The sequence below is a fragment of the Euleptes europaea genome, chromosome 14 (genome assembly GCF_029931775.1).
Source record: "Euleptes europaea isolate rEulEur1 chromosome 14, rEulEur1.hap1, whole genome shotgun sequence".
Classification (NCBI taxonomy): domain Eukaryota; kingdom Metazoa; phylum Chordata; class Lepidosauria; order Squamata; family Sphaerodactylidae; genus Euleptes; species Euleptes europaea.
In genome coordinates, this window is record NC_079325.1 from 30304945 (window position 1) to 30376102 (window position 71158).

The 71158-nt window shown below is 44.4% G+C and overlaps 4 protein-coding genes across 4 annotated transcripts; 3 read left to right on the forward strand and 1 right to left on the reverse strand.

Moving 5' to 3' along the window:
- Positions 1 to 6803: 6803 nt before the first annotated feature.
- On the forward strand, positions 6804 to 19231 carry LOC130486783 (neuropeptide FF receptor 1-like). The gene is made up of 4 exons (XM_056860081.1): positions 6804 to 6816; positions 13735 to 14057; positions 16841 to 16940; positions 18346 to 19231. The coding sequence occupies exons 2-4, from the start codon at positions 13745 to 13747 to the stop codon at positions 19229 to 19231; spliced, it is 1299 nt and encodes a 432-aa protein (XP_056716059.1). The 5' UTR covers positions 6804 to 6816; positions 13735 to 13744.
- Positions 19232 to 24631: 5400 nt separating this feature from the next.
- On the forward strand, positions 24632 to 43109 carry LOC130486784 (small serum protein 5-like). The gene is made up of 4 exons (XM_056860082.1): positions 24632 to 24724; positions 39927 to 40020; positions 42233 to 42365; positions 42985 to 43109. Exons 1-4 carry the CDS (start codon positions 24632 to 24634, stop codon positions 43094 to 43096), a joined length of 432 nt encoding a protein of 143 aa, XP_056716060.1. The 3' UTR covers positions 43097 to 43109.
- A 6342-nt stretch (positions 43110 to 49451) lies between these two features.
- On the forward strand, positions 49452 to 53207 carry LOC130486785 (small serum protein 2-like). Its single transcript, XM_056860083.1, has 4 exons — positions 49452 to 49463; positions 50536 to 50626; positions 52246 to 52357; positions 53102 to 53207. Exons 1-4 carry the CDS (start codon positions 49452 to 49454, stop codon positions 53205 to 53207), a joined length of 321 nt encoding a protein of 106 aa, XP_056716061.1.
- Positions 53208 to 62736: 9529 nt separating this feature from the next.
- Positions 62737 to 66646, reverse strand: LOC130487426 (small serum protein 2-like). Its single transcript, XM_056860917.1, has 3 exons — positions 66634 to 66646; positions 64386 to 64515; positions 62737 to 62844 (listed from the first exon to the last, which is right to left on the reverse strand). Exons 1-3 carry the CDS (start codon positions 66644 to 66646, stop codon positions 62739 to 62741), a joined length of 249 nt encoding a protein of 82 aa, XP_056716895.1. The 3' UTR covers positions 62737 to 62738.
- Positions 66647 to 71158: the final 4512 nt, after the last annotated feature.

Genomic DNA, 71158 nt, shown 5'->3' on the forward strand with positions numbered 1-71158 from the left:
CAACATTGGCACTTGTTGTCTGATATACCAGGATGTGCAGCGGTCCCCAAAATAGGGTATAAAAGGACTAATTCATTAAAAGATAGGCTGGTACACTCAGACATATATAAAGAGACTAAGAGACATCCTACCGTGGGACACTTCAAATGTCATCAATGTTTGGCGTGTAATTATGCCTTGGAAGTGAAAGAATTTAAAAGAACGGACTCTGATTTCACTTTCAAAATACATTCCTTCTCTAACTGTAATACCAAATATTGTATTTATTGTTTAATCTGTCCCTGCCAACAAATTTACGTTGGATCTAGCATACGACCCATCAAAGCACGCATTCTGGAGCACAGATCCAGGATTAGGGCGGGCATAACTACAGCCCCGGTTGTTGATCATTTTCTGCAGTATAAACATAATGAAAATGATCTGAGATTTTTTGTCATTTGGCGCTTACAACCTAATAGATTTAATAAGAGCGACAATGAAAGAATCCTTAGACGTAAGGAGGCTTACTTTATACATATCCTGAACACCATGGCACCTCATGGTTTGAATTTAGAGAATGACTTGTCTTGCTTCTTGTAAATAGGTACTGTCGCTTTAAGATTTGCTTTCTAACAGAAGTGCATCAGCCGGGGCACGAAGCACACACCGGATGGTCATTTATGGTTATTTAAGTTACTCAGATGATTACGTGAATAACGCCACTTGAGTCCTTACCTAGAGTGGAAGGAACTCAGCACCTTACTCCTATGGGGAAGCGTAATGTATTCTATTTATGAAATGGTTATTCGCTTGAAACCAGATATTGTGGATGATGAAATATAACTGCAAACATTATATTTTTGTAAGTATTTTTGTACATATTTAAATGACTAACTGTGATAGAATTTTAGTAACTTATTGATAAATGAGACCAGTAATTTAGAAGAATTGGAGACAATTGAAAAGTATTTTTTATTTATTTATTGTATTACATAGGAAGAACTGATGAAGAAATGGGCTTTATGCCCTGAAACGATCGTTTTCTCCTTCTATGCATAACTTGCTGTTGTGTGAACAAAGAGCATCTTAAGAGAAGACTTCGTGTCTCTCCTTCTATGCACATCTTGCTGCTATAAGGATAGAGCATCCTATAAGAACATTTCTTGCAAACTGTACTTCATTACTTACCTGCTGGAGGAATTAATGTGTTACTTGCTTTGACATTTCATTATGTAAAATTGTACATCTTTTGTTATAGTATATAGAATTGTTAAGGGTGGTTGTGTTACCACATACTGTGAAAAATACAGCTACAATATATTTGGCTTTGGTAACAGCTATACTCCTGTACTAACCACCTGGAGGGTGGCAACCCTAGCTGGATATGACATAAAGATCACTTGGTCGGGCTGGGCCATGCCTCTCCAGCCCACATTGAGAGTGGGGTCGGGCTGCCATGGCTGGCTTATGGGCCGGATAAGAGCTCTCATAGGATCTGGCCTTCAGGCCTTATGTTTGACACCCCTGATTTAGTACAGTGGAGTGGTGGAGTTTGATCTGGAGAACTGGGTTCAGTTCCCCACTCCTCCACAAGAGTGGCAGATGCTAATCTGGTCAACTGGATTTGTTTCCCCACTCCTACACATGAAACCATCTGGGTGACCTTGGGCAAGTTACAGTTCTATTAAGAGCTCTCTCGGCCCCGCATACCTCACAGGGTGTCTGTTGTAGGGAGGGGAAGGTGATTGTAAGCCGGTTTGAGTCTCCCTTAAGTGGTAGAGAAAGTCGGCATATAAAAACCAACTCTTCTTCTTCTTCTACATCTAAAAGCTGGATACAACTGTTTAATGAATATTTTTCCCTGGATGGGCTGATAGTTTGGCAGGTCTATGAGATTCTTTCATCTCTCGGTTATCCTTGTGGGTACCCAAGTTTGCACTCAATATGGCATTTCCCCCTCTTTGGAGCCATGTGCATCTCAGCAAGTGGGCCGTGGCAGAAGTCTTGGTTTGCCTGCCACTCCCCAAAGAGTGCCTAATCCAAGGAGCTCATCATCCTGAAACCAGCAGAGCTAACTTGATAGCACCAGAGAGACACTGAGAGGGACCCTTGCCTCTTCCACACAGATGTGAATGTGTTCCGTGTCATCTGTAGCTTCTTGCTCCTCTCCAGCTACTAGAAAGTAAGCCTATGATACAAAAGAAGTTACTCTATGTAAATTTTCTTGATTTGCCTAATTTATACACCACTGAGTTTTCCCAAAAGAAGAACAATGAATACTTCAGCACAGATGGCACAAAAGATTGGCAGTTGCTAAAGTTCAGATCAGGGCGCCTCAATACTTTATGGAATAGACAACTCTCAGGAGTAAAAACAAAACAAAACACAGTGCTTTGGATAGGGTTGCCAGGTCCCTCTTCGCCACCAGCAGGAGGTTTTTAGTGCGGAGCCTGAGGAGGGCATGGTTTGGGGAGGGGAGGGACTTCAGTGCCATAGAGCCCAATTACCAAAGTGGCCATTTTCTCCAGGTCAACAGATCTCTATCGGCTGGAGATCAGTTGTAATAGCAAGATATCTCCAGCTACCACTTGGAGGTTGGCAACCCTAGCTTTGCATATTCTGATATCTCCTGATTTTCTGAAAGTTGAGGCATACTCCCTCTGCCCCCGATTGGCTGAAGACACTCTTTGCTGTTTTGCCATCTGAAAACCAGTGGTACTCTCCCCACTGCTTGCAGAGAGCCAGATTCACGATAAAACAAAAGAGGTATATTTATTTCCATTGCTGTCATGAGGCCTGAACCTCAGGGAGGCTCGCAGTTTACTCATTCTTCCAATGGTGGCTGTTGCAAGGTGGGAACAAAATGCCAACCACAAGCCCATTTTTCTGAAACATTAAGCACATACCACGTTGGGGAACAGTGCTCAGAAGAAACACGTGTCATGTCAAAGAGCCACATATGACCCCGGGGCCACATACACATTTAGTAGGAAGGAATACTGAAAGAGTATCAGTGCTCTAGAGTATGATGGCATATAAGCAATAGCAACCCACTCCCTGTATTTCTGAAAGAGTCATTATTCTGAGCATGCTGCCTCTTTGGAAGTAATGAGTCATGCAGAGATGTAACAGGCAGCCTCTTCTAAAAGCCAGTAAATTTCCTACGCCTCAGCGTCCGATGTGATGGAGGAATCAGTCACACCTGATGCAATGCTGCAGTAACATTCCCTGTCCTGGCAGGATCTGATTGAAAGGAGACCAGGTCAGAACAGTCAATCATGCAGAGACCCCATGAGCAGTGTCCTCTTTAGATGGGTTTTCTTAGGTTCAACATTTCCCAACATTTCTTACTTTACATGTGGTATTTCTGAGGGTTTCTAAGAAACTGGGTTCTGGTCTAGATGGACTTCCAGTAGGGCTCTTTTTACATTCTAGTTACTGATGTATTCATAAACTTTTATTAATCTTGAAAATTATTCCACAGACTCCCTCCCAAATTCATTTGAGAACTTTTGTTTAGTTCCCTACTAATTCAATTCCCTGTGACAAAGCAAGCTCCAGTGATTTTTTAAAACAAACTATATCCAAATGTATGATAACATGTCCTCTCTTCTCTCTTTGTTTAATTTAAAAAGGCTTATTTTTGTAGCGTGGAAGGCTGGCACCATTCAAATTGCTTTGCCAAAATCTCTCCTAATTGAATCCTGATAATGGTAGGGCTACTATCTTGTTCCTAATGCAAATGGCATCCCTTGTTTACGGCACCCATCATCCTTTTCAGCTCAGCTGTGCTTCGCTTTGCTAACTGTAATGCTCAGCGCCTGATCCTTCCTCAAACATCCTTCCAGGCTTTGTTTTCTAACTGAAGAGCAAAGGATTGAACAGACACCTGCAGTTCAATACCGTGGCTTACTGAGAAATCCACACCCAAGAACCTGTTTGTGCTGCTGGAGTAGATGGACTTTTTGGTCTGACTCAACGAGGCTGTTCTTGTTTATGTACAATTTAAAATATGCATCAGAGACATGTGGTCAGTGCTTTGCTAATCGATCCATCCCACATAAAGCCCACTTGGAAATCTTGGAAATGCTCTGGATTCAAACAAAATTACACCTGACATTTGGGAGGAGGCAAAAGCCTTCCTATTTGATAGCAATTCTGGTGCCTTCCTGTCTGGTTTCTATTTCCGGGGAGGTGGGAGAGGCTGGGCCAGCAAGAAAAGAGAGTGAGCTCCTGTGAGTGACAAGAAGGCTAAAGTCATAATATATAATACATAAAAAATATTTTTGGCCTCTGAGGTGCTACTGGACTCCAATCTAGCTATTCTACTGCAGACCAACACAGTTACCCTCTGTGACAGGCAGAATTTCTAACAGTTAGATGGATTCCTCGATGGAACAGGCTTCCTTGGAAGGTGGTGAGCTCTCCTTTCCTGGAGGTTTTTAAGAAGAGGCTAGATGGCCATCTGTCAGCAATGCTGATTCTATGACCTTAAGCATAGATGAGAGGCAGGGTATCTCAGCCATCTTCTGGACATGGAGTAGGGGTCACTGGGGGTGTGGGGGGGAGGTAGTTGTGAATTTCCTGCATTGTGCAGGGGGTTGGACTAGATGACCCTGTGGTCCCTTCCAGCTCCATGATTCTATGACATGTATTGGTTTTTGAGGACTGCATAACTATAGCGAGTTCCAGCAAAGCAAGCTTTGGTCAAACACTCTCCATTTACAAAGTGTCAGAGGGGCTTGACTCCTGCTTCAAGTATGCAAAGCGTTCCTGTGAAGGTGTTTCCATGGTGTCCAGAACAAATGTTTGCTACTTCACTCAGTGCAGGTTTAACTATCAGTAAATGGACAAAATGTTTGTGGGAGGATGTGAAGTACTACAAGCACCCTTTGCTTAACGTATGATATTGGAGAGATGTTGGGCGAAACTTCAAAGCAATGTCTAAGCAACAAATGGAATGAGGAAGTATGGTACATCCTTGAAAAGAGTCTAGAGTTCTGCCTTAAAATGGAAAACAAACACAGCAGGGCTGTACGGAGTGGGCAAGAATGGGACTGTGTTGTTACTTTGCTTGCTGCTAATTTAGAAAACGCCTCTGGAAATCCTTCAGCGGGAGAGCCAGCGTGGTGTAGTGGTTAGGAGCAGTGGACTCTAATCTGGAGAACCGGGTTTGATTCCCCACTCCTACATATGAGTGGTAGACTCTAATCTGGTGAACCGGGTTGGTTTCCCCCCACTCCTACACATGAAGCCAGCTGGGTGGCCTTGGGCAAGTCACATTATCTCAGTCTCACCTACCTCACAGGGTGTCTGTTGTGAGGAGAGGAAGGGAAGGAGATTGTAAGACAGTTTGATTGTCCTTAAAAGGTAGAGAATAATGCTATAGATGTCACCCTCCAAAACAGCCATTTTCTCTGGGGAATTGATCCCTGTAGTCTGGAGATCAGTTGTAATTCCAGATCTCTAGGCCCCACCGGGAGGCTGCCAAACCCTTCATGTGCCATTATCCTGAACAGAAATGGTCATGGGAAGGATGTATTTGGTCCCCTACAGAAAATCATGTGGCACCCATGGTGTTCTACAGTGAGCCAAATAAGTCCCCCTGGCTTTCTGTTTGGGATAAGTGTGTGTGTGGTGGTGGGGGGCTCTTTTTGCACTCCACCACAGTCCCAATTTGGTGAAAGTGTCGCATGCAGGAGCAGAGGAGAGCATGCACATCACTTATAGCTGTGTTGTTGTTCACAGGGTGGGTCTGTGTTCTGTGCTCTCCGTCTCATGGAAATTGACTCTTTCATTAATGAAACTACTGCTAAGTGAGCACCATTCTACGGCAAGTCAGCTCTCAAATCCTGATGGCCCCCCGCATGCCTGTTGTCAGATTCTGTCTCCTACTGATCATTATTGCTTGTCAGTTGTTGGCATGTCAGCTGCCAAAGATTGTTAAATACTGATTGCTGAACGTCAGAGCAAATGTTGGCTACAACAGGAAAACCTTTGGCGGCTTCAAATGTTGAAGCTCAAGGTAAACTATTCCTAACCAGAAGACATTTGCTATCAAAATTCTAAGAGAATTTGGGAGGTGGGTTGGTTTCCATTCCAATCACTTTGTAATCTGGGGGTGCTGCTGCCCATCTTTTAGATTATGTGCTAACACCGGGAAGAGGGAATATTGAACAACAGCCCAGCAATTTGTCTTCTGCTCTCCCCTGCCTTTGCTTGCAATACAACTTGCCATCAAATCTCTCTTCAAAGGGAGAATAATAGAGCTTTTTGCCCACCGTGTCCTTCCAGAGCTCCTTCAGTCAGCATTTTGCAGGAATCTGTGTTTGGGTTAGTGGCTTTTTAAACCTTCCTGTCTCTGGGATGTGGAAACTGTTCACTGTAAGTAAGAGTCAGCAAAGAGATGTACCGAAGTGGGATATTCTTGGTGTGAAGTGCTATATGTGCAAGAATGCCAGGGTCTGTGTATGATGCAAACTCAGACAGCAAAGATGTGTGTTTGAGGCAGTATGTATACACGTATGCTGGATGCAAATGTTACAATATTGTGGATAAGCATGTGTTTGATTGTTTTTTTTGTGATTGGGAATGACATCATATCCTACCTGGTCCCAGGTTTTATAAGTGATGGATGTATGGCTGAAGAAATTTGTCAGAAGAGCTAATGCCATTCAGGAGTAAGAATCTAATGTGAGCCAGGGACCAAATCATCCTGTATCTGTGGAAACAAAGTGATTGTTCTTCTGCCGGTCGGACAGGACTGCAGTTGTGCACCTTTGGACAGACCAGAGTAGTGGGGGAAAGCTGTTCTATGGAATGTCCCAAGTTTAACAGGTGAGTGCTGGCATAACCTTTCTGACAACAGTGACAAATTAAAGGTTTTTGTCCTTCTTTTAGTATGCTAGATTTTCCTGAATTACGCTGTGTTTGACAGATGATGCCTCTGGGATCCGACACCATGTATTAAATATGCCTTGAATTTGACTGTGCGTACAACAATGATATGCACAAAGAGAAGGAGGGGGGAACCATGAAAATGATTTTAAATATAATGGAAAGATAGATAATATCTCATTGCCTCAAGAATGCCAGAAGCAGATATGAGTAGTTTGGTGCCCAAGTCCAGTTTGAAATCTCTTGTCATCTCTACCATTAAATAGTATGAACAGCATGTTGACAGAATTCCAGGTTTTGTTTGAAATGTGTTTTCTTAAAATTCCAATGCAGCTGGAAAGTTATGGTGCATGTCTCAGTTCGGATGATGGAAAATGCATAGCTTCCCCCACCTCCAAAAAACCACACAGTAGCCCCGATTACTTATGATAAGAATTAATGTTGTATTTTTCCAGGTGGGTGATGCTTTTGAAAAAGAATTCTACATGATTGTTTAAATAGAGAGAGTGAGATTCTACCAGAATGTGATTTTAATGTTTCTCCAGCTTCCAGCCATGCCCCAAATTTGTCTGGACAGGAGAGGAAAAACACTTTTTAAACAATTTCTGGAAAACATTGAGCTGAGTGAGACTTATTTGCAAGTCACACTGTGCCCACAGTTGGGTAGCACAAATAGGAATTCAGCTCAGCCCTGCAGTGGCTGGTTGTGAAGGGGGGGATTCCACTTCACAGCCGGAGAGTGCCCTGCAGTGTCTGAGACTCAAACCCCAAGGGACGGTGGCAGATCTGTTTGCGTAACCCCACTTCATACCCCAGTCACATGTAAAGCAGGAGGCAAGGCTTTCGTTTTTATAGCAAAAGGTGTGCTTTCTTAAAGAGCTTTTTCACATTCCCTGCCTAGTCGCACGATAGCTACGGTGCTTTCTAGGGGCTCTCCGGGAGGCAGGAGGTCCCTGCGCGATTGCTCTCCCATCGGAACTTTTGCACAGATGTGATAGGGGCAGGGGAGGGGCAGGGTGGCAACAGCAGGTGGCACAGGGATGGGACGTGCAGATGCTGTTCCTGCCTGTACCTCAGCTAAGATGCTGTTGCTGCTGTAGCTGGGGTGTGTTTTTGCACCCCCATGTGAATGCAGCCAGAATCTGTTCCCCAGGCACTTTTTGTCTCCAGCCAAGCTTTGATTCCAGAAATGAGCTTAGCTAAACTGAGCAAAACCTGGGGGTCGGGGGCAGAGGCTATGGGGAAGTAAGCCACAGTCACAGGAAGGATTCAGCTCCTCAAGCCTACATGTCGCTGTAAAAACAAAGGGCTCTGCTCTCTGCTTTACAAGTGAACCAGCATGGTGTAGTGGTTAAGAACAGTGGTTTGGAGCAGTGGAGTCTGATCTGGAGAACCGAGTTTGATTCCCCACTCCTCCACATGAGTGGCAGAGGCTAATCTGGTGAACTGGGTTTGTTTCCCTACTCCTTCACATGAAGCCAGCTGGGTGACCTTGGGTAGTCACACTCTCTCAGCCCCACCTCCCTCACAGGATATCTGTTGTGGGGAGGAGAAGGTGATTGTAGGCTGGTTTGATTCTGCCTTAACTGGTAGAGAAAGTCGTCATATAAAAAACAACTCTCCTCCTCCTCCATCTCCTCTTCCTCCTCCTCTCCTGATCTGTATAGCTTTCCCTTAAGACTGATTTTTCACAGAAAAGAGAACCCATTGCAAACACACTTTGCAGATTTTTGTGTTACATTTCTGAATCAATACCAAATGCAACTTGTAATGTTTCTTGGGCGCACAGAAGAGTCTATTTCAGGGTTGCCAACCTTTTCTTTAATGACAGCTACTTCTGGGTAATGGAAAATATCTCCCATCCCCCTTATGTTACTAAGTTTTGTTTTGTCCCAGAAACTGAACATGAACACATGAATACGCCTTATACTGAATCGGACCCTGGGTCCATCAAAGTCAGTATTGTCTACTCAGACTGGCAGCGGCTCTCCAGAGTCTCAGGCAGAGGCCTTTCACATCGCCTACTTGCCAGGTCCCTTTAACTGGAGGTGCCAGAGATTGAACCTGGGACCCTCTGCATGAAAGCAGAGGCTCTGCCACTGAGCCACAGCCCCTCCAATCTAGCTTCACGCGAACACATGAAGCTGCCTTATACTGAATCAAACCCTGGACTAGGAAGAGCACCAAAACCAAAGCTATTACCTAAGCAGAAGAGAGAGAAAAATCCTTTGAAATAAAATCTTGAAATAAAGAGCTTACAGCGAATCTTTTCATAATCTTTTCCTGGGTCTTCTAGGGGATACATGAGCTGCTCTGCAGCAGCTGGCAAGCTACCTGTAGTTCATGAGCTATCTGTTGGAATCCTCTGGAATACAGAAATGAGAAAGGGATTAAAACAACTTTAGTATAAAGAGCACAGAGCAGTCTCGAAGCCTTTTTCCAGAACAAACTGTGTTCATGTGCCCTTAGGACAAGTCTAAACAGACAAAGAGAAAGAGAATATTTTTGTAAATTCTACATCTTTACTCTTATTTCCCAATAACAAAACATGAAATAACATATGGAATGAAAGTGAATTATATGTTTAAAAATACGTAAATACGTAAAACAGACATATACTATTGATCAAAATTATTGTCACCAATTAGTAGTATGAATGAAAATTTTATTGTATATAGCCATTGGCCATCACAACCAATTAGTAGTAGAAGAAGAAGAGTTGGTTTTTTATGCCAACTTTCTCTGCCACTTAAGGGAGAATCGAACCGGCTTACAATCGCCTTCCCTCCCCCTCCCCACAACAGATACCCTGTAAGGTAGGTGGGGTTGAGAGTGTGTAACTAGCCCAAGGTCACGCAGCTGGCTTCATGTGGAGGAGTGGGGAAACAAGTCCAGTTCACCAGATCAGCCTTTGCCGCTCATGTAGAGGAGTGGGGAATCAAACCCGGTTCTCCAGATCAGACTCCCCTGCTCCAAACCACTGTTCTTAACCACTACACCATGCTGGAGTAAGTATATTTTATTTAGACATTTCTATGCTGCCTTTCCACTGAGCTCAGGGTCCCCAAGGTTGTGAGTTACACAGTGGCCATTATTAATATGTCTCTATAATTTGTTACACCCTGATCTGGATAGCCCAGGCTAGCTTACCCATCTTGTTAGATCTGGGAAACTAAGCAGGTTCAGCCTTGGAGACCACCGCAGAGGTCCAGGGTTGCAGTGCAGAGGCAGGCAATGGCGAACCACCTTTGAATGTCTCTTGCTTTGAAAATCCTATAGGGTTACCATAAGTCAGCTACAACTTGATGGCAAAAAATATTGTTTTTATTCTGGAAGATTTGCCTTCACAGTAAAACACCTCAGTATTGGTTCATTATGGGTATCTAGAGGGCTTTCTTGTTGATAGTCATAGTTCTCTTTATCATATATAAAGGCATGTATCCTACCATAGGCTGGGAGAGGTTCCCCCAGCCCAAGGAGCCTTCTTCCAGCTTAAATGGCTTTTGTAGTGAAGTGCTGCTGTATTACTTAGTAGCCAATGATAAATAATACAGTCGGAGGTTGGAAGATTAATGATCTGTTTATTGTGGCGAAAATAATGCAGTCGTGTGTGATTGCCCCAGAGCAAGCAGGACAATTCATGCACCAGAACAAAGGATTGCCATAACATTTATAACCTCTGGTCAGGGGTGTTACAATACACGTAATACAGAGCATAGACCCACAAAGACCCAACGATGGACACCTTTGGATTAGCATAGGCCTATCAGTGGGAGCGGAGGCGGGGATTTAGGTGGCTACATGATCTGGGACGGGGAACCGAAACTTAACATTCCTTAAGCGGTAAGTAATTTTGGGCCGTGTATTGGTGGAAAGCTGTACCAGACACAGAGAGCCTGATTTACTGACTCATGACTCCCGGGTGCCACCTTCCCAAAGCCCTCATGTGTGTGCACATGAATACATAGTGTTTCAAACCAGCTCTTATACTTTAGGCCTAGCATTTCCATAAGATTATGCAATTATGCAGACTGAACACAAAATCATACATTCAAATAATAATAATGATTACAGACATTACAATAGAAAGACTGCTTAGGTTGGAGGAAGGCTTCAAACATTACTCATTAAAATGGTAGCGTGGTGTAGTGGTTAAGAGAGGGGGTTTGGAGTGGTGGACTCCAATCTGGAGAGCCGGGTTTGATTCCCTACTCCGCCACATGAGCGGCAGAGGCTAATCTAGTGAACTGGACTTGTTTCCCCACTCCTCCACATGAAGCCAGCTGGGTGACCTTGGGCTAGTCACAGCTCTCTTCGAGCTCTCTCGGACTCACCTACCTCACAGGGTGTCTGTTGTGGGGAGGGGAAGGGAGGGTGATTGTAAGCCAGTTTGATTCTTCCTTAAGTGGTAGAAAAAATGGCATATAAAACCCTTTTTCTTCTTCATCTCTAAGATGGCTGAGGCTGGATCCAGTTTCTTTTGACATCTCTGAGGAACATTCAGGGATAGCTCTAATGTCCTGATGGTTATGACACAGTAAGTTTCTACTGGCAGTCTGGATCACATAAGAACTTGAACATGGCTGTTCCACTACTGTCCTTTTTTGATCCCATGTTGTTACTATGTGTGCAGGAGGGGTATAAATGAAGTTAAAAATTATCAAACTGTAACAAGCTGGCTGTTAGAGGCAGATTAACTCTAGTGTACCTTAGATCACGTACCTTGTATCTGAACAAGGGCACTTCAAGAGGAAATTACTAAGTAAGATTGTTGAATTTGAGTTAATTCAGAGGTTCACAACAGTTGACCCTCCACCCAGGGCTGAATAGGGATATAGGGTTATCTCACTATGGATGCTAATTTTCTGCCTCCAAGCATTTCCCCTCTGCTCTAATCAAGCTGTTTACAATATGTGTTGTACCTTTACAATTTTTTTTGTTTTACTGAATACCAAAACCTGGGAATCTGCTGGAAGCTGAATAGGCGATTCCCGAAAAAGTATTCGGCTTTTTCCAGTTTGGCTTTTTCCCCAGGCTTTTTCCTTTGGGAATTTTTAAAATGAGCTCTGGAAAAGGCATTTTTGGAGGTAGGGTTCCCAAATTTTCAGGGTAGTTTCAAGGGCCTCTCCTTGCATGAACCTCAAGGTTTGGTGAAGATTGGGTCAGGGGGTCCAATTGTATGGGGTCTGGAAGGGGTCACCCCCTCCTCCATAGAAATGCATGGTAAAATTTACAATGTCTTTCTATGGGGAATGGCTGCTACGCCTTTGGGACCCCATAAAATTGGACCCCCTGTCCCAAACTTTACCAAACTTTGGAGTTCATGCAAGGAGAGTCCCTTGCAGCTACGCTGTGAATTTGGTGACTCTACAGCAAAAAATGCCCCCCGATAGAATTTTAAAAGTATTTAATTTTCACAGTCTGTAATAGCTGCATCTGTACCCAAGAGTTGTGGGGAAACTCATCAGTTCCCATGAATGCTTGCAATGGGCCTGTGCAATAAACCTGAACCCAAAATTTACCTATTTTTTTTGTAAAACCTTATGCTGAACCGACTGAGAATCCAGCCAGAATGTCGCACAAAGCAGGAGAAGGGGAAGGAGGGGGGAATGACTTTCTTTAGTTTTACACCATTTAACTTGTTAATAAAGCATCCAGATCTGTAATATGGGGTGAATACGGACTTGTTTCTGTCTCAGAAAACTGTTGTGCTGTTCAGGAACTAACCTGGAGGGGTGGGAGCAAAATTGTACCATCCTTGGAATAAGAAAATACCTCGAAATGGCACTCTCTGCTCATCTTTGCATTTTCTTCAGTATTTGCTGACTCTGCTTAGGTATTTTCCCAGAGCAGGTGTGGTGGGCAGAAGGACACTTGGGAGTTAGCAGTCACACTCGGAGTAATTCAGAGTAGCCCTCCACCCCTCCTCCAGTGCTGCTGTCACCACTTTCTTATTGTCCCCTTTAAGGCTACCACAGCAGCTACTCTCCTCTTTTGTGCAAAGGAGGAGGAGGCACGCACATACCCCTTGCTCTGAACTGGAAAACCACAACTCCAGCACCCTTTCCTCTTCTTCCAGGTGTCCTCCCATGTGCCCTTTCTCTGGACAGGAAAGGAGCATCCAAGTGGTTGTTTTTCTCTTCCAGGACTGTATCTTTTTTTCCCAGCAGGCAAATTACAATTTGGGTTGTGGTTGCTTGTTTTGGGGAAAAGGCAGAGAAAAGACTTCGTTATCCAAGCACTGTTGACCTACTCTGAAACAATTTTGAGCTGGTTTAAAATAGTTGGCCATTTTCCTGCCCACAGTGGGTAAACCCCTGCCCTCATCCTGAAGAAATTGAAGAGTAGGATTTTAAAAATGGCCAGAAAAGTGTCGCTGTAGTGATGCTCTAAGAATTTTCCCACGTTTCTATGGTTGCTGGGGGTAAAGGGAAGATGACTAGGGAAGGCACTGGCAAACCACCCTGTAAACAAAGTCTGCCTAGAAAATGCCGGGATGTGACATCACCCCATGGGTCAAGAATGACCCGGTGCTTGCACAGGGGACCTTTACGTTTTACCATAAAGATTATGGGAAATTCCTAGAGCATCATCTGAAAGTGACACCATATCCTCCCCAAATGCCACCATTCCCAGCACCACTCTCAAAACATCCCAGCATTTGATGAGGCCATGCTGGCAAACCTAGCTTGAAGTGTTTAGATTTTCTGATATAAATTCATTTGTAAATTCAAGATCTGGAAAGCTGGGTGAGTATTTCCAAGTGCAATTTTTAAATGGGACTTTTGGGAAAGCTTATTTTTTCCTTGTCAAAATTAGCTACAGTGGTATTTTTTGGCTGTTTTGCTTGTTTTGTAGATGAAACAGTATGAAGATTGCAGAAGTTGTCCAGGAGGAAATGTTGGCCAATGAAAATGAGACACAGATGGGAGGAAGACACCTCAACAGTACTTTCCTCCCTTACTACCAGCATTCCCCGGCTGTTGCCGCCATTTTCATTATTGCTTACCTAATTGTCTTTCTCTCATGCATGGCTGGAAATTCTTTGGTGTGCTTGGTGGTGATGAAGAACCAACGCATGCGCACTGTCACCAACCTCTTCATCTTCAACCTGGCTATCAGTGACCTGCTGGTGGGCATCTTCTGTGTGCCAACCACTCTGATGGATAACCTGATCACAGGTAAGAGTTATCCTGAAGAAGAAGCCTGAGAGCTGAACTTTCAGGACCTCTATGGTTGTGTTGGCTCTTAAAGCACCTGACATAAGAAGAAATCCTGATTTTTAAAGGAATGGTGATGGTAAGAAACATCTGACCTGTGTATTATTCAACAGTGGTCTCAAATATGACCAGATTTTGTGGGTCTTGGGGCAACAGTCCATTGGTTGTCAATATTATAGCAGGAAGAGAAAGAGGGATGTTTGTCTTGAACAGTTTTCGGTCTCCAAAGGTTGTCTCTGTTATCTCTCCGAGGGAATTCTTCCAACTACTATGGACCACTCAATGGCTGAGTGATTTTAGACTTATATTTATGTTGATTCCAGTTATGTATTATATTTTAAAATCATGCTCTCAACGGGTTTTTATGAGTGAGTGATTACTCGTGACAAGAATTTATTGGGGTATATACTTGCTATCCTTTTTATGTATGTATATGTATATTTATCTATATCTTTTATTTGCTGGTCTTGGACCGTAGTAAACTTATTGATTGAACTACTATATGGACCTTCAGGACCAAGTCTCAGTCTCTGGAGCCAGTCATGATGAAAGATGTCTGCCCGATGAAGAGAGCTATAAGTCAGGAAAGCTTGCACTGGAATAAACATTGTTAGCCTTTAAGATGCCCCTGGACTCCTGTTTTATTCCCCTCTGCCTGTCTTTCTTGTTTCTTAGGCCAAAGAAGACAGAATGGTTCCCTTTGTGGCTTCCACAGTTTGTAGTCTTCGCAGTGAGGCTGCTGTAGTATGGGATAAAGCCAGCCTGGAAATTATTTGGCAACCCCAATCAGTTGGAACTGCAAAAAGAGCCCTTTTCCAACTAGAGATGATTAATTCACTCCCTGAGGTATTGACTCAGTGACAGTGCTTGGCCTCAAGTACATGAATTTGCAGGCACTGATTAATAAACTGCTGTTTTCCTCATTGGTCTGTTTCTGACATTTAATTAGTGGAGATTTTGAATGGCTTTGAAAATCCATTATTTCTCCTGGGAGAGTTTTTAAATGCTTGACTGTCAATATTTGCTCCAAGCATAAAGGTAACCTGCCACAAAATTTACCCCGAAGTGTTACTTGCTAGTAAAGAAAACTCACATTCTGCGAGTACAGATATGCTCTCTTCCTATCTGGCCCTTGATATGTCCCCTTTCCCCAAAGTGTGGGTTATTAAGGAGTTTGAGAAGCCAAGTTATCCACTCATCCCATTTTCAGTAAGATGGTGGCAGCCAATGACTGCGGATCACCTTCCCCACCCCCATCTTTGGAACTCACACAATCCAGATGTCTACCACACCTGCAGCTAGGCCTGCTTTGTGCTACATTTTCATTATTTGCCCCTTTCTCAGATTTTTCTGGTAACCAGAGTGTTTTAGAACATACCTGTATATGTGCCAAATTATGGCTTTTTACCATTGAAGACAAGAGTCACTGGGAAAGACAATAACACTAAGAAAAGTTGAAGGCAGCAGGAAAAGAGGAAGACCCCAACATGGGATGGATTGACTCTATAAAGGAAGCCACAGCCCTCAGTTTGCAAGACCTGAGCAAGGATGTTAGTGATAGGATGTTTTGGAGGACATAGATTTATAGGGTCGCCATGAGTCTGAAGAGACTTGATGGCACTTAACATACACACAAATACTGTCAGCACAAGAGGGGCATATTTCAAAGTCCTCATTTTGAGGAACAAATGACGAAATATTCAGTTGCCAGGGTTACTCATACTACATGTTTATCACATTATAACTTTTTAGGTAACAGAGAAGTACCCTAACTATCTGGAAGCTTATGGGATTGGATCTACTTGTAGTGTAAGGAGTGGGGTTGGCGTTTGCAGAACTCATGTACCCGGCCTTGCTGTTTGAAAAGCAGGTTGGCAGAGTGGCCAAGAGTACCTTCCGGTGGCAGTGACTGGGTTGACTGAAAGGCAAGGTATAAATCTTTTAAATAAATAAATAAATAAATTCTATCAGCTGCATCTGATTTGCCAAGTCACTCCTTTCTTAAACTCAGCTGTTCTTGCCACAATAATCCATGCTTTTGTAACCTTGTGGTTGGACTACTATGATGAACTCTGCATTTGAAGACAACCTAGAAACGTCAGCTGGTTCAGAATGCAGCAGCCTGATTACAGTCAGGGATTAGCTGACAGAAACATATCTCACCTATCCTAAAACAGCTATATTGGACACTAGCTTATACCTTAGTCCAATTAAAGATGGTGGTTATGAATTTTAAAGTTATGGTCTAGTACTCACATGCCTAAAGGACTGTCTCCGCATCATATGACCAGGTGTACCAACTATCATCCTCAGTCTACCACTGGTCTGATGATCTAACATGGCTGCTCTTAACTTGATATGTTTCTAATAATCAAGGTGTCTTGAAATAGTTCAGATTTTAAAGGGCTCAGTGCATTGGGTTCTATGTTTATGTTTATTAGTAGCAGGTGGGAACTATTTGGATTTTCCATTTCGCATATTATAATGTTATGCTCTCTTAGGTTGATTAATACAAGTTTCTCTTCCAACAAGTGTGACAAATTTCTAGGAGCCATGGTACCTCTTAGGTCCCTAGGAATTAGGCAAGCAATGTGATTTGTCTCCATGTGGTTTTTGTATTTGGTTTGGGTTTCCTGTGGTGATGACATGATGACAGCAAAGGGTTTGGGATTATTATTATTTTGCAAATTAAAAATGTTACAGTAAGAATGAACCTGCTTATTCTGTTGATCTTCGCCCAATAGGGTGGCCTTTTAACCAGATTGTCTGTACCATGAGCGGCCTCGTCCAAGGGATGTCTGTTTCGGCTTCAGTATTCACCCTTGTGGCTATAGCCATGGACAGGTATGGCTTTTAACTCCTTATGGATGTTGCAATGAACAAGATAATTCTTGCTTCCTACACCATGGGCATCTATTAGCCATGAGTTAGCTACCAAAATCCCCTGGATTGGCTGGTACGGTACCTTGCCGCCAATGGAAATTGGATATAATAAGGCACAAAATATATCTCCTTGATCCTTGATGGAATCGATAGGTCCAGGACAGACATGAAAAAACTAGATCCCAAACATGGCTGTTAAGGTGAGAGAATTAACGCAACAGGGTTGAGTTGATACTTCATTTTCATTGAATTTTTAATCCGTATGTAATCATTTTTCAAACTGGAGTCCAGGGCTTTTTGTGTTATGGCCCTATAGAATCAGCTATCCTGTAAGACCTGACCTCATAGGCCATGTACAGACCATGCAAGAGTAGCTGTTAATGGTCGCACTATATTATTTTGAGGGTGCTAGAGGTTGGAGGCCTCAATGAGATGTATGTCAACCACTGTGCATACTTTCGAAGGGGCTGTCTGGTACATGCCAGGCATTTGTGGAGGGGAAGGCTTGAGGGTCCGCAAAAATTAATTGAAGTGGGAGTCCTTGGGTTACTAAAATTTGAAAATTGCTGCCATGCGTTCTATTGGTTTCAGTCCCCTCATTTTCTAATTAGAGATGATCTATAGCCATTTTGGTTTCTGTTTTATTCTGTTTGCTGTCATTATCATTGATTTCCATCCACTTCTTCTTTGTTGCTATTGCTGATGATTCTTTGGGGGTTTTCATCCCATTCATATGCCCTTTATACACAGATTGATGCAAAAATAACATTGGCTTGTATTTTACTACTCCTCTTAGCCAAGTTTGATGTTTTCCCCAACAGAAGAGCCATTTTTGTTGGAGGAAGCCTCTTCAGGCTGGAGGAAGATGTCAGACTTGGCTGGGTGGGGTGATGGGATACAAGCCACTGAAAACTGTGTATGCTTTCCAGGAAAAATTGGTGCAAAAATAAACACTCATTGGTTCTTGTAGGTTATCCGGGCTGTGTGACCGTGGTCTTGGTATTTTCTTTCCTGACGTTTTGCCAGCAGCTGTGGCAGGCATCTTCAGAGGAGTAACACTGAAGGACAGTGTCTCTTCAGTGTTACTCCTCTGTCCTTCAGTGTTACTCCTCTGAAGATGCCTGCCACAGCTGCTGGCGAAACGTTAGGAAAGAAAATACCAAGACCATGGTCACACAGCCTGGATAACTTACAAGAACCAATGAACTCTGACCGTGAAAGCCTTCGACAATATTTTAAACACTCATTGGTTCATTTCTGACAAGGCATAAGTGGGAATATCAAAACAGGGATGTTAGAATTAAAGAAGTAACCTTGTGAAATTTCATCTCATAGCTACTTCTAATTCCTTATGCTTTCTCTCCAGATTCCACTGCATTGTCCTGCCCTTCCGGGAGAGGCTCAGTGTTTTCAAGGCGGTGGTTATCATTGTCATGATGTGGCTTCTAGCCATCGCTATCATGTGCCCATCTGCCATCGTGCTCACTGTCACCCGCATGGAAGACCATTACATGGTGCTAAGTGATGGGAAGAACAGCACCTATCCACTGTACACGTGCTATGAAGCCTGGGCAGACAACAGCATGAGGAAGCTCTACACCACTATTCTCTTCACTCACATTTACCTGGTGCCTTTAACACTTATCATATTCATGTACGGAAGGGTCTGCCTGAAACTCTGCAGCTCCACAGCACCCATCTCTGAAAACCTGCCTTGCACTGGTAGAGCCAATGGCACTTCTAAAAAACGCATCAAGGTCATCAAGATGTTGATCCTGGTTGCTCTCCTCTTCATGATTTCCTGGTTACCCTTGTGGACCCTGATGCTCTTGGTAGACTACACCAACTTGGCCGACGAACATCTAGACTTGTTGACCAGCTACTTCTTCCCTTTTGCTCACTGGCTGGCTTTCTCCAACAGCAGCATCAACCCCATCATCTATGGATACTACAATGAGAACTTTCGAAGGGGCTTTCAGGCAGCCTTCAAGTTTCAGTTTTGCTCTTGCGAAATGGAGCATCAAGAGACTTACTCTGAGGAATCGCGGGGGCCCACCAGCTTTGGGATGTGCAACAAAGTCTTTGTGGAGGCAACTTCTTCTAATTCTTCGTCCTCACAGCCAATTCAGAACACTGCCCCTCTCTTCTCTAGGATTATCCAACCCAAGTGTCCAGGTCTTGGCTTGGAAGACATTGATAAAATAATGACCTGCCATGGAGTTAACCAGGCTTGGGAGAAGACGGAGACATAAAACTGCTAAAACATTTGGCAAAGAACAGGGCTGGAGAAAGGCTAATTTCTTTAAAACACCACCTTCTCTTTCAATTTCTGAATTATGTAAAAAAAATAAGGTAACATATCTAGGACTACTTGTGAACAGGGATATTTGCTTATAGCAGTAGATATAACTCTAGGACTTAAGCAGCTATACACTTGGATTCTGCTGCTAGATTCTTTGGTAGCTGAGGCAGCTAGATGAAGCAATAGAATCCTGAGGTGGTAGAATAGAGACAATAACACCTTAAATTATAGGTAGAGAACATCATTGTTAAATGAATGCAAAAAAAAAAAAACTTGCAAAAAGAAAATTTGCATGCCAGGAAGAAAGGCTGCAGCCTAGCCCTCACCCTGCTGTGATAGCTTTCTAATCGAAGGGAGATTTTACTTTAGTTTATCCCCCATTTTTATCTCCACAACAATTCTATGAGGTACGTTAGGCTGAGAGATAGAGTGACATTACCTAGAGTGACATTTGATTATGGGTCTCTCTGATCATAGGCCAACAAATTTACCACTAAACCACATGATCTCTGATATGATTTTCCTCCTGCCATTCCAGTGTGGCACAGTCCATTCTACCATCCCAGGACTGCCATTTCATTCCCACCTCATGCTGCTGCTTGTTTACAACCAAGTTGATAGATGATTTATAAATAATGCAAAGTGAGGGTTTAGACATAAGGGCTAATTACAGAATGTAATTAGGGTTTTCTATGTTTGATGGCTTGCCCGTATTTTAAAAATAACAGTTTTTCTGAAAGCCATCAGCTGCGAACAGAACTGAAACTAGAGTTCTGCATGATATGACTATAGCATAGGCTTACCAGGTGACTTTGCTCCATCGGCGGGAGCTCTTCAGCAGTGCACAATGCGCGTGACTGCTTTGCACAATGCACGCGACGCGCCTACATCACTTCTGGGTTTACTCGGAAGCGACACGGACACTCTATCAATCTCTGCTGAAACTCTATGGTTTTTGTGGTCCAGAGGTCCAGAGGAGGGCTGAAACTCTATGGTTTCTCCATAGAGTTTCTGTGGAGGTTGTTAGAGCATCCATGTCGCTTCTGGGTAAACCCAGAAGTGACGTGGATGCGTCGCACAAGCACGCGTGCCAGCGTTGCCCGTTGGCCCTCAGCTGGTCAGCAGGCAGCCCGGTGAAATGGCGGGATTTTACCTGCCACCACTGGGCACCTGGCAACCCTACTATAGCACTACATGCTCTATAAAAATCTGGCAAAGCCTTCTCCATGGTCAAGATCCTATGATATAATTACTAGGGTTTAAACCCCATTCAGAAATTCCATTCCACTTTCCCCTGCAACTTCCCTTTTCTTCCTTTGTTTTCTGTTGTAATGAATGATTTCCCTGTCACTAGCTCTTTCCCTTCTGTTTTCCACTTAAGTTTAATGAATAACTGCCAGAGAGAGCAACCAGAGAGAGGGAAGGTTAAGCACAGCCCTCTCCTTAACATGCCAGGGAGCTTTTTTTACGTGGATGTGGGGTGTGAGCTCAAGGATATGATCAGAAGATGTACATGCCAAAATTCTACCCCTTCAGTCTGTCTCCTTCTGTGCAATGTGCAGAAAGGCTCTAAAACCTGGCCACTTGAATCCTGTTGCTGGATCCACTGTGGTTCACAAACTGGAGGCATAAGTTTCGGAGGCACTGGTAACTTGAGAAGAAGCTCCTTCCCCATCGGTGTCCTACTGATTCTGCAGTAATGTAAGCAGGAGTGTGCGCATGCTGTGATTCCACAAAAGTTTAGCCAATTCACACTACTTTGCATTGAGTGCACTGAATCATTCATCTCTATGAGAATCTTAGCTCTTTCACTGTTGTTGTTGTTTTTAAAAGTATGTCCCTAGCCTTTATGGTTGCAAAGACATGCTGAAAACTGTATGGACATCTGCTGGCTCCTAGTAGCCAGCCATTCTGCTGCTTGGCAGAAAGAAGGGGGAGACCACACAGCCCATTCTGTTTACCTGTCTGGCCCACCTGTTAGCCATCAGCTGCCGTATTGACTCCAGAAGAGGGCATGAGATACAAGAGCCTGTCTTTACTAGATCTGTATGTAAAGTTGCTTTGTCAGCTGCCTTTTTGCTTTTGAAAAAGGTAAGATACAAATATAGTGAACCAATAATATTTTAGAGTAGGGTTGCAAGGTCCCTCTTCGCCACTGGCGGGAGGTTTTGGGGGGTGGAGCCTGAGGAGGGTGGGGTTTGGGGAGGGGAGGGACTTCAGTGTCATAGAGTCCAGTTGCCAAAGCGGCCGTTTTCTCCAGGTGAACTGATCTCTGTCGGCTGGAGATCAGTTGTAATAGCAGGAAATCTCCAGCTAGTACCTGGAGGCTGGCAACCCTATTTTAGAGGCCTGGCAGTTAGGCCCTGCATAGTTCCTTGTTTCTCCCCAGAGCTAGAGGAAGTAGGACAACAGAGGAAAAAATATACATCAAGGCTGCCAACGTCAACTTTTCTTGGGGAAAATCGTAAGTTGCCTGGGCACATAATTTTGATATGATTTTTTTTTTTAGTGCTAAACCTATGGAAGCATCTGGCCACTCTTCTTGGCAGCTGCCTATGAGATCTCACAAAGGACAAGTAGCACAATAACACCCCCCCCCCAATCTAGCATCTTCCTTCAGAATGCAGCTTGTCACTTTTGTTTCTGCATTTGGAGGTTTTACAAGATCTGCTGAACTTTCAACCAGAAATCACCCTTGGATTGTAAAGCACAGGAAGACTGAAACGTGATTGGAAAGCAACCTTTTCCCCCTGGCTCAGAAAACTGGTAGGAGCACATTTAAAACTGCCTTCCCATTTTGCACGCATGTCCTTCATCAGCAGCCAGCAGGGCTGAAAAGTCCTTTAAGGGACACATGGGATTTTAGCCTTGGCTTCACGTTGTTTTGTTCAGCTGCTGAGTGTCTGCAGCATTTCATTGCTCTTCTCAAGCAATTAACAAAGGAAGAGGAGGGTTAAAAATAGACATGCCAGAAAGCAAAGGCGCACTGGGCAAACTCTCTTTTGGGAGCATTTAAGATGTAAAAAAGAATACCAAAGGTCCAGCCAGCCGCAAGCTATGCTCTTTAAAATGAGGGCTGCGTGTATGGTACAATTATCTGGGAGCCTGGTTAAAACATGTTTCCAGATGTTATGACTGTGACAGTGTGCTTGCAGGTATGCACGCAGTACCATGAACCACCGGAAGGTCTGCAAAAAAGCAAGAGGAGAATCAGAGGAGCCAAAAAGAGATGTGGTTTGCATTGGAGCCAGGAGTCACCTGGGAAGTCTCTCAGTGTGGCCATGATATCAGTGAGAGTGGCCTCAGGAAAACTGGTGTCTTATTTATTTATTCCCCAAACCTCCATCATTATAACAGTGGAGTGTGCATGTGCATATGTATGTTTATGTAGAGAAGGAGGGAGGGCTTGTATATTGGAAATTCCCCCAGTAGATAAAGTGCGTTATTGACCATCTCCTGTAGGATTTTTGCCAGTGATGGCCATGCCACCAAGTTGCATTTTGCCCTTACTGTAGCTAGGGTTACCATCCTCCAGGTGGGGCTTGGCATTCTCCTGGAACTACAACTGATCTCCAGACTAGAGAGATTAATTCCCCTAGAAGAAATGGCAGCTTCGGAGGGGGCAAACTCTACAGTATCACATCCCCACTGAGCTCTCTCTCCAAACTCTACCCTCCCCAGGCCCTGCCCTCAAATCTCCAGGAATTTCCCAAGCCGGAGTTGGCAACTATAACTGGCCACAAGTGCAAAAGGCTCCTGCTGCCATTGACCTGCCACTAAGCCTGCTCCTGCTTGCTCAGCCCTAGCCGGCTTTCTGTTTCTTGGCCACAAAGGCGTGATGGAATATTGGGGGAAGAAGAATAGAATCAGAATCATAGAGTTGGAAGGGACCACCAGGGTCATCTAGTCCAACCCCCTGCACAATGCAGGAAATTCACAACTACCTCCCCCCCCACACCCCCAGTGACCCCTACTCCATGCCCAGAAGATGGCCAAGATGCCCTCCCTCTCATCATCTGCTTAAGGTCATAGAATCAGCATTGCTGACAGATGGCCATCTAGCCTTTTCTTTAAAAATCTCAAGGGAAGGAGAGCTTACCACCTCCTGAGGAAGCCTGAGCCACTGAGGAAGAGTTGGTTTTTATATGTCGACTTTCTCTACCACTTAAGGAAGGATCAAACCGGCTTACAATCACCTTCCCTTCCCCTCCCTACAACAGACACCCTGTGAGGTAGGTGAGGCTGAGAGAGTGTGACTAGCCCAAGGTCACCCAGCTGGCTTCATGTGTAGGAGTGGGGAAACAAATCCAGTTCACCAGATTAGCATCTGCCGCTCATGTGGAGGAGTGGGGAATCAAACCCGGTTCTCCAGATCACAGTCCACCGCTCCAAACCACCGCTCTTAACCACTACGCCACGCTGGCTCTCAACAGGCTTTATATAGATGATTTCATATTGATTCATTCCTCACAGTGAAATTGATGGCCAAGTGCCTATTAATAGTGAACTAGGCTGCACATGGAGTGTGATGGAGGTTCCTGCGTCCCTGGGATGTTTTCCAGGCTCGCAGAAAGATGTTAGTTTGCAAAGTTACATGTAGCCCAGCAAGGACTGGGGATGTTCATTGCCCTGCTGTGGAACACTGAATGTCAGCTAAAGGGACAGCAGAGACTGGGAAAGAATGGCCCACTTGAGCCCCTAGGAGTTTAATGTACCCTGGGGGAGGAAATTAGAGTCGGGGGGGGGCTATGTGTGTGAGGCACGCATCCCCACTCCGTAATACACCTCCCAGCCCAGAATGGTGTCAACTCATAAGGGCTCTGACTAGAGATGCTCGAACAACTGATGGTTCAACTCACAATCTGTTTGCTGGTCATGCACCCATTTTTCATTGTTCTATTTGGTGGTTCATGAAGAGTTGGAGCCTGTTCACCGGGTTACTTTTCAGGTTTTCAAACTGTATGGTACAGTAACAGTACCATCTGCAGTGACTCACACATGGCATATTCTCACCCACATAATGGGAGTCCTGCTTTCCCCTCTCATCCCCCCCCCCCGCTCCATAAACCTGTTGTTGCTGCTCAGCAGTGAATTGTATAAATAGTGAGCAAATCAGCCAGCCAGCCAGTGATCCTAAAGAAACACTGTATGATTACTGTTTAGTTTTCATTAAAGTCTATGTTATCGATGTATTTCATGTATCCATACTTTCACACAATTTTATGGGAGACGTCATTCCCCCCCTCACATCATTTAATCATCTGACCCAACCATCTATGACCCTGGGTAGAATCACCTTTTCTACTGCACAGATGCAAAGGCCCCTGTAAAGCAAGGACGTGTCACAGCCATGGCAACTGCACAGCTGTTTGACAGCTGTTCAAGGCAAACAATAGGCAAACTCAGGAGGTTCCGCTTGCAGGGGTTCACAACCGTCGAAGATGTAAGTTTGCCTATTGAACCTGTTCACTGTGAAGTCTATAGATCCCCTAGTTCTGACTGCTTTGAAACGAAAAGACAGAAAGCAATCCAAATTTACTGCACTCCCAAGGATTCTTTCAACTGAGAAGGGGGCAAGCCCCTCATTGTTCCTTATAGTATCCTGGAATGGTGGGGGGTGAAATTAGAGTCAGGGGATGCTTCCCCAACCCCTATTTCCCCCTGTCCTCCCCCAAACAGCATGAGGAGGGAGAGGTCAAAACACCACAGTCCTACGTTGTATTGCTTCAGTTCAAGGCTGCATGATCAGCTCTTAAATCGAATAATTTGGCCAGCTGTTTTTAAGAAACAGGAGGTTGGACCAGATGGGCCCTCGGTTTGATGCAGCAGGGCCCTTCTGACTTACCGTATGTACTTGGCTCCTTCCTCTCACACAAAAGCACAACTGTGTTTGTGAAATGTTCCTCCATTCCTGTGCAGAAAAGTAGGTGCTGTGCCATCACAGAAGTGTGGGGAATACTCAACCGTTCCTTGCCCATAAGAGAACCACCTTTATCTGAAAGCTAGGATTAAAAACTCCCAAAACAAACCCTTCTTACTCAGTGAACAAACAAATTAAATGGTGGAATAAAACAGGATCATGAAATAAACAGGATCCATCATCAGAAACAAAAGGATGATAAAGAGTGCTAAGTGACAAGCCAGTTTACATTATTGTGCAATATGTGTCATACTGACTTCTCTTCCCAGGCCAGGAGGAAGCAAAAAGTTGGTTCCCCTCCTCAAAGCTCATTATGTGGTCACACTGGAAGAGAAGGAGCTTAATGACAGTTCAATAAAAACGGGGATCGCTGAATATCCGGGTGGCAGTTTGGTTGGTGGTGACCCCTCTTCATCTCTGGGGAGGGGGTGGACTCTGTCATTTGGCTAGCTATAGTTTCACGAGTGTTCCTCGGGCAGAGGGGTGATCGAACGAGTTCAGACTTTCCATGTAAGTTGGTTAGTTTCATAAAAGTGCAAAGGAAACTAATACTGTGTTGACTAAATAAAACCCAAATGGAAACAACTTAATGCTCAGTTCTGTTTACACCGCATACTCGTATTGGTGTAGTACTAGTGTACAACTGCCAACTGGCTTCCCTCAAATAATCAAGGGGACTGCAGTTTCGTGAGGGTGCTGACAATTTGTCATTAGAGATCATAAGACCCCTCTCCCAGAATCCCAGTTCCCAGAATTCCTTGCAGACAGGAAATGATTTACAGTGCAGTTCTAGATAGAGGTACGCCATTTGACGCCCATTGACTTTAATGGATTTCGAAAGGTGTAACTCTTATTTAAGACTGCATTGTTAAACCAGCTGAATTTTCGTGACATGCAGAAATTTAGCAGGTGACATTTTTCTCAGCATGGTGAATAAAGGCAGGGGAAAGCTGCACTGGGTAAAGCTTTTCCCATCACTATACTCCTGTGCAGGAAATACTTTCTCAGTTGGTTTTGGTCTGCTTGATGGTTGCTAAAGGCACAGCAAGACTGTCTACTTTTTATGAAAAGGGAGTTTTACTGTTATCTCAACCAACAGAAATCAGCTTTATTGCATGAAGCTGACTGGCCTGAGGCATACAGAATCAGTTAATCAGTGTATGCTTGAGATGAGAATCCTCATGGAAAAGCCCTGAATACAGTTATTATGGGAGATAGAAGACTGGCCCATTTTCTCTGCCTGGCCAGTTTATTTTCTTCAGAAAAAAAAAATGCTCCGAGTCTTATATCAACATCCCAATCTGTCCCCTTTCAGCAGTATCTTTCTCTTTCCCAATATTCATTCTCGCTGTGGATAGCCATTGAAAGAGAAAGACACACCGAGAAATAGACACTTCCCTCAAGGTTAATAGCATGGATGAGTGATTCCCACAGAGCCTGATAGGGAGCAGCACAGCATAATGGGCGGTGTGATCTTGATCTGTAGGTCACTGCAGCAAAAGCTTTGCTTCATTTTCTTCTTTAACCTCCAGAGAAAATGGTCGCACACAGAGCAGGTAGATCTCCTAACTAGAACGCCCCCGCAGATAACAGCGACAGCAAAAAGGAAGGTTTGTTTGGAGTTTAATGAGAACTATTTTCCCTCCTTGTAAGAACAGACCCCCTAAATAAGACAAGGATATTTGCAGTGCAGGAAAAGCCCATGTCAAAGAGGCCATCTTATCTGTATAGTGACTGTGTGTGTGTGTGTGTGTGTGTGTGTGTGTGTTAAGTGCCCTCAAGTCATTTCTGACTCATGGCGACCCTATGAATCAACGTCCTTCAATGTGTCCTATCCTTAACAGCCTTGCTCAGATCTTGCAAACTGAGGGCCGTGGCTTCCTTTATAGAGTCAATCCATCTCTTGTTGGGTCTTCCTCTTTTCCTGCTGCCTTCAAATTTTCCTAGCATGATTGTCTTTTCCAGTGACTCTTGTCTTCTCATAATGTGTCCAAAGTACGACAGCCTCAGTTTAGTCATAGTGATTTCATAGGGATAGAAAATCAAGCCTCACAAACCAGGATTGGACTTTTCATTCTCTCTGTTGCTGACATATTTTTGTCATCCTGCCATTCAGTGAGGAGCACCAGAATTATCTAGACCTGTTTTTCTGGGAGAGTGATGTGGGATTGCCTCCCTGTTCATTCTCCTGGACCTCTCAGTGGCTTTGGATGCCGTCAACCATAGTAATCTTAGGGGAGGCTGGCTGGGCTGGGAGCAGGAGGCACCGTGCTTTAGGGGTTCTGCTCTTAACTGACCAAGTGGTTCCAGAAGGAGATACTGTGGGACTGCTGCTCAGACAGGTTTATGCTACAGGGTCCACCGTGTCCCCCATTCTATTTAACATGTGCACAAAACCATTTTGGGAGAGGTCATCTGGTAATTTGGAGTGAGGTGTCACCAATATGCAGAGGAATCAGCTCCATTTCTCCTTAACAGCTAACCCAATAGGTCTGTGGAAGTCTTGAATAGGTGCCTCGAGAAGGAATGGATGTTGGTGAATAAATTGAAATTCAGTCCAGACAAGACTATGGTGCTGTTGGTCAATGAAGAAGCTACCTGGGCGGTGCAGTCAGCCTGCCCTGGAGGAACTTGCACTCCCCCTGAAGGAGCAGGGTTGCAGCTTGGAGTTGCTAACTGAATCCTGGTCTACAGTTGGAGGCATACTGCCTTTGAACATGGAGGTTCCATTTTGCTATCGAATAGAAATTAAAAGATCTATCCACGAGGGATCTACTTTTAAGCCATTGTATTTGCCATCACACATCTTTAGGTGGCAAGTTGCACAGTTTAATTATGAGAAAGTATTTCTTTTTAATCTGTCCTTAAACTATCATCGATCAATTCCTTTGAGTGATCTTGAGTTATAGTAATGTAAGAGAAAGAGAAAAAAGGGTATTTCCACTCTGTGCTGTTCACTAACCCTCAATCACTATCGTTGCTCTGTTCTTGTCTCTTTCCCCAACTCTGATGAGAACCATTTATCTTTTCTAAGAACCAAGGATGTAATTGGTGCACTAGTGAGGGAGCTAAACCCTGCCCCTCCGCCTTTATATTGCTGTGCACCACTATTTGAAACATCTGAAACTATTTGAAACCACTATTTGAAACATGTGTAGTGGTTAAGAGAGGTGATTTGGAGTGGTGGACTCTGATCTGGAGAACCGGGTTTTATTCCCCACTCCTCCACATAAGCGGCAGAGGCTAATCTGGTGAACCGGGTTGGTTTCCCTACTCCTATGCATGAAGCCAGCTGGGTGACCTTGGGCTAGTCACAGCTCTCTTAGAGCTCTCTCAGTCCCACCTACTTCACAGGGTATTTGTTGTCGGGAGAGGAAGGGAAGGTGATGGTAAGCTGGTTTGATTCTTAAGTGGCAGAGAAAGTTGGCATATAAAAACCAACTCTTCTTCTTCTTCCTCTTCTTCATTTTTCATCCTTCCCAGTTCACTCATGGTGGTGAGCTTGGACTACAGTGAAAGGGAAGGACAGGATCTCAGCTTCCTTTGCTTATGGGCTCACACATGAAGCTGTCTTATACTAAGTCAGAGCATTGGTCTGTCAAGGTCAGTATTCTCTATGCTGACTGGCAGAAGCTCTCCGGGGTCCCAGCTATGGGTCCTTCTCAACACTATACTATACCTGATTCTTTTAACGGGAGATACCAGGGATTGACCTGGGACCTTCTCCACACAAATCAGGTACTGTACCACTCAGCCATGGTCCCTCCCCTTTTCCATAAAAAATAGACCCACACCACCGCCTGCTTTAAACATGAAAGGAAGGGATGTGGAGAAATACATACTGATGTATTTGTCACCATTTGTTTGGCCCTGAAACCTGTAATCCAAAAGACATGGGGAGGAGAAGATAAGGCTGAATTACACATACACTGAACCCTGTGTATTCTAATCAAAAGCTCCCTAGTTGAGCTGGATAAGAGGGACATGATCCTTGAAGTTGGAGGGTTCCAACCTCCTGCTCAGGGTGTGATGTTAAAACCACAGTGGTTCAGGCCACATCCTTTCTTCACTCCTATATTAGTGGTTCCATTCTGCAATACCTGAGAGGTTGCTTTTCCCTAGACTGGCTAGATGCCGTTCATCTGCCCCTACTGAGTATGGTCATGCTTTGCCCCATCCTCTAAGCCACTGGTTCCCAACCAGGGGTCCGTGGACCCCCAGGGGTCCGCGAGAACTAAATTAAGGTCCACAAAACAAAGTTATAAACCCATAATAAATTAATATTTTCAATTAAAAGTTCTCTATTATAAAAATATATATTAAAATGTTATTCTAAGTTTAATGTTTAACTAACAGTTATGATTAAAGTTTATTTTCAAATTCTCAGAATTTTTATTTTCTACCTTGGGGTCCCTGCACCGAACAAAAAGATCCTAGTGGTCCCTGGTCAAAAAAAGGTTGGGAACCACTGCTCTAAGCTCTGACCCTGATATGAGGTACCATCCTTTAGCTCCCAGGATCTGCCTATCATAGTGTGAGAACCACTGTAAATGACAAGTTTCCTGGGAACACAAGCTATGAATGACACAGCCCTTTCTCATCCATACAGTGAGGATCACAGCTTCAGAAGTTCTGGAGAAGGTAATGGGATGGATGTTGGTGAATAAACTGAAATTTAATCCAGACAAGATTGTGACGCTGTAGGTCAATGGAGCAGCTACTTGGACACTGTAGTCAGCCTGTCCTGGAGGGACTGGCAGTCCCCCGGAAGGAGCAGGTTTGGAGCTAGGAGGTGCTAATTGGATTCTGGCCTACAGTTGGAGGCATAGTGCCTCTGAACATGGAGGTTCAATTTTCCTAACAAATAGCAATTCAAAGATCTATCCACCAGGAATCTACTTTTTTTTTTAAGCCATTGTATTTGCCATCATACAGCTTTCCGTGGCAAGTTTCACAGGTTAATTATGAGAAAGTACCTGGGTCCTTCATGGATCTTCATGCCTTAGGGCATAATTCTTTCCCCAAACACCTGCGTGAGACTGCCCTTCCCTGCTTATGAGGAAACTTCCTCTATTTACCAGCAAACTTTGTCTCTGCAATGAAGCAGTACCTGTGTGAAATAACTACAACTTGTTCCTGCCTTGATCACTGGGCATTGTTTCAGTGTCCCCTCAGGGGAACCAAAAGCAAATTCCTCTCCTTTCTTTCCTTGGTCATGCTCAGCACCAATTGCCCAATTGTCATGTCAGTAACTGCTCCCCAGATGATGTATAAGCGTTTAAATAAATAAATGAGCAAATAAATAAATTGTGCCTGACTTTTAATTGGTTAACCGTTCAGATGCTTCAGAAAGCAAACAAATAAATCAATTCAGAGTCCATGTGAACTGTGTTTTAGCACAGGAGCAAACAAGGGGATAAGCAGAACTCACTACAGAAAACCAACTGTTCTCATATCTGGGTCCACAGGCTTAAAATGTTATGGGTCGTTATACTGCGAATTTGGCTGTGAATATACTCAACAGCTGAATTTGACAGGTTTGAAGGTGTCAGTCATCCAGTCTGATTGTCTTCTCCTGAACAGCCATGAAAGATGGCTGAACAGGCTTGCATCAGGTTTCCGCAAAGCTGTGCATGTGCCACGATGCTGCTGATTTAAACCAATCATTAGTAGTCAAACTAATTATGAGTTACCCAAAAGCAAATTCAAATCCACATCCAATTGTTCATTAGCCATTACTGTCACTAGGGACTACTGAACTGAAAAGCAGGATTTTATCAAAACGCAGCATTTTTTTATGACTGATTTATATGTCTGCTTAATTGTCTATTTAAACAATTGCCTACTGAGAAAAGCAGTCATGCAGCAATGGGGGGGGGAGGAGAAGTCCTCAATTAGGCTGTGTGAGAATGCGCATGTGCAAAACCCTAATTGTGCTGCAGTCCATGGTTAAGAAGGAATACAGTGAAGTAACCTGTCAAACAGCAACAGGTCAGTAGGTAAAGGTAGTCCCCTGTGCAAGTACCAGGTCCTTCCTGACCCTTGGGGTGATGTCACATCATAACGTTTTCTAGGCAGGCTGTGTTTACGGGGTGGTTTGCCAGTGCCTTCCCCAGTCATCTTCCCTTTACCCCCAGCAAGCTGGGTACTCATTTTACCGACCTTGGAAGGATGGAAGGATGAGTCAACCTCGAGCCGGCTACCTGAAACCAACTTCCGTCGAGATCGAACTCAGGTTGTGAGCAGAGCTTGGACTGCAGTTCTGCAGGTTACCACTCTGCGCCACGGGGCTCCTAACAGGTCAGTAGGGAGAACTTATTCGGAAATAGCTGCTCTAATCATAACAGCATGCTTTAATTGGAACTTCCTAACATAAAATGTTAGGAAGCCATTTTGTGATTGGCTCCACCTTCCATGGCAGCCGGTTTCTGAGGGCACCTGCTACCCTTTCTAGAAATTCCAAGAGTGTTGAGCCAAGGGCCAACAAGGCTGAAGATCTCTCTTCTGAATACAGTCTGGGGATAGGTGTGCAGGAAGCTCTTCATCCAGACTTGTGCCTGAGTCATACAATGTAGGAAGGAGTATTTTTTATCTCTCAGTCCCTAGGCTGTATGGGAGAGTTGGAGATCCAAATGGGGGTTGAAGAATGTGCATCTCCTGATAAACATCTCCAACTCTTATTTCACTTCCCCTTCCAACATATTACCAACTGTTAGGCATTCTGCCTCTGTCATAACATAAATACTGGGTGGTGCAATTATTAAGGTTAAGAGAAAGCTCTTTTCCTCGGATTAATCCCTCCCCAGCTCTAAGTTTAAAAGTTCAAAATAGCCAGAGCTACTGTATAAATATTCTATTAGAGAATTACTTTTGTATTATTATCAGTTTATTAATTGTTGCTGGTTTGCAAATCAGATCTCAACTGAAAGAAAACCAGAGGTGCATGGTTTTAGAAAATGCCTTAATTTTCTCTCAGAAATTCACACAATGTGGATTTTCTCTTCCTACCATGCTATCACTGAAAAAGAATAATGAGGCTATCCATTCACTCACGTAAATAAGAGACCCACCTTAGAGGGAAGACTGGCTGTGCTGAGGTAGTTTTGAAGTATGAAAATATGAAGAGCAAAACTAAAATAATATTGATATGTTCATGTTTTGCTAAGGACCTTCCTGAAAAGTCTCCTGAATGTATTTGTCTGTATCGTTTATGACATTTCCATGGAAAATAAAAGGATGCAGGAGCAGTGATCAATCTATGGCTACTAGCCATGGTGACAGAGGGAAGCCTTCATCTACAGAAGGAGCAAACCTTGAAGACTAATCCTAGAAGGCAGCAGCAAGGGAGGGCCTTGACCTCTATGCCCTGTTTATTTGGTCCTCCAGGGCAACAGGTTGTCTGCTGGACTAGATGGACCACTAGCCTGATCCCGCAGGATCTTCTTATGTCCTTAAGGTGAGCACAGTGACTATGGCAGCTGTACTTGGTCCTAACAGAATACCTGTAGAGTAAATAACCTGTTGTGGAATTTAACCTACAGTTAAATGGCTTAACATAACTAGGAAGACAGTGTGACTACCAATTAGATATAACTAGAGGGACTGGGCCCTGACCTGGATGGCCCAGGCTAGCCATCAGAGATCGCCTCGCTCTCCTCCTGCGTTTTGCCTGCATTTTCAGGGACCTATTTTATGTTGAATTTGAAAACGCAGGCAAAATGTGGGGAAACGCAGGGGGAGAGCGAGGCGACCTCTGACAGTTGGAAACGATATGCATAATCATTGCAAAGACCCGAAGTCATCAGAGGGGTGACTGCAAGAGAAACAGCCAAGCATAACAGGCTATGGAGTAAATCTTGCATGTAAGCACTGTTTCTCTGTGAATGTCTTTGCATTTGCAGTGACAATCACAACAGAACTGGGAACCGTCCCCCTGCAAAAGCAGCTGTAATCAGCTGACTGATCATTCATTTCATGCATCTGATGAAGTGAGCTCTATGAAAACTTCTGCTTTAATAATTCTGTTCATCTTTAAGATGCCACAAGACTCTTTTCTGTTTTTTGCTGCAACATACAAACATGGCTTCCTGCCTGCAATTTGCACCCATATGATAGAGAAGCTAAATTCCCTCCAGATTGCCGTTGTTGTTTTCCCATCTCCATTTTTTTCCAAGGTAGTATTGCAAGATCCTGACCCCCCCACTAGTTCGCTGGACAAATACTGTTTGCCTAGTCGATCCCAGGAGATAAGATCCAGTTGTTCCTCTGGGTCAGTAAAAACACAGCCATTCTTTGGGGGCAACAAATCCTTCTCCAGTTCCATCAACAACAATTGCTTCCCATACGAAAGAGGTTTTCCCATCTTGCCCAATTTTTTCATTTAATTATTAACCTTTAGTTTTTATTTGTTTTGTTCCCCCCAGAGATGTCATCCCTTAACAAATGTTTCCATTGTGATGGTCTCTGATGCAGGTTTTTCAAGAAGAAAAGTGGATACTGCTGGGTTTCACTCCCCCATTACTGACATGACATGTATATACTAACACTTCAACCACACCTCAAACTAGGAACAATTGAATTTCATAGATGTGTGAAGTGACATTTTGTGTCACTACTTAGGAATCTGGGGGCTCCCTTGTGGCTATAGACATGTTAACTCATCAGCCAACAAACAAATCATGTTCCCGGTACTCTTGCCTCAAATGGACACTTCCTCCTTTATTATATATTTAAATATGATTGTTTAGGCATAGCCCCATCCTGCTGCTTTATAAGAGGATCCTGTTGGGGTTTTGGCTCGTCCTTATCGGTAAACACTTCTGATGGTGATAAGGCTCTGCCAGCCTCAACAGGTTGCTTAGCACAAAATAAATACCAACTAAATCTGACACGGAATTTTTATTTGCCTCAGGGAGTTTATGTTGTGTGTTAGTTGACCCACAAGAGCAGAACGGGGTTGGCAGTCTGCCCTGAATAGCTCACTGCCTTCTTGAAGGAACTCTGAGCAGCTGATTCCCCTGGAGACATGACTGAGGAACACTCTCTTCCTTTCAGAACCATTTTATCCCCCACAAAACCTTCGGCCAGTGCACTAAAAAAGCCTGGATGATAAGCAGAACATGCCGGCTTTCCTCATTGTTTGCCCTTCTGTTGTTGATCCATGAAAGGAAATCATGCTTAAGCTAAAGATACAAAGCATTTGTCAAGAGTGAGAAAAAGACACCCATAGAGAATCTGTCCTGTACCAGCAAGACAAGGGTGGGAATGTGAGAGAAAACATGGCCATTAAATGGGCCACAGCTGCAGGGGCAAGAGGGTCTCGTACCCAGTTTTACTGCCATGTTCCCATCTAGCTGGGGTTGCCAGCCTCCGGGTTGTGGCTGGTGATCTCCTGCTATTACATCTGATCTCCAGGCGACAGAGATCAGTTCACCTGGAGAAAGTGACCACTTTGGAGGGCCGACTCTATGCCATTATACCCTGCTGAAGCCTCCCCCTCCTCAAACCCTGCCCTTCTCAGGCTCCACCCCCCAAAATCTCCCAACTCGGAGCTGGCAACTGAAAAGATGAACAGTTTGTCAAAATATTGGCTGTATTTTTGACCAGTGAACAGGATGTAAGCTGAACTGGCAAGTGTTCAAGCATCCCTAGTGTATATTCCTAGACAGAAAACCATTTGACATATGAATCTTCTGTCCTCCTCTTATAATGCTTGCACTGAGTGGGAGGTTTGCCTGATTAGCCTTTGATTTCAGGACCTGATGGTTATTGGAGTTTGAAGGAGCTTGTGATATTTGTTCGATTAGAAGTCCTGGGATACCAACTCTAGCATTCCATTAATTACATTCAAAATGCACATCCCTGTTTGAAAGATGTTCTTGAGAAGGTTGGGTGGGGGGGAGCTCCTTTCTGTTCAAATCTTGAGGAGGAAGAGGCCAAAACCCTGAAAATGAAGATCACACATGAGACCTGGAAACCCTACTTGGTGTACAGGTGCTCAAGGTTCCCATAAAATACAAACCAGGAATTGTTTTTGTAATCCAGTGGATAACTAATGTATCTTCTTGGTATTATGTTGCATAAATTGATGAAGTCAAAATTATCTCTGCCTTGTTACTTTTTGAAACAGTTCTTAACAAAGATTTCAGTTTTGGTACTTCCGTTTTGTGGATTAATTCAAGAAGAAGCAGAGACCTTACTGGGTTTCAAATCCCCATTATCTTGACAGCATGAACATATTAACAATCTAACCACAACATAATCCAGAAATGATTAAATTTCCTCTGTGGGTGAAAACGATATTTTATGTCACCATTTAGGAATCTAAGGCTTCGACTTAGGCCATAGAAATAGTAACTCATCAGCCAAGAAATACCTGTTATTTCTTGGACTTTTGGCCAGAACTAAAAATTCCAAATGTTTAAATCATTTTTATTTTAGGTGCAAGGGATTGATAAATCATTCACTGAGAGAGATGGTCTATCAAATACCCCCTATCAGGTCTGTGTTAAGGCATTCTGAGGCCCTAAACTATGTCAAGTTTAAGAGGACCTGTAGCATTACCCAAATTGTGTACTGGAATTTAGTTTTTTTTTAACAAACCCTTCATTTAGAGGCCCCTCATAATCTGAAGTCCTAAACTACAGTTTACTTAGCTTAAATCCAGCTCTGCCCTTCAAGTTCCACCTGAACTTCTGTCTTGGGTCATAAACCTCAGTGGGAACGAAGTATATAATGCCTCTGAAAAATGGTACAAGAAGTTCTTGCTTAAATTCATTTTTATTCACTGTTTGATACTGTGCCTGAACACCAATGTGTAGAGGTTTCATGCAAAATTTCCAACTGCATGACTTGGGTCCAGGTTCCACCTTTCTGGTAACAGCTGTCTCTGTTGATTCCACCATGATTCTCCTCAATGGGAGCTTCCAAAAAGCAACTGGTCAGCCATGGTAGAAAACTTTGATTTGATTCCAACCATCTCTACCTGTGCTCTCAAATCATCTTGTAATTTTAGAAGAAGAATGGTTGGTTTTTATACCCCGCTTTTCGCTACCTTTAAGGCGTCTCAAAGTGGCTTACAATTGCCTTCCCTTTCCTTCCCCACAACAGACACTTTGTGAGGTAGGGTGAAGCTGAGAGAGTTCTGAGACTAGCCCAAGGTCACCCAGCAGGCTTCATGTGGAGGAGTGGGGAAACCAACCCAGTTCACCAGATTAGAGTCCGCCGCACATGTGGAGGAGTGGGGGAATCAAACCCAGTTCTCTAGATTAGCGTCCATCACTCTTAACCACTACATCATGCTGGCTCCCATTTGGTGAACACCAAATGCTGCTTGCATATCCTGAGAAATTTCTCCAGTTTCTCAGCCATGTTTGCTCTTTTCAGCCCTTTCCCAACAAACAGTACTCAGTTTCCTGTCATAGTGGATAAGGTGTATCCATGGCAGAGCTTTCCTCACTTGGCTAACCCACTCTTAATCCTCTTTTGGGGTTCATCATAATTTCCCATGCATCATTTACAAAAAGATCCTGATTTAGTGCTGGGGTTGTCCTTATCTACATTCATCTCTGAAGAGGGTTGCCAGGTATTGCCCTTATCATTGTACTAAACAAATACCAGCTTAGTCAGAAGCAAATATTTAGTTCTTGTCATTTTTCTTATTGCGTATTAATTCACCCAGAACAGCCGGCCAAGAGTGATGTTCTGCTCAGTTTAGCCTCTCCCTCTTTTGGTCTGTATAAATTGGGTAGCAGCTTTCTCTCCGACATTGGTAAGGAACATTCTCTTGCCAACTGAGCTGATTCTCACAAAGAAGGTTTCCGTATCGCACAGCAAAGATGGTAAGCATGAACACCTTTTGAGTCTCATAATGGTCAATTGTTTCTTTGATCTGGAGAGAATCAAACTGATGAAAAGGCTGAATTTGTAAGGCAAGATTTATGTGGGGCAGCTGCAAAGGGTTTCTTGCTTTAGGGGAGAAGGTATTTCAGACATTTCATACCCTCTCAGTGACTCCTGGTCCATCTAAGCCACATCTGCTCTCCTTTGGGTCACATCTGCCAGTGTAGGACTGTCAGCAATGCAGAAATCTTTGCAAATTCAAAGTTTGGTGAAAGGCTATAAAAAGTAGCTATATGCATATGCAGTTAATTGGCATACTTATTTTTGAGCATATAATTCCGTTTTCCATGGTGCTGATTTTGTTTTTCCCCCAGCTCCCAGGACACCATTGATCAAGACTGCGTCTTATGATATAGGAGTTTTGTTCTGCTTTGTTCTGTTAAGCCTTTTGATACTTTTAATTTGTCTGTACAAGTGAAGAACTAAGCAGAGTCGAATGGCTTAGGCAAATGGTCTGTCTAGTCCGGCATCCTGATACTCACAGTGGCCAGTTAGATGCCCCTGAAGACCCACTGCAGGTCACAGAGGCCAAAGCCTATCCTTGCTGCTGCCCCCAGCAACTAGCATTCAGACATGTGGTGGTGGGAAGTGCCATCAAGTCACAGCTGACTTATGGTGACCTCATAGGGTTTCAAGGTAAGAGAGGTTCAGAGGTGGTTTGCCATCGGCTGCCTTTGCGTAGTGACCCTGGACTTCCTTGGCCGTCTGCTATCCAAGTACTAATTATGACTGATCCTACTTGGCTTCCATGATCTGATGAGATTGTGTTAGCCTGGGCCATCTAGATCAGGGCATTCAGTCATATACTGCATCTGATTACTGAAGTTCCATTCAGCCATCATAACTAGCGGCTATTGACTTCCAGGAATTGTCTAATTCCCTTTTAAAGACACCTACAGTGCCATCCTAAACAGAGTAACACTCTTCTCAGGACTTCAATGGACACAGAAAGAGTTGATCTGTTAAGGTAGCAGTCACCTCTATATCCCATGAATATCCCATGAAGCTAGCAGTCATCTCTGTATCCCAAATGAATAACACATAGTAGGGGGGCATGGCTCAGTGGTAGAGCATCTGCTTGGCATGCAGAAGGTCCCAGGTTCAATCCCCGGCATCTCCAGTTAAAAAGGGACTAGGCAGGTAGGTGATGTGAATGACCTCTGCCTGAGCCCCTGGAAAGCCGCTGCCGGTCTGAGTAGACAATACTGATTTTGATGGACCAAGGGTCTGATTCAGTATAAGGCAGCTTCATGTGTTCACGTGAAACATCCTGAATCTAATTCCAGTCAGTTTCACTAGATGCCCTTGAGTTCTAGTATTTTGGGAGAAGGAGAAAAAGTTTTAACTATCCATTTTCTCAAGGCCATGAACAATGTTATAAATCTGCAATATGACTGCCTTGTCTTTTTTTCTAAACGAATAAGTCCCAGAAATAGAGATGTGACAAGGTCTAGTTTAATAGGGTTTTTTTAATTTTATAAATTCTCTGTGTTCATTTCCCCATTCACATCTACTCATACAGACAATTCATCTACTGATCTTCCTCATAACATACCTCACCCCTTTCACACTGGCTAAGGCTTAACTTTACAATGCAAAGACTTCTTGTCCCCCATGCGCCTGCCCTGGGCCAATCCAGTAGATGTGCATTGGAAGTTGGATGTTCAGAAATTAAAGCCCACTGCCCAGGCATGTGGAGGCTTGCTTTGTATTGGGACTGTGGCATGTGGGCAGAAGGGTAACCCCGTGCCTGAGCCCAAGGAGCCCGAAATGAGCCCAAGGAGCTACTTTTTGCCTCCTTGATGAAACCAAAGCCTATCCGTACAAGTAAGTTTCTCCAAGGGAGCAAATAAAAACTGCTCAGTGTCATTTCAGGTTAGGAAAATGACAGAGGGGGGAGGCTTAAGCCTGCTCTCTCTGCACAGTATAGTCCTGATCCGAATTGGGCCCAGACACACCTGGGAATTAAGTTCCGAGCACAGAACACCCAGAGCACATCTGGTGGACAGGTGGGGTTGCCAACCTCCAGGTAGTAGCTGGAGATCTCCTGCTATTAGAACTGATCTCCAGCCAATAGAGATCAGTTCATCTGGAGGAAATGGCCGCTTGGGCAGTTGGACTCTATGGCATTGAAGTCCCTCCCCTCCCCAAACCCCACACTCCTCAGGCTCTGCCCCCAAAACCTCCCGCTGGTGGCAAAGAGAGACCTGGCAACCCTATGGACAGGACCGGGGCAGACACATGTGACATGAGGCACACAAGGACTTCCTGTGACAAACAGTCAGGTCTGTGTCTCAGCCCACTGGCCTGTTGGCCCTGTGTGCTGACTGGCCTTTACACACTTCTAGGAAACTGGCAGATCATAAGATCTGAGTAGCTGAGCCAGTGGCTACCAAGCATTCGTTCCAGTCATCCCTTATGGCCAATATCTAGAGAGTTTTCAAAAGAAAAATCCTATCTGCTGCCCTTGTCTTTGAGTTGCCCCTCCCCCTTTGTGTCACATTCATAGAGGTCTGGGAGAAAATTGGCAAGACCTTATTGCTTTTTCAAAACAGTATGCTTCAATTTGACACTTCATTTGTATTTATATGACCACAGCCTTGTCCTTGCCAATTATTTTAATTGACTTTGTTGTCAAAAACAGGTATGAAGAGAAACGCCATTTCTGAAGCAACCCATTGAAACCTATATCTTTTTATACACTGAAAATATTAAAAAATGTAACTGATCACAAAGGCTTAGTGGAGTTTAGAACAGAAGGAACTTCTCAAAGAACTCTAAGATGTTTCTAGCTGACTCCTATTCTTCTGTTGCTTCTTTTCAGAAAGCTCTTCTAATCCTGACCGTCTTATGCATCACCCTGACCTTGTGCCATGGATCTTGTTTTTGGGATGAGCCCCAAGCAGTCATAAAAGACGGTAATGTTATCAAAGGGCAGAGGACTTTTTTCAGCTCAAAAATGTGATTCTGGCAGATCGAGACTGCATGTTTATCCAAACTACCTGCTTACATCAATATTATCCCACTTTAAGTGTAATATAGTGGCTAGTGTGCTGGACTAGGATCTGGGAGACCCAGGTTCAGATCTTCACTCCGCCATGGAAGCTTGGTGGTTGACTCCATCTCTCTCAGCTCAACCTATATCACAGGGTTGTTTTTGTAAGGACAAAATGGAGGAGGAGAATGATGTTGTAAGCCACTTTGGGTCCCCATTGGGGGGAAACATAGGTATGTATATGCTGTCAACTCACAACCGACTTACGGCGACCCCAGCAAGGGGCTTTCAAGGCAAGTGAGAAGCAGAGGTGGTTTCCCATTGCCTTCCTCTGCAGACCCTTCCTTGGTGGTCTCCCATCCAAGTACCAACCTTTCTTAGCTTCCAAGATCTGACAAGATTGGGCTATATCTTACTGCCTTCCTTCCCTATTGGGGAGAAAAGCAAGGTATAAATATCAGAACTAATTAATTTAGCATCCTGACTTCAACTAGAGAATGCTAGGAGTTCTGGATTTGGTGTGGTTGCTGAAGCATAACCAAATACCTTGACTTTTCACCCATTTAGCTGTTGCAATAATGTGAGGCAGGAATCTTATCCTGAATGAGAAAGCTTCTCTCCCCTCCCAGGTATCTGTGGTTGCCTGTCCTATTCCTTTTATGTTGAATGTCCTACACATGGTCAACATTAAATTGGAAGCTGGAAATAGCACTATATTTTCACTGATTCTGTGACTGCTTGGGTAGAGATCCAAAACACCATCCTAATGAAACTACAGTTCCTTTGGCTCCCTGTAGAGACAAAATGATTGTTAAACCCATTTAAGACTCCACTTCAGATTCCACCACAGGATTACATTGGGTGAAGGCCCTTGTGTTTGCATAGCTGCCAGGTAGGAATATACACTGTGCTTGTTGTATTAGCCTCCAGCTTGCCAAAGTATCTAAGCAATGTGTTTATAGAATATGTGTGTGTGTGTTAAGTGCCTCCAAAATGTCCTATCTTTGGCAGCCTTGCTCAGATCTTGCAAATTGAGGGCTGTGGCTTTCTTTATTGAGTCAATCCATCTCTTGTTGGGTCTTCCTCTTTTCCTGCTGCCCTCAACTTTTCCTAGCATGATGGTCTTTTCCAGTGACTCCTGTCTTCTCATATTGTGACCAAAATATGATAGCCTCAGTTTAGTCATTTTAGCTTCTAGGGTCAGTTCAGGCTTGATTTGATCTATAACCCACTGATTTGTTTTTTTGGCAGTCCACGTATCCATAACACTCTCCTCTAACACTACATTTCAAAGGAATCTACTTTCTTCCTATCAGCTTTCTTCAATGTCCAGCTTTCACACCCATACATAGTAATAGGGAATATGATGGAATGAATTAACTTAATCTTGGTGGTCAGTGACACATCCTTACACTTCAGAATCTTTTCTAGCTCCTTCATGGCTGCCCTATATGCCATATATGAATTGCCATTTGCCCACCTCAGTGTAGCAGTGGGGGGAAATGGGGGCAGTGAAATAGCATCCTGTAACATAGGAGCCCCGTGGCGCAGAGTGGTAAGCTGCAGTATTGCAGTCCAAAGCTTTGCTCACGTCCTGAGTTCGATCCCAACGGAAGTTGGTTTCAGGTAGCCGGCTCAAGGTTGGCTCAGCCTTCCATCCTTCCGAGGTCAGTAAAATGAGTACCCAGCTTGCTGGGGGTAAAGGAAAGATGACTGGGGAAGGCACTGGCAAACCACCCCGTAAACAAAGTCTGCCTAGAAAATGTCAGGATGTGACATCACCCCATGGGTCAAGAATGACCCGGTGCTTGCACAGGGGACCTTAACCTTTACCTTTACCTTTTTAACATCACTTCTGGCTGAATAACTAGAGATCAGGTCACTGTGTGGTGAGATACTCTAGGATTCACCAGAAGTCATGTTGTGGTGGTATGAGACTCCATTAGGGTAAGTCCCGCCCCCACCAGTTTCCCAGGGTTTGCCAGGCAATATGTGCACTGTATACATGCTGTGTAGTCTTTGCTTTGGGCAGAGTGGCATTTCTCCTTGATTTTTAGGCACTGGTTTTTATGGATATTTGGAGGTTTTAGCATTACTGCCAATGAAAATGACACAGATTTCTCCCCCCCCCCCAGGGAAAGTTTTGGATCCAGATAGCTGTACCGATCCTTATGATGGGAGTAAGCATGCCCTTGGGTCTGCATGGAACACAGCGAAATGTTTCGGCTGCAGCTGCAGTAGTAAAGGAGTGCTACACTGCTGTACCAGGTAGGCAGGAGCCCAAATTTGAATGTATCTTGCCCTAAATTGGAGTTTTTTAGGGTTGCCAGGTCCCTCTTTGCCATTGGCGGGAGATTTTGGGGGCGGAGCCTGAGGAGGAAGGGGTTTGGGGACAGGAGGGACTTAAATGTCATAGAGTCCAATGGCCAAAGCGGCCATTTTCTCCAGGTGAACTCTATTGGCTGGAGATCAGTTGTAATAGCAGATCTCCAGCTAGTACCTGGAGGTTGGCAACTCTAGAGTTTTTCCTCACACAGAGAGCAGGAGCATTGGATAGATAACTTGTAACAGTTATAGGCAGATAGATAGGCTTGCCAACCTCCAGGTGGTGGCTGGAGATCTCCTGCTATTACAACTGATCTCCAGCCAACAGAGATCAGACCTGGAGAAAATGGCCACTGTGGTAATTGGACTCTATGGCACTGAAGTCCCTTCCCTCCCCAAACCCTGCCCTTCTCAGGCTCCGCCCCCAAAATCTCCAGGTATTTCCCAACCCAGAGCTGGCAACCGTACAGACGGAGCTTCTGTTTGTGTTGCCATACCTCATCAAATAGGATTTTGCGAGTGAATAGAAACTTTGTTTCACGCCTATTTGTTTTTGTTTTAGATATGGCGGCCCTGCAGTCATGGAAGGATGCAAAGGAGTTGTTGACCTAGAAACATGCACTTACAAATTTTATAAGGTTGATGACCCTTCAACACCATGTCCAAGGGTTTAAAGCCCCACTTTGTTCCCTTCGTATACCAAAACCTGAATAAATCACTTCCTTCCGCCTCTCTCTGTGTCTCTTGCTCTTGGTTTTTTTTTCCCTTCAGTGAGTGCTAAACAGTGAAAAAAACACAACAGAAGTGGTCTGTTCTGATGAAGAGCCTGTGAATGCCATCATTTCTCTTGGGAAGACCTCTATGGAAGTCCCTTCAGCCTTTGTCTTTTCAGAAGTTGAAAGGGTAGCTGACAAGAACTGAGGGAGAAAGAGAAGCCTGACAAATTCTGTTTTTTCCTGTGAGCTCAAAATTTCTAGGAATTTTACATCTCTAGTCCTGCCTGATCAGAACAAATAAGGGGGTAACAGGGTTTTTCCACCAGGGGGGAAAAAAACCAATTTTGGGAGAAATTGAAATATGTGCAATGTTTTCTCTCCTATCAAACCTTAACATATGCAGCTAGTTAGCAACATAACATACATAATTTATAACTTAGTTACATATAAAATTGTACTGGCATGTTTATGAAATTTAAAAGTATAAATTTCTTCATTTTCTACAGGCAAAATTGCAAATATACTGAATACTAAAGTGAGAGAGAGCTGCAAACTGCTACACACTAAGCTAGCTTAGCACATTTTACCTATTTCAAAAGGGAAAAAATCAAAAAAGTTTGTTTCAGTGTTCCCCAAAATTTCAGTTTCTCCATTAGAAAAACTGGGGGGGGGGTTTCCTCAGCAATTCCCCCCCCCCAGGCCTTAACATCTCTAGGCAGGGCTAGAGTGAATTTGTACACTTCTCCATACAAATTTAAATTAAGTTGTTCCCCCTCATTATTGCTTTGTGTTTTACCATGTGCTGAGCAGCACAATAATCTATTGTCATGGAATGATCTGAAACTGACTGGGATCACACAGTGGAGGAACTGCTAAACCAACTGCTTGTATCTCTTCCTAAGAGCGACTCAGAGAACTTAACTAATGTTATACTTGTCCTGGGTCTAGTCAACAGATTGGACCAGGGGGTTCCATGCTCAGAACTGATTTCCCATGTACATGAGGGTTCAATTTGGATTGGAACAATAGCATTAGGGCTGCCAGGTCCCTCTTCACCACTGGTAGGAGGTTTTGGGGGCGGAGCCCGAGGAGGGTGGGGTTTGGGGAGGGACTTCAATGCCATAGAGTCCAATCGCCAAAGCAGCCACTTTTCCTTCAGCGGAACTGATCTCTATCGGCTGGAGATCAGTTGTAACAGCAGGAGAATTCAGAGAACCTGCTTAAACTATCATTGTAATACTGTGGCATTATATTGCTATTTTAGGGCTGTTTTCTAAAAAAAAAAATAGGGGTGTGTGCTCTGACATCACTGACAATGCCACTGATCACAATAGCACCCTCCTTAAAAATCCTCGTTATTTAAGCCACATGTGGAAGAAAATAAACTGACTCCACAACTGTAAAAATGCACAGGTGGGCAGACATGTGGAAGAACGCTTCTCAAACTGATTCCAGAAAATCAGGAGTAATGGCTGTGTGCTGAAAAAATCCAAATTTAATATTTTCAAGATACTTGCTTGGCTAGAGCCCCTGGATATTTGGTACTCATGGCAGCTACCTACTTTGCCTCTGATAGGGCTGATCCTAGAGTTAGAATCATAGAATCATAGAGTTGGAAGGGACCACCAGGGTCATCAAGTCCAACCCCCTGCACAATGCAGGAAATTCACAACTACCTCCCCCACAACACCTAGTGACCAGAAGATGGCCAAGATGCCCTCCCTCTCATCATCTGCCTCAATAGCAGCGTATGGGGGGTAGGATGGCTAGATTCAGGTTTGGAAACTCCTGGAGATTTGGGGATGTAGCCTGGGAAGGGCAGGGACCTCAATGGGGTACAATGCCATACAGTATACCCTCTGAAGCAGCCATTTTATCCAGGGGAACTAGGGTTGCCAACCTCCAGGTACTATCTGGAGTTCTCCTGCAATCACAACGGATCTCCAGCCGATAGAGATTTCACCTAGAGAAAATGGCTGCTTTGGCAATTGGACTCTATGGCATTGAAGTCCCTCCCCTCCCCAAATGCCGCCCTCCCCAGGCTCTGCCTCAAAAATCTCCAGGTATTGCCCAACCTGGAGCTGGCAATCCAAAGGGGAACTGATCTCTGTATTCTGATCTCTATAGAGCCGTTGTAATAGCAAGCTAGTACCTGGAGCTTGGTCACCCTACCTGGTGACATTGTGCCAGTCACACACCCTTAGCCTAATCTATTTCACCAGGTGGTTGTGAGGATAAAATGGAGGAGAGGCCGATGACAGCCATTTTGGATCCCCGCTGAGGAGAAAGGTAGGAGGTAAATGAAGTAAATAAACAAACAGGAAAGCAGGAGGATAGAAAAGGTATACCTTGCTTGGGATGACAAAATACCTCAAACCAGAACGAAGTACAGAATCATTATTACTGAGATTGAGTGGGGTTGAGCGAAAACAGCGCTATCTGGAACTGAAATATCATGAAGTACTTCATGATGTAAGAGAATCTTCTGTCCTTAGTACAGAGATAAGGGGAAAGTCTGTACATAGTAGAATCCCGCCTCCGTTATTCCCAGGACATAGTGAGATCTTTCTTTTAGATTACACCTGGTTAAGGAAGTTGCCGAGAAGGCATGAATACATCTGAGGGTCATAATTTCATATTAACCAAAGGAGACAAAGATTAAAGGAACACTGCATTCTTTGACTTATCATTAGGTATGAGGGTTGCAAATATTCTCCAGAGGCAGCATACTGCCTATCCAATACGTTTGCCTCCAAGAAGACACTTCCAGCAGTAAGAAATATTATAACAATTGCAAATTAATGTAGTTAACAAAGTCCAATGTGTAATGTAATAAACTATGTTTGTGAGTTTTTTTATCTCCCCGCCCCTTTCAGCCTAACAATAAAGATCTAAGTTGACAAATATCCTTGCATTCCACCCTGGTAAAGTGGGGGTGTACATTTAATAAATAAAATATAGTGCTGTATTCTGATGTCCATTCTCCCTTTTGGCTGTCTCTTTAAACTTTGCAAAATGTCAGAATCCTACATTTACCAGTAACATGCTAAAGTCTGTGGGCATCTGTACACATGGTGTCCTATCATCCACCAGCCTCATCCACAGCAAAAAGCACTTACCTGTGTGACCTGACTCCATCCTCATATATTCTACTAAATTATTGTTAGCAACTAAGATTTCCAAGACCTTGGCTGTCTGGGTATCAGGCAAACCACTTTGCAAGACAAATAATCTCCCAGGAAGTTTAATAATCCTTGGTAAAATTCAGTATAGAGGCCTTTAAGTACATGTGATAGGGTTGCCAATTCCTGGAGAATGAGGGGGTGGAGTCTTGGGGAGGGCAAGATTTGGGGAGAGGAGAGACCCCAGTGGGGTATAATACCCTCCAAAGCAGTCATTCCTCCAGGGGAACTGACCTCTGTTGTCTGAAGATCAGTTGTAGTTGCAGGAGATATCCACCCCCCATGTTGAGGTTAGCAACCCTAACAAGTGAAGATGATCCTTGCTTTATACCCGTGTATTGGGTATGTGTGTTGTGTATTGAGTATGTTTTTAAGATCCCACGGAAGTGCCATCAGATATTGAAGACTGCCAAAAAATGCTAATCCACAAACATGCACATATGATCTCCATATAATAGCTGAGTCAACACAGGAGTGTGCCCTTGAGCTATAAAAAGATCCTCAGTCATGATATTCTTTGAACTATATGTCTTGTTATTGTACACTCTTCTGCAAGTATTGCAATAATCATTCTTGGCAACCTGAACTATATATACTAGTTTTACTTTCTGCATTTGTTACTTATATTATTATAATAACTCAATAAGGCTCAACGAAAAGGCTACGCTAATGACAAAGCACAGGGACACCCGTAGGCACTCAGCATCCTGACTTTAAAATAAAAGCTAAGTATTTTTTTTGGGGGGGGGGCTTGTTTACTTGCTGTTACAGGCACCATGCTTGCCTTTGGCAACAGAAGCCCAGAACAGGCATCCTAAACAATTCTTAACATCTTGCTTCTATATATAGTCCTGCCTATATAGTCCTGAGGCTATCATATTTTGGTCACATTATGAGAAAAGACAGTTATGCTAGGAAAACTTGAGGGCAGTAGGAAAAGAGGAAGACCCAACGAGAGACTGATTGACTCAATAAAGACAGCTGCAGCCCTCAATTTGCAAGATCTGAGCAAGGCTGGAGGACTTTGATTCATAGGGTCGCCATGAGTCGGAAGTGGCTTGACAGCACTTAACACACACACTATAGTCCTGTATTTTGAGACAAACACAGAAGATATGAATGGTGACATGTAAAAAATATAAACATCATTCCCCTAATGATATAAATTCTCACTGAAATAATTACCATAAGAAGTTTGTTGTGTGCGTGTGCTGATTTTTCATCTCAGAAATCCCTGCTGCCCCAAGGTTGTATTAGGTGATCATTGTAAATCAGATGCTTTCACTATGGGCTGCTTCTTTCTTTCAACCCAGCAAATGTAGCCAAAGCTGCCCAAAGTGGGAGATGGCGGGGAGGGTGTGGGGGACATAATTTGTTGTGGATGCTTCATTGCTACTGCATTTGTAACAGTAAGCAATGAGAGCTACCAGGAGAATTGTCTCCATGTTGAAGCAATTCCTATCACAAATTCCTCTGAGAGAGATAAGGCTCTCCCACTTACTGCAAATACAAAAGAAATACCTAAGCGAGAAGGAAATATTTTCTTCTCATGAAACCAAAATTGGCATGTTATTTCACTCAACGTGTTTGGCATGTTACTTCTCAGTTTAGACACTCCCCTTTTTGTTTGTATAAATGTGGGTAGCAGACACAGCAATTGGCATAGACTACTGCCTTGCTATTTGCCACCACTCTGCACAGCAAATAGCCAGGATGGTAAGCAGGGTACTTTTGCATTCTGCTACAGCCGTTTGTGTTTGTGTGTTTTTAATAATAATAATAATAATAATAATAATAATAATAATAATAATCTGGAATAGATAAAAAGGTTGCACAAGTTGTAATTGAAAGGCAGGTTTATAAAGTGAGGCTGTGAGTTCCAAAGAAGGAGGATAAAATTCCCTTTCTTCACTGACCCTGATCTATCTCAGGGCCTAACTGCATAGCCATTTATGAAGGGTCAATTTTGAAGCTCGCTCAAAGCTTTTTTTTTAAATGCAACCTTTAAAATGACTATTCACTATACCAATGCAAAAGGAGAAATTCCACCACCACCCCACTCACCTGCCCCTTGTTTGCATAGCCATTAGGAATCGCCGGTTGCATAGCTAACGCACAGCTGTGATTTTGCATGTTTCCTTGAGGGGATTCTTCTCAGCGGTGGCAGAGCAAATGCAAAAGGTAGCGTTAAAGGGGCTCTTAAGTAATGCAAAGCAGGTATGCGCCGGCTTTGCAGTCACTTCCTGAAGGAGGGTTCACCGGTTCACAGTGAAAAACTAAAAAAAATATGCGGGGCAATTCAGCCTGGAATGTGCTGCTAATTACTAAGCATAAATGGCCCATGTTTGGTTTTTCCTTGGGTCTGTATTAGGGTTGCCAACACTGCCCCAGCAAATGCCAGGAGATTTTGAAGGCAGTGCATGGGGAGGGTAGAGCTTGAGAAGGATATGATATCTTTTCTGGATAACCATCTAGGAATTTCCCCTAATCTTTATAGCAAAGTCCACAGAGACACAGATAAGTTCCCTAAAGAATCATTTTGGAGACCATTTTCTAACCACTTTTGTCTCCTGCTCCTCAGTTTCTCAAGGGTAGGGGATTGTAGCCAAAGGCAGGGATTTGCCCACAGTGGGCAATCTGAAACAAGCCACTGTGGGTGGAGAAATGACATGCCTAGTCCACATGCTTCACGCGCACTTGCAAGTTCCCTATTGGGAATGTTTCCCCAGGTGCTTGGGCCCCGATTTTGAACAGGACCATGGCTCATGATGAGAATAGGCATCAGTCTCCTCCTCCCCATGCTTTTTCCCAATCTGAAATTCCCAGTTATTGGGGTGGGGGGGAATAATTGCTCTGTTAGGTCCGAATCTGAATCAAGCTGCTATAAGCCTGGCAATTAAGGTTGCCCAACCTCCATGTGGGGCCTGGAGATCTCCCAGAATTACAACTGATCTCCAAACGACACAGATCATTTCTCCTGGGGAAAATGGCTGCGTTGGAGGGCAAACTCTATAGCATTATACCCCAATGAGGTCCCTCCCCAAACTCCATCTTGCCCAGGTTCTACCCCCAAATCTCCAGGAATTGCCAAACCCGGAGTTGGCAACGTTACTGGGAAATGAGTGCCCAGCATGGAACTCCATGTACATGTCTGATCACAAGGACCCAGAGAAAATATAACATGTAGTTAGACGTTAACTATCACTTTATCTCCCTGTCCTGCCATCAACCAGTGTGGGATTAAACAACAGTGCCTCTGGATCCCTGGTTTTATGCGAATATGGTCAGTTGGCATACTTTTTGTGAGCATAGAATTCAGACTTGCCAGAGGCAGAATTTGTACAACATAAGGCTTGGAGTGGGGGGGTTGACTCTGTGGCAGTTATTAAAGACTGCTTTCTCAGTATTCTCAATATATTGGCTATAGAAATGGAGACCTGAGAAAATTTAAATTAAAAAAAATTGGAAACAATATCTTCCCTGTGTCCATTCCTCAATTTCCCTTACTTCCTCCTGTTTATGCAACTCACAGTTCATTTGTGCACCACTCTCAGACATGCACACACACATTTATACATCTTACCCAATCACTTCATATATCCCTTTCTCTCGTACACAAACACTTGTCCACACTACTGATGGTGCTACTTTCTTTCTTTTCCATATCTTTCCCTACCGTCAGCTCCATTGGACATTTCGGGGTGGGGGGGGGAGTATCTTTTCTTTTTAAACTGCGGAGTAGTCAGAATGTATGCAAATATTCCATAAAACCACAACAGCTCAGCCGATGGCTCCTGAGGACACATTTCTATCCACCAAGGCAAGAATTCTTAAAGTGAATCGCTATTTCAATAATATAGCTTGACCATGGGTTTAAATAGTTCCTAATGGGGCGCCTGTGTTTATCTCAAATTTTCTTTATTAAGTTTAAGTTTATCTGAGAGAAGATTTGTAAACTGCTGATTTTGGGGGGTGAATCTGCACATCATGTGCTTTAACATGATACCTCTGTTTTCTTTGTATGACTCCAGCCTTCCCCTCACCTTTGCCTATTTATATTAATCTGGATAGGGCATGAAAAATTGATATATTAATTAATGTTCCCTCAGGTGACCCTTTTGATTAAAGGTCTCTATGAAGTAAGTACTTAGTACAGAGGGCTTTTTTAAAAGTACTTGATGGCTTCCCTTGCAAACTTTTTTTTCACTTTTCCAGAAGGTTCTCCTTAGCCTGACTATTTTGTGCATCGCGGTGTCATTGAGTAACGGAGCCTGCTTCCATGACCTTCCCAAACACGGGATTAAAGGTGATAATGCTATCCAACAGACTATTAGTTTGGACAAAATAATAATAATTTATTTGGAAAATATTATAAAAGTGCTTCTGGCAGATTGAGTGTATGGGTATATCCACACTACTAATAAGTAGAAACTGGAAATGGAGTGGTGGTGCCAGAGTGGTGAAGTGGTTAACAGTGGCGGTTTGGAACTGTGCTCTAATCTGGAGAACCAGGTTTGATCCCCCACTCCTCCACGTGAGCAGCCGAGGCTAATCTGGTGAACTGGATTTGTTTCCCCACTCCTACACATGAAGCCAGCTGGGTGAACTTGGGCTAGTCACACACTCTCAGCCCCACCCACCTCACAGGGTGTTTGTGGTGGGGAGGAGAAGGGAAGGTGATTGTAAGCTGGTTTGATTCTTCCTTAAGAGGGAGAGAAAGTCAGCATATAAAAACCAACTCTTCTTCTTTTTGGCTTCAATCCTAAGGACACTTTCCTGGGAATATGCCCTATGGAATAAAATGGTGCATATAAACATGGGGATGTGATGTCACCTCATGGGTCAGTAATGACCCGGTGCTTGCACAGGAGACTACCTTTACCTTATAAAATGGGACTTACTTCTGAGTATGTCAATGAGCCAAACTAGATGTGATGGCATCCCTGAATCCACCATAGGGATACCTCTGCCATTTCAGGGTTGAAATCCCCCCTGCTTAAAAGCACTGCAGGAGCCTGATTCTGATCAGGACTGGAGCAGGGGGATGAGGGGTCTCCTGTTCCCTTGTCCACACACCATTTCAGGATGCCAAACACTCTGGGTTTGGGCTCTTTAAAACAACGTTAGGGGGACAAGAGTCCCTCCACCACCTACACCATGGTCTCATTGAGGATCAGGACCCCACAGCTTTTGTAAACAGAAGGAATGTCATCCCTACAATGGGGAAGTCTTTCCCATGGTGGGCTCGAGGGCACTGTCCTGTCTAGTTTGGCTCTGCATCTCTAACAAAGAACTCTTGGCATCCTTGCCAAACTACAATTCCTAGGATTCTTTGGCCGAAGTCATGATTGGTATAATAAACAGGGCCTGATAAACATGCAGATCATGACACGTTTTTATTGATTTTTGTGCTGTGCCTACCTTAGGTTCATGCTGGTTGTAAGGGAGAAAGATGGGATAGACACATTTAAATAAATAAATAAATGGTAGCCACAGCTATACGCATTCTTCACAAAGCTGTAATTACTTGAGCCTATTGCTCCATACACTCCCACAGGTACTATGAGATGGTTCCCACGAGTCTAGAATGGACCCATGTCTCAGGTTCCAGCCCTTGTTTCTAATCCTGCTCTGGTGATTTTAAAAAACAGACTGAAATTAAACAGGCAATGCGTTCCCTTCCACACATCTTTGCCAGGAAAAGCTTCAGTTGTTAAATTTCTGCATATCAGACTGATGATAAAAGCCTAGGAGAAGGGCTTGGCGGGGGGGCAGGAGGGGAAAATTTGCAACCCAAGCATACAGCAACCCACAAAACAGGATTTTTTCAAGATGGACATCTGATTTCAGAACCTGATTTTAAGTCATGACTGGAGGTTCTGGCACTGCTGCTGCTGAAACTGACAGGAATTTTCCTTCCTTCAGATGGTTGCCTCGATCCATATAACAAAGAAAAACATCCCTTTGGATCTAAGTGGAACTCTGATAAATGCATGACATGCACTTGTGATCGTACAATACTTTCGTGCTGTACCAGGTAAGCCAGAACCCCATTCTGACACTAGATACCTTATTGTCTTTCAAAGCATTTAGTCAGATGGAGCTGCTCTCTCCACACGTAGACAGCAGATGAGAGGGCAAAGGAGAGTGTGTCGCCTCTACAGGGTTACCAACCAGCCCGGAGAAAAGTGTCCCAGCCCTTTAACAGAGGCTGCAATTGGATGATATTTACCTCCATGATATGAAAACCTTCAACTGCTCATTTCCACACAACTGGTTTCTGTTAAAGGGACAGGAGGACATTTTTCTTTAGATCTGTTGGCAAGACTACAGTACCAGCATCAATCCCAGGTCAATCACATTCTTGGGTGTTCAACGCCTCCACTGGCGATGCCTCCAGTACAAGTTAATGTGTTTCTTCATCTCTTTCTCCCCCTTTCTGAAAAAATCCTCTTGAAAAAGGGAAAGGTAGGGCAAGGGGAAAAAAAAACTCAGGGAAGGAACCAAAAGGGGAGGGGGAGGAGAAAAGAGACAAGTAGGGCAAAAATTAAAGGAAGGACCAAAGATGGGGCAAAGTGAAAATATCTCCCCCAGGAGACAAGAGGGTGCTGATTCCAGGGGGAGCAAGACCAGGCCTTGAGGGACTGCACTGGGGCCACACTGTCCTCATTGCTGCCTTTACAGCATGTTGTAAACAGCTTGAGTAAGTGATAGAGCTTTTTAAAAGATCTGTGCAAATTTCGATAAATTGTTCCTGATGCTTAATTTCTCTTTGTTTTAGATATACCTCTGAACCACATGTCCAGGGATGCAAAGCAGTTCTTGATAAAAGAACATGTAAATACAAACATTATAAGGTCGATAATCCTTCAGAGCTATGTTTCTAAGCTTTAATGAACCATTCCTTTCACGTTGGTGAACTTGAATAAATGCTCACCTGTCCTGCTTGCTGCGTGTCCCATGCTCTTTTTCTTTGCTGAACATTAAAAAGGAAGTCTTTGTTTTGATGTCACAAAATGGGGAGGATCCTCTCCTGACTGTCTTTCGACATAATTGATTTGCTTGGGATAAATAGCCCTGAATTCAATCAAGCCTTTGACAGGAGCAAAAATGGAAAGAGAACATATTTTTTAAAATGTGAGTCAAAGGCAAATGATAACTTATATCTAACATTTGCAAGTTACCATTGACACCTGTGTGAGAGAGATCAACTACTGATTTTAACATTTTCTACTGGACGCTGTCATTTTTCTTTCTTCCTTCCAGAAGGCCTAAAGAGGCACCTTGATACCAACTCTACCCACCACTTCCTTATCTATTCAAGCCTACAGGACATTGTGCACAGGGTGCAAATAATAAGATAGAGTCTGGAACAACATTTTCCCTCCCTCCCTCCCTTTTTAACATCTACCCCCCACCCCTCAAAATATTGAGGAATTCTAAAGCTCTTATACTATTTTGTGTTATTTTGGTTGATGCTATTCAAGGGTATTGCAACTTTAGATTTCGCTTTGAATCAATATAGTTATGTGCCATCCCTAATCTTGTAGTGTTCATCACAGTTGTTGTGTTACTAAGAGCTGGCTGAGTGCTTTTTGCTGCAGTGATACAGAGTAGGGCTGTCAACAACAAAAAAATTCGGTACAGTTCGGATTCGGCCGAATTCGGCCCTTGTGGGTTCGGTACGTGCCGAAGTCCGAACTCCCCCACTTCGGATCCGTTCAATTCGGCGGGAATTCAAAGTTCGGAAACAAGTTCGGCCGAATAAAGCCATTAAAAACACAACCGCGACTTTCCGCGGCTCTGGGGGGGGGCATTTTTGGGCTTAGAGGTCCCAAACTTTTGGCAGAGCTTCAAAGGACGTTTATTGAAAGACTCCCCAAGTTTTGTAAAGATTGGGTCAGGGGGGGCTGAGATATGGGCCCTGAAAGGGGTCCCCCCCACCCTTAATGTTGTGCATCTCTCAGCAGAGCTTGCCGCCCACGCACAAAGCTCCCAGCCTGACAACAGCGGAGAAATTAGCAAAACAACTGCAAACACAACCTTGTTAAACAACACCTTTGCAACACACAACTGAAACCTCCCCCCTCAAACCAGGGAGCGAGAGACTCGAGGGGGAACACACACCCCAGGCAGAACCGACGAAAGCCCCCTTTGGCTTTCCCCCCACCCACAGAAACTGCTCCCTCCCCACACACACACAGACTCTGCTTTCCCCCACACACACACACATACACAGGAGAAAAATTATAGATTAAAGCCCCCAAAGGGGTCTTACTGTGGCTGTCTTCTGTTCCATCAGGACGGGCTGTAATCCAAGATGATTCCAATTAGGCACGGAACGTTTTGCTCTGGAGAGAAGCACACAGGATCGGATCGGCTGCCCCATTCATCCCAATAGGGGAAAGGGGAAAGGGGAAAGCCCATATCTCGGGACCCCCGACCCAATGTTCACAAAACTTGGGGGGTTCCTTAAGAAGCTTAATCTAAAGTTCCAGTGAAAGTTTTGTGTCTGCACCCCCAAAAATGCGCCCCCTGCAGCCATGGAAAGAGAAAAGGGGGGGAGGCGATATTTCTGCCCCCACTGAACCCATCTTTACAAAACTTGGGTAGTATCTTAAGAATAATTCACTGAAGCTATGCTAAAAGTTTGGGGGCTATATCCCCAAAAAAGCGCCCCCTGGAGCCACATAAATGGAAAAGGGGGGAAGGAAAAGGGGGAGAGCCCATATCTCGAGACCCCCTGACCCAATGTTTACAAAACTTGGGGGGTATCTTAAGAACACTGGTCTGAAACTCCGTTCAAAGTTTGGGATTTGTACCCCCAAAAATGCGCCCCCTGCAGCCATGGAAAGAAAAAGGGGGAGCCCATATCTCGGGACCCCCTGACCCAATGTTTACAAAACTTTGGGGGTACCTTAAGAACCTTCATCTGAAGTTCCAGTGAAAGTTTTGTGTGTGCACCCCAAAAAATGCGCCCCCTGCAGCCACAGAAAGGAACGAATGTGCACAAGCACCCCACACACACACACGAGGATTTCGCTCTCTCTCTCTCTCTCCCTGGCCGGGCTGCACATCAGCTGATTCCTCCAGTACTCAATCCTGACTGATTGGCCAGAAGAAGACCCAGCTTGGCCACCGATTGGCCGGGGGAGGAGAATGCTGCTTACTGACGGTTATGCTGCTTACTGACGGCCGAATTGGCCGAATTTATTCGCGAACTCCCGAACTCGCTGAATTCGGCCCCCCCGGTTGCCCGCCAGTTTTGAGTTCGGATCCGTCCGAACAGAAAAGCACCGAATCAGGGGAAATTCGGTTGATTTTCAGTTCGGACCGAACCGAATTGACAGCCCTAATACAGAGGCAAGGCAGTCAGCCTTTTGGGCTTCAACAGATAGCATTACTCTGTAGCCCAGGTTGTAAAGGTAAAGGTAGTCCCCTGTGCAAGCACCGGGTTATTCCTGACCCTTGGGGTGACTTCACATCATGACGTTTACTAGGCAGACTATGTTTATGGGCTGGTTTGCCTTTGCCTTCCCCAGTCATCAACACTTTACCCCCAGCAGGCCGGGTACTCATTTTACTGACCCAAGAAGGATGGAAGGATGAGTCAACCTTGAGCCTGCTACCTGAAACTGACCTCCATCGGGATCAAACTCAGATTGTGAGCACAGCATTGACTGCAGTACTGCAGCTTACCACTCTGTGCCACGGGGCTCCTAAGCCCACGTGACCCGTAGTCAAATTCCAAATGTACCAGAGACTGGTGGTATATGTGTTTAGAAACATCAGAAAGAAGGGCGGGGAAGTAGCAGCCAACACAGGCAATATTAGCCTTAGAGCAGAATTAGTGCAGGTCTCAAGAATCCCACAAGCCTGCTTCTGCCAAGTTGCCATTTCCAGTGTCCAAGGGCTGATCTAGATATAATTGAGGAGATCTATGATCCGGTCGAATTAAATACAAATTCAGATCCAAACAGATGAGACACAGACTTTGTAGATGTATTAGTGGAAAATGTTCTGGGCTCTCTGCTCATTGTGCCTACCGTAATTAAAGTGATCCGTCCTTGTTAATCCTCATTGCTACAGAGAAACAGCTAAAACAGTCAACGCTTGTCTTGGAACAACAACAAGAGCAGAGTGAACTCGGAACACAACATAAAGGAAGGGGGGTGCCAAAAAGTGCTGCCAAACTGCAGGCAAAGCTCCTGTGACTGAGCAAGTGGCACGATACACTGCAGGATAGCAGATGCAGCTTTTGACATCGTGGTTGGGTAGGGCTGCAGCTGCTACCTTACTGGTTTTAAAAGCAGAGGAGCCCTATTAGAACAGAAAGGTGGCAACTCCAGTGAGGTTGCTGCTGGAGGCTCTGGGGTGGGTTGCAGGGTGTAGCAGTTTGCAGGGGTGGGGAGGGGACGTTCCTTGCCACAGTGTGTGCTGAATGGCCTCTTAGTTATACAGGGAGACCCAATTAATGGGGAGATAGGGTAACAGCTACCAAAGAGGTTGGCCCCAAGGCTTCCTGTCCAGCTGAGGCCAGCTGGGGGCTCTTCTTCCTGCTGCCATGAGCCGTCCGACCTTCCGCATTCTTCTGATCTCTCATGGGGCATTTGCCCGCTGCCTGTCTGCATCTCTCCCGATGGTAAGTGTGGCATTGGCCAGCTGGGGCCATCCGGGGCTGACAGGATGGGAAAGTCTGGGGAAGCCATCCCCGGACACTTCACACACACACACACACACACAGAGTATACAGATTGTGCAAAGTGTTCTTCTACACCATCTGTCCCATCACCAAAGTTCCCAGAATTCTCCAGTTCACAGATGTCTCCTGGTGCTGCTCCACCTGAATATATATACCAGGGTGGTAAAGTGTTAAGTATGTCAGACCAGGACTGGGGTCACCAAAGTTCACATTGCCATGAAACTCAATGGGCTATTCACTGTGTCCTAGCCTACACTGCCTCACAGGAATGTTGCAAGGATAAAAACAGGAGACCTTGTATGTAGGGTTGCCAACCTCCAGGTACTAGCTGGAGATCTGCTATTACAACTGATCTACAGCTGACAGAGATCAGTTCACCTGGAGAAAATGGCTGCTTTGGCAATTGGACTCTATGGCATCCCTCCCCAAACCCTGCCCTTCTCAGGCTCTGCCCCTAAAACCTCCCGCCGGTGGCAAAGAGGGACCTGGCAACCCCTCTTCACAACCGGTGGAAGACTTTTGGGGTGGAGCCTGAGGAGGGTGGGGTGTTGAGGGGAGGGACTTCAATGCCTTAGAGTCCAGTTGCCAAAGCGGCCATTTTCCTCCAGGAGAACTGATCTCTATCGGCTGGAGATCAGTCGAAATAGCAGGAGATCTCCAGGTAGTACCTGGAGGTTGGAAACCCTAGTAACCCTACTTGTATGCCACCCTAAGACCCTAAGAAGAGTAGATAAGTAATAATAATAACAGGTGAACTCTGTTCTTGTAATGAGCCTTTTATATTCCTGGAGGTGCACTAGCACTGACTCCAGCCAGCACCCTATCCTCTATGGAAGAGGAAGGAAGAGAAGGTTCTCTCAGGCACTCCATTTACTTCAGTAAGGGTATATTTAGTGAGATCCAGCTTTGATTTGTCTCCAGAGCCCACCTTAGAGTTGCCAGGTCCCTCTTCATCACCAGCAGAAGGTTTTTGGGAAGCAGCATGAGGAGGGCGGAGTTTGGGGAGGGGAAGGACTTCAATGCCATAGAGTCCAATGGCCAAAACGGCCATTTTCCTCCAGCTGAACTGATCTCTGTTGGCTGGAGATCAGTTGAAATTGTTAGAATTGAGCCTAACTTCTTAGTATCTGCTACCGATTCAGAGGGATTGGATCGTTTGGTTACGGCCTAATGAAAATATAGTAAGTCACACACGCGCACAAAAATAGACAAAGTCCTTTTGTCTTAGTCAAACAACCTTTACTCACTAAATCAGGGATAGGGTTCACGGGAGGTAAAACAAATAAATTCTTTCTACATCTCTACAGTTACCTATACTGCCAGATGCTTCTGGCAGGCACTAAGCTTAAACACGAGGCATTTCTAGGTATAAGAATCACCTCTCCATCCTTCCAGCTCAACAGAAATAGCAGGAGATCTCCTGCTACCAGCTGGAGGTTGGGCAACCCTAGCCCACCTCTTGCATCAGAGTTGCACAGAACAGGTCGCGTTCTGTTTGCTTGCGCTGCGTTTGTGACCTCAGAGACAGTGAACAAGGTTGCTGGCAAAAAATGAAGCCTGGCCTTCGCTTTTCCAACTGACATGCACAAAACAACCTGCAATCGAGCTGTATCTTCTGACCTCGAGAAACTCACTAGGCTCCGCCTCCTGTGCAGTCTCTATGTGCTCTAGCTCCACCCCAACACACTCCAGCTCCACTCCCTTGTAGTGGCAACTTTGAATGTTTTTCAAGTTCCTCTCCCCTAATCCAGACCCTGCCTCCAGTCCCTGCATCCTGATGGAAGTGGAATTTGTGCTGTCTCCTAACCTCAGACTTCAGAGGTGGACTAGACTAGAAAGCCAAAGAGCTAGAGGGGTCAAGACACTGGGGCATCCTTTCTCTACTGCTCTGACACTATCTCTTTGATGAGTAGACTGCTACTCTCAGGGAAACCCTTCCTTCCTGCCTGCATTCACCATCTCCACTTGTACTCATACTCTTCTCCATCTTGCCATCATGGGGGCAGGATGCAGGTCCTGTATTTCCCTCCATCCTAGTTAGTTAGACTAGCTTAGGAAACTATATTTACTCTGGCCTATCCAGAAATGGAGTTCCTAAAATAAATCAAGTATTTTAAGTTTGAATAGATAAAAGGCCCCGAGTAATTTTGTTCCTGGCACACTCAGAGATTGGATGGGCTTTGCTGCGCACAATAGCCTTTGTGCACTCTGCTAAATTACCAGATTTTAATATGAAAACAAAATCTAGAAGAACATAAGAAAGGCCACGCTGGATCAGACCAAGGTCCATCAGGTCCAGCAGTCTGTTCGCACAGTTGCCAACCAGGCCCGTGAACGCACCAGCAACTTACCTCGCTATTTACATGCGTCCAGTACGAAAGCATTCAAGACGAGTTTAAATTCCTGTTCCCACCACGCCGCCTTTATCCGCTACATGTGAATAGCCAGGATCAACGGGCTCCCACGCATGCCCAGTCGGCGCTCAAAGCAAGAGGATGGCGATTGGTCCAGAGTCCATTAGGGAGGCGGGAGGAGTGGGGGGGTTGGCTGGCAGCAGGAAGTGGATTCAACACTGATTGCATGTTCCCACTTTAAGCTCCGGATGAGAAAGACGCTTAATTTTTTTTTACTTCGCCATATAAGCGGATCCTCTTACTGCGAGGAATTGTGCTCTGATGATGCTTCGGAAATCCTTCAGTTGAGAGTAAGTGGGAACATGCAAGGAAAGCCCGCAGAAGTCGGTGCCACAAACGCCCAGTGCGGACATAGCCCAGGTGCCTCTAGTTCCACAGCACCTAATATAATAGGCATACTTTTCTGATACTACTGAGAATAGGTATGCATCATGTATCTATTGTATCTATTTTGACTAGTAGCCATGGATACCCCTCTCCTCCATGAACATGTCCACTCCCCTCTTAAAGCCTTCCAAGTTGGCAGCCATCACCACATCCTGGGGCAAGGAGTTCCTCAATTTAACTATGTGTTGTGTGAAGAAATACTTCCTTTTCTCTGTTTTGAATCTCTCACCCTGCAGCTTCAGCAGATGACCCCATGTACTAGTATTATGCGAGGGGGAGAAAAGCTTCTCCCTACCCACTCTCTCCATACCATGCATAATTTTATAGACCTCTATCATGTCTCCCCTTAACCGCCTTCTTTCCAAGCTAAACAGCCCTAAGCTTTTCAACTGCTCCTCCTAGGGCACTTGCTCTAACCCCCTGATCATTTTGGTTGCTATTTTCTGCGCCTTCTCAAGCTCTGCAATATCCGTTTTTAGATGTGGTGACCAGAACTGGTCGCAGTATTGCAATTGTGGTCTCACCATAGATTTGTACAAGGGCAGTATGATAGCAGCAGTTTTATTCTCTATTCCTTGTCTAATTATGGCCAGCATGGAATTTGCCTTTTTCACAGCAGCCACACACTGGGTTGACGTCTTCATTGAGCTATCCACTACCACCCCAAGATCCCTTGGTCTGTCGCTGCCAGCACAGATCCCATCAGTGTATATGTGGTTGGGATTTTTTGCCCCAATATGCATCACTTTACACTTGCTCACACTGTATCTCATTTGCCGTTTTAATGTCTACTCCAGTTTGGAGCGATCTTTTTTGGAGCTCTTCACAGTCCAATTTTGTTTTAATCACCCTAAATAACTTGGTTGTCATTTGCAAACCTGGCCACCTCGCTGTTCACCCCCAACTCCAGATCATTGATGAACAGATTGAAAAGCACCGGTCCCATCACAGATCCCTGAGGGACCCCACTGCTCACGTCCCTCCATTGTGAGAACTGACCATTGATTCCTACTCTCTGCTTCCTGTTTTTCAGCCAGCTCTCAATCCATAAGACGACTTTTCCTTTCATTCCATGACTATGAAGTTTGCTTAGCAGTCTTTAGTGGGGGACTTTGTCAAAAGCCTTTTGGACATCCAAATATACAATGTCCACAGGCTCATTCCTGTCTACATGCCTACTTACACTTTCTGTCACAAACTATCACAACCAACACCCCATTTCCTGACATTCCCCTTGATGGCCAGAGAACATCCCTGGCCAATTTATCTTCATTCAGCCTTCCTGGTCACCTTCAGTTTAAAATATAGAAATCAGTAGGACCAAATGTCTTTCTGACATCAAAAAGAACACACAAGTGTCAATAATAAGAAGCAAAACTTTGATAGGTCTCTTGTGTTTGTTTATAGTCACGTGTTTTTAAAATCTCTTCTATTTCCTCATTTAAATCATTTGTTTCTTCTCTTCCACTTGCTGCTGCCTGATGGTGTTACAGGATTAAATGAATCTGGGTGTGTGTGCTGTTTAAACAGTGTGTTCTGTTTAAGAGTGGCTTGTGTGCAAGGTTAAATTCTCTGAACTCTGCTCCTGGTAAGTAGGAGGCAGAGAGATAGCTAATCACGAGGGACCGACAGAAAGGGGGAGGGTAAGGAAAATTCTCCCAACAGCTCTCCTTGCATGAACCCCAAATTTTGGTTTAGATTCGGTCAGGGGGTCCAGTTTTATGGGGTCCCAAATGGGTAGCACCCCTCCTCCATAGAAATGCATGGTAAAGTTTACAGTGTTTTTTCTAGGAGGAGGGCTACCCATTAGGGACCCCATGAAATTGGATCCCCTGACCCAATCATCATCAAACTTCAGGATTCGTGCAAGGAGAGTCCCTTGAAGCTACCTTGAAAATTTGGGAACTCTACCTCCAAAAACGCCCCCACAGGAGCTTTCAAAATAATTTTCCATAAACTAAAATGGGCCCGAATATTTCTGGTAAACCTGGAAATAAGCCGAATACCCATAATTACAGGTATGGGTATTCGGCTTATTTCAGGTTTACTGGAAAAAAAACAGGCCCAATAAATCCAAACCTGAAATTTACCGGGTTTTTTTTTTTTTTTCACAACCCTAGAAGAGATCATTGTCTCAGGCACTCCATTTACTCCAGTGAGTGTATATTTAGTCAGATCCAGCCTTGATATGTCTCCAGAGTCAACCCCTTACATTTTTCCAACTGACACACACAAAACAACCTGCAGTTGAGCTGACTCTTCTGACCTCCAGAGAAACTCACCAGGCTCCACCCCCTGTGTGATCACTACATGTTTTAGCTTCACCCCAACACTCTCCAGCTCCACGCCCTTGGCCAGATGTTTGCAAAGCTGCAAAGCGGCAACTCTGACTGTTTTTCAAGTTCCTGTCCCATAATCCAGTCCCTGCAACCAACACCCCATTTCTTGACTTTCCCCTTGACGGCCAGAGCACATCCCTGGCCAGTTTATCCTCCCTCGGTCTTTCTGGTCACCTTCAGTTGAAAATATAGGAACCAGTAGGACCAAGTGTCTTTCTGACCCCAAACCAAACACACAAATGTCAATAATAAGTTGCAAAACTTTGCTAGGTCTCTGGTGTTTGCTTAGAGTTGTCTGTTTTAAAAATCGGTTCTATTTCCTCATTTAAATTATTTGTTTCTTCTTCCACTTGTTGCTGCCTGCTGGTGTTACAGGATTAGTTGAGTCCGGGGGTATTTATCTCAAGAGAATCGGTTATGCTGACAGACCTTCAGTCAGAAGAGGCTCCTCCCCATTTCATTAAACCAAAATAGAAGTTTCCTCTATAGTGTTTGATTGAAGAAAAGACACAACAAGACAGGTGAGGCCCTGATTTATTTAGGTTCACTGACATGAAAGGAATGGGTGGCTGAGGCTCAGACACATGGCTCCGAAGGGTTGTCAATGCGATAGAATTCATACTCGCACGTTTCAGGATTAACAGAACCTTTGCAGCCTTCCATGTGTGCAATGCCGCCATATCTAAAACAAAAAAACATGAATTAAGTATAAAGAACCTCCTTAGAGCTCCTTCCCTTGACCCAAGCTTCACGTGTGTGTGTGTGTAAAGTGCCTTCAAGTCGCAGCCGACTTATGACGACCCCTTTTTGAGGTTTTCATGGCAAGAGACTAACAGAGGTGGTTTGCCAGTGCCTTCCTCTGCACAGCAACCCTGGTATTCCTTGGTGGTCTCCCATCCAAATACTAACCAGGGCTGACCCTGCTTAGCTTCTGAGATCTGACGAGATCAGGCTAGCCTGGACCATCCAGGTCAGGGCAAGCTTCACATACCCACCCCCCCTGAAAACAGCCCTTCTAGGACAGTCCAGTTCAATTGAAGGAGCTAGGGTTTGGAATTACCTGGAGATTTGAGGATAGAGCAGGCCCTATGGAAGGGGGGGGTCAGCAGGTGCACTGCACCAGGGCCCTTGGGCCCAGAGGGGGCCCAAAGAGGCCCAAAGGGAGCTCAAGGCAGCTCGAGAGTTTCCTGGAGTCCCATAAAACGTTTGCATATGAAGACTAGTATTTATATCTTATGTTGGCCTACATAGCATAGTTTTATATATAGGGTTACCAGGTCCCTCTTTGCCACCGGCGGGAGGTTTTTGGGGCGGAGCCTGAGGAAGGTGGGGTTTGGGGAGGGGAGGAACTTCAGTGCCATAGAACCCAATTACAAAAGTGGCCATTTTCTCCAGGGGAACTGATCTGTGTCAGCTGGAGATCAGTTGTAAGTGCAGGAGATCTCCAGCTAGTACCTGGAGGTTGGCAACCCTATTTTATATATCCTTTACATTGTTAACATTATGTTCTCAAGGTCTTGCACTAGGGGAAGCACGTACCATATAAAGATGTTCAAATGTGCATTCTTCCCCCTGCCCCCTCTTTATCATGTAGGAGGAGTATAGGGGCATAAGGCCTCAAATGCATAAAATCAGTGAAGTACTCCATTCCACCCCTCTCACCCTCTATACCTTTTTAGATCTTATGCTTAAAACTGCTGTGGATAAAAAAAAGATGGCTAGTGGAGCAGGAAAGGGGCCCTGAAAAAAATTTTTTGCATCACCTCATAAAATTCCCCTCAGCCTGGGAGAGAGGGATTTAGGGAGGGGAGGGACTTTGGTAGTATGACATGTCATCTGAACCTATTCTCATGGCAACCCGTTAAAGGAAAGGAAGTCTATCTGCCAAGAGGCTACTATCTCTCATTCCAGTTGCCCTTTCTCTTTCCCTCTATGCAAGGAAAGAGCTGTTGCAGGTGACTATTTTGGGAAGCGACGTTCAAAACAACCCAGTGCCAATTCTCAGCCCTGGCTAGGGTTGCCAGATCCCTCTTCACCACTGGTGGGAGGTTTTTGGGGTGGAGCCTGAAGAGGGTGGGGTTTGGGGAGGGACTTCATAGAGTCCAATGGCCAAAGCTGCTATTTTCTCCAGGTGAGCTGATCTCTATCGGCTGGAAAATGAGTTGAAATACCAGCAGACCTCCAGCTAGTACCTGGAGGATGGCAACCCTAGCCCTGGCCTACCTGGTACAGCATTCCATTCTATCACCAGAGCAATCGCATCTCATGCAATGGTCTGTGTTCCACTGTGATCCTAATGGATGCCTTCTCCCGTCATAAGGATCGAAACAGCCATTTTGAGGCACCAGCACACCTGCGGGAGGGAAATTCTTATCAGTTTCCTTTACAACAGTAACAAAACCATCAAGCTTTGGTGAAAACTAGTCCCAGAGTCAAAGAGCTCAGTCTGCATAGTGCAACTTTCCCCCATCTGTCATCAAAAGTAGCTTGACGTGCAGAACTGTAGAAGACCAAGCTTTTCCTGCCAAGTAAATGGGAAGGTTTTGCATCCATATTGTCTGGCCCAGCCAGCAAACTGAGAAAGCTGTGAGCTGGCTAAAGACTCGAGGAGGGAAGCATCTCTTTCTCTGGAAAACAACCTCTTTTAAAATGCTCCATCTTGCATTGCCTCCTAAATTCTTTCAAAGGGACAGAATGGGAGCTGGGGGCAGGGGATTCCCTGCCCCCACTAGGGGCTTGCCAGCCCTAGCCTGGATGGGGTGTGTGAATGCTATACCTGTGCTCCTCAACCCCACTCACTGCTGCCTGCACAGTGAGGGCATCCTTTACCCACCCCTGTGTGAAAGCACCCATCATTTGATATAGGGAGATGCAGTTTCAGAAGTATGCTGGTTTAGGGCACTCAGGTCTTCCCATTATAGCTCCTGTCCCAGATCCCAACACTCCCAGCTTGGTGCAGCAGTGGGAGCAGATTTTTTTTGGGGGGGGGGGCATCTGGCTGATGCCTCAACATCACTTCCATCACGAACCCGGAAGTGATGCCACAGTGTTAAGGTGATGCCCTAGGATTCACCTGAAACTCTCTGCTAAAACCACAGAGTTCAAGGCAAATCACAGAGCACTGACGTCACCTCTAGGTGCAGTGACGATCATCAGGACTCCGCCCCCAGTGTATCTCCAGGGGGTTGCCTGTGCTGGACTGGCACCCTGATCCCAGGCCAACCACACAGCACCCACGACTTGGGCCTAGAAACAGACCAGAGGGCAGTGCAGATGTTCCTGAACAGGACTGCACTCCCCTCTCCAGCCTTCAGTTCAATGTAGTACCAGTAACCCGGAACCTGTCCTCTGGAATACTCTTTGGTGTCTTGAAATCTGAGCTTGGGATCGCTAACCAAGGAAATCATAGATCAGTAAAAAAAATTGTTCCCTAGTTGACAGTTCCCAATTGACTGGAGCCACATGAAGGGCACCTATTGGAAAGAAACAGTCACAGTGGGTCCCTCAATCTGCATAATAGTCTTGCACACATATGGCAACGAGTGAATGGGTGGGAACTTAAACTGAGGGTCCACATATAGGTCGTGTGCTTCTATCTCAGTGTCTCTAACAGGAACTTCTTAGATCCAAACTAGACTTTATGAGTGACATGACTGGGGACACAGCTGCCACGTGCCTTGGAGCCAGAGAAAGGGGCAAATATTCCCCCCAACTGCCATTTCTGGGAGTGACAATGGCATGGTAGGGAAGCTGGAAGCCCCCCCCCCCCCTTGCAGCACTACAGAGCCCAACAGAGTGCATTTTGGTGAGTAAATCCACTTTATAGAAGTTGCTATGGGTAACAGCAAGTTGGGTCAGAGACCTGTGTCTCAACTCATGTCACTCGTAAAATCTAGTTCGACTCTCAGGACCCTTCCCAAACTGCAATTCCCAAGATCCTCTGGGAAAAGCCATGGCACTTGTAGGCAGAGCACCTGTAGGCAAATGCACATTTATGCATAACTTGGTTATAACTTTCGGCATATCTTCAAGGCCACTGTTAAGGAATAAATTACAGGTAGAGTAACAGCCTTATCTTTACCAGACTGCAGATAAATTAAATGATCATCATGAGAACAAACAGGAAAGTGTGAAATCAATGGAGTGATAAAAGACGATCTTAAAGAAAACAATAAATCACTACTGAATAAAAAAAATAGGTGTTTCTGTCTTTGCCTTTCCACACGGGCAGACTTTCTGATCAACTGGACTGTCTAAGAATCTGCCAAATAATTCATTAAAAGGTAAGGCATTATGTCTGGCCAAGAGGAAAAGCCTTCGAAAGGTTGGAATAGTTAGGAATTAAGTGGTATAACACTGGTATTAAAATGTAGTAGTACAAGCAGGGTAGCAAAACCATTTTTTCAAGCATTTTCTAAACACAGTATTATACTTCCTTGCCCAAATTAATAGGTCATGTCATAAATATTACCATTTCTCATCATTGCTTTAGGTAGCACAGAAAAACAGGCTGCCTGGCACAAGGCCAGGGTGATGCATGAGACACTGAGACTCAGGAGGACTTTCTGAAAAAGAAGCAAAAGTAATTAACAGTCAGCTTGATATAAAATCTGGGACATTTCCCCTCAACACAGATCTATGATATTTTTAAAAAGTAAGAAAAAGAACATCAGTTCTTAAATACAATTTTTTAAAGGCACAGCTACTATACGTTTGGTTCATTTGCCATGACAAATGAAGCAATCCATTTTAGGACAAACCCCCCCCCCCCATAAAAAGGTAATTCCCTGGTACAATTCTTCAAGAAAATGCAAGCTGTAGTATTTGAAAGCTCTGTAACTATTGGCTGTGAGAATTCTAACATCAAGGGATTGAAATGAGTCTTCAGCTGCCATTGGCTTAGCTGCTTAATTGTTATGATGAACATTCCAATGGCTCAGAAAATTCGACAACAAAATAATCCTGCCCACTGATGACTCCTTGCGACTGATAGAGCTAACAGTGGTCAGCTGTCAGAATAAGTAGCGTTAATATGTCTCTGTCTATATACTAGGGTTGCCAACCTGTCTGTATGTGTATAAGCGAGACAGAAAAATATATGAATATGTTCTGTGCATGCAGGCAGATACTACTTGGTTCAAATGACAGCCCTATTTGCGTGGTCCCTAGATCTTGTAATTGTGAGGACACTGCTCTTTATTTAGCACAAAGAAGTCTTATTTTTGATGTCCTGTCATCACAACACTATATAAGTAATGCAGGACAAAATGGGGGATTGGGCCCCAGAGAACCTATTGCTATTTTTTAAAATACATCTCTGAATTATCTTCATTTGAATATCCATACAGTATACACAGAGAAGTGGAAAAAATAATTTAAAGGGGGGAAAGTGTCATAGAATTAATCTTCTAAAATAGCACAATTCAACAACATGACCAAATTCTGAATTGTGCATAGCCTTTCCAACAGTTATATCCCATTTAGATTTTTGAAAAAGTTGGGCACAGTGAAGCCCACAAGTATTCTACTTACCATCCTGTCTCTTCTATATGCAGCCAAAAGACTCTTCCCAGGGAGAAATAGAACTGAAAGCCAAGGAAAGCTGAGTGTTCAAGTATGCAACGATTCTACTGCCCACATTTATACAAATGAAGTAGGGGAGAGGCTTCACTGAGCAGATCACCTCCCATTGCCCTGCTGCCCTGGATTAACTGAACAAATATTCCAAGGAAATCATTTGGTTCTGATTACGGTAACTAGATGTTTGCTTTGCCAGAGATAACAGCTCAGCCTTGCAGATTTAACCACCTTCAGAAGCATCTGTACCTTCAGAGGTACACCAAGATGTCAATGGGCATCATTTTCCAGAATTTCTGCTCAAATGGAGAACCTTGAACAAGAGAGAAAAGATACTGAGGGACTACCTTGTTTAGAGTGCAACCAACCGAGTACAGTACATCTGAGGACCAAAATAGATACGTGTTGGGAGTTCTGTGTTTGGAACTCCCAGCACTTTTTAAAGGAATGGGTGGCGGAGGCTCAGACACATGGCTCCGAAGGGTTGTCAGTGCAATAGAAGTCGTACTCGCACGTTTCAGGATTAAGAACACCTTTGTAGCCTGGCATATGCGCAATCCCACTAAAACAAAACAAACAGGAATTAAGCATAAAGAACCTCCTTAGATGCTAAAGAGATAGGGGGCTTATCCTTACCAGATTTACGGCAGTAGGTTTTAGTTGGTTAGAAGAGTGGATTAAATTGGCCACTACAAGATTATTAGAGTTGGAGGGTATGGGACTTAGGTTTGGATGGCACACATATCTATGGTATGGGAAAGAAAAAGTACATAGAGATTTTAATCAACATATTTTGAGAGCAAGTTTATTAGGAATATGGAAAAAATATAAACAAGGGTTTGAACCAAAGACTCCGTTTTGGCTAAAGCCCCTGGAAGCTGTATTGAGAAGATCTCAAAATAGAGATCCAGACATCAAAACATATAGGGAATATATAATAAAAGAGACTGACCAATGGAAATTAGGATCCACTCCAAACTGCTGGGCCTTGTACCTATGTGTTCCACTTCAGATTCCACTCTAGGGTTGCCATCTAGGGTTGGCAGGTCCCTCTTCGCCACTGGCGGGAGGTTTTGGGGGCAGAGCCTGAGGAGGGCAGGGTTTGGGGAGGGGAATACTTCAATGCCATAGAGTCCAATTGCCAAAGCGGCCATTTTCTCCAGGTGAACTGATCTCTATTGGTTGGAGATCAGTTGTAATAGCAGGAGATCTCCAGATAGTACCTGGAGGTTGGTAACCCTATTGCCAGCTCTGGATTGGGAGACTCTACCCTAGGGTTGCTAACTCTGGGTTGGGAGATACTTGGAGATTTTGAGGGTGCAGCCGGGGAAGGGAGCGGTTTGGAGAGAGGCGGGACCTCAGTGGGGTATAATTCCATAGAGTCCACCCTCCAAAGCAGCCATTTTCTCCAGGGGAACCAATCTCTGTTGCCTAGAGGTGAGCTCTAATTCTTCACACCCTATCTGGAGGTTGGCAACCCTACTCCACCTCCAGGTCCCACTCTGATGTCAACTGCTGCCAGCCTAGACTACTCCAAGAACCCACACCAATGGGGATTGTAAAACTTGGGGGAAAGAAATTCTTGGAGTCCTGCTATCAGACTGAAGATAAAGGTAGAGACTTTGTATATTGGCTACGTTAGGAGAGCCCTGGGAAGAAGGGCCTACAACCAGTCTATTCCTACCTCTTACCAGCAAGGACAAAAATACCTAGTTCAAGCCTCACACTTTGGAAGCCAGTTTTACTATTCCCGCCCCTTTGCAGTTGACATTTCCTTGTTTATTGACCTCATTAAAATTCTTCTTGCTCTTAAATTTTTCTCACGATCATTGTTGGAAACCACCTAGGGTTGCCAGCTCCAGGTTTAGAAATACCAGGAGATTTTGGGGTGAAGCCTGAGGAGGGTGGGTTTTGGAGAGGGGAGGGACTTCAATGCCATAGAATCCAATTGCTAAAGCGACCGTTTTCTCCATGTTAACTGATCTCTATCAGCTGGAGATCAGTAGTAATAGCAGGCAATCTCCAGCCACCACCACTAGGTCTGATAATAGAAGATAATAGGAATACCTTCAGTACTTGCCTCAAAGCTTGCCTGCAGAGGGATGCTACTAATTGATATTACAGATTTAGGCAGATGTTCACTGCATCTAGGGAAGAAGATTGTAATTCTGGCAGTAAGCCACATCTCTCCACGTGTTGGGCAGAACAAGTACACAGAGGTCTATTATAAGCGGCCGTTTCCCAGAGGTACACCAATAGAGTGGTAGAGTGTGCCCATCTAGTCACACAAGTCACAAACACAAATCTGGTCACACAGGCCAAGGTCAGACAGATGAAGGAAGAGGGCAGCAGCCGGCAAGCCATTCATGATCTCCACCCCTCTGTCCACATTGAAGAACAAACTGTGAAGGAACAGAACCCCATCGTTCCGGAGGCAAACCTGATCCAGGAAATGACTAACCAAAATTCAACATAGTGAATAAAGTGTAACCACAACTACCTGACAGAAACGTAGGAAGCATACCTTGTGAGTGGAGGAGAGCATAAGCCCTTGTGGGTTTTATTTCTGACAGAACACGACAAGAAATGAATTAAAATCGAAACTTGTGCTGAGCCTGTCAGAACACCAGCCAAGTATGCATAAAATTGCGACAAAAATAAGCAGATAGTTAAATCCCTGTGTGGGTAAAACAAGAAGCAATAATCCATTACAAAGATAGCTGGGCTCCACTAGATAGCTGCAGATCAGTCTCTCGTCTTTGGGGATAAGAAAACCTTTCAGGCTTGCAATGTCCCCTCCTGCACACAGAAAACTGCTTCTCCCAAAATGACAGGGCCAGTTCAAGGTTTGTTGCCCCAAACAAGAGATGCCTGTTGTATTTTCCTGTATCACCATTGCCCAGGGCCAGGCCTGAGCCAAGCCCCTGTGCCTAGGGTTGCCAACCTCCAAGTACTCCTACTATTACAACTTATCTCCAGCCTATAGAGATCAGTTCACCTGGAGAAAATGGCCGCTTTGGTAATTGGACTCTATGGTATTGAAGTTGATGGATTTGTTGAATTTCCACAGCCAGAACCAGGAGAAATATTCACAATTTTTAAAAAAACTACTAAAATTAGGGATGGTCAGGCATCCCATTAAGCCTCTATTAAAGGTACAGGGCAGTGACCCCCACCACCGCCGGGGATTCTGTGGCTATGTGCCTGCCTGAGGAAGGTCATCTCCAGCTGTGCATTGCTTTATTTATGCGTAAACAGAGATTGCCTCAATCTCTCATGCATCACCCTGGCCTTGTGCCAGGCAGCCTGTTTCCTTGAGCCACACCAAGGAGTGAATATAAAATGGTAATATTTATCACACCACCTACTACGGTAATTTTGGCAAGGAAGTATAATATTGTGCTTAGAAAGTGTTTGAA

Bases quoted from the DNA above. Each gene is read 5' to 3' on its own strand.
- LOC130486784 (XM_056860082.1), top strand. From the start codon at position 24,632: ATGGCAACTGCACAGCTGTTTGACAGCTGTTCAAGGCAAACAATAGGC. The intron at 24,725-39,926 runs GTAAGTTTGCCT...GCTTCTTTTCAG, and splicing joins GGTTCACAACCGTCGAAGAT to AAAGCTCTTCTAATCCTGAC. The intron at 42,366-42,984 runs GTAGGCAGGAGC...TTTTTGTTTTAG, and splicing joins GTGCTACACTGCTGTACCAG to ATATGGCGGCCCTGCAGTCA.
- LOC130486783 (XM_056860081.1), top strand. From the start codon at position 13,745: ATGAAGATTGCAGAAGTTGTCCAGGAGGAAATGTTGGCCAATGAAAAT. The intron at 14,058-16,840 runs GTAAGAGTTATC...TTCGCCCAATAG, and splicing joins GATGGATAACCTGATCACAG to GGTGGCCTTTTAACCAGATT. The intron at 16,941-18,345 runs GTATGGCTTTTA...CTTTCTCTCCAG, and splicing joins GTGGCTATAGCCATGGACAG to ATTCCACTGCATTGTCCTGC.
- LOC130487426 (XM_056860917.1), bottom strand. The intron at 62,845-64,385 runs GTAGGCCAGGGC...TTTTTGTTTTAG, and splicing joins AGAATGGAATGCTGTACCAG to ATATGGCGGCATTGCACACA.
- LOC130486785 (XM_056860083.1), top strand. The intron at 50,627-52,245 runs GTGATAATGCTA...TCCTTCCTTCAG, and splicing joins TCCCAAACACGGGATTAAAG to ATGGTTGCCTCGATCCATAT. The intron at 52,358-53,101 runs GTAAGCCAGAAC...TCTTTGTTTTAG, and splicing joins ATACTTTCGTGCTGTACCAG to ATATACCTCTGAACCACATG.